Source organism: Ixodes scapularis, unplaced genomic scaffold, assembly GCF_016920785.2.
Source record: "Ixodes scapularis isolate PalLabHiFi unplaced genomic scaffold, ASM1692078v2 PGA_scaffold2__306_contigs__length_199485367, whole genome shotgun sequence".
NCBI classification, from domain to species: Eukaryota; Metazoa; Arthropoda; class Arachnida; order Ixodida; family Ixodidae; genus Ixodes; species Ixodes scapularis.
The window spans coordinates 121101607-121173695 of record NW_024609857.1 but is presented as its reverse complement, the minus strand read 5'-3'; the positions used below and the strand labels follow the sequence as shown (position 1 = coordinate 121173695).

General features: G+C 46.3%; 1 pseudogene; it reads left to right on the top strand.

Annotated features, from left to right (window-relative positions):
• The first annotated feature begins 42390 nt into the window (after positions 1-42390).
• Positions 42391-52975, top strand: LOC120844081 (annotated as a pseudogene).
• The last annotated feature ends 19114 nt before the right edge of the window (positions 52976-72089 follow it).

Genomic DNA, 72089 nt, shown 5'->3' with positions numbered 1-72089 from the left:
TGCAAACATATTCAAAAACCTGCACTTATCATATTGCTCACTTTTACATCAGTGATGTCTTGCTTTTTCAAAATAAGCCTTTGTCATATTGCACGCACCTTAGCTGTGTTGAAACCTGCCAACATATTATGCACCTCGGCAGAAGACTTCTGGAACACAAGTTGTAACTTAACAAACGCTCATACAAAAAAAAAAAAAAAAAAAAATTTTTTTTTCACAAGCACTTATGAATTTGTCTTTTCTGTTCCTCTTATTTAAAATATGCCTAACATATACTGAGGGAGCATCCAGTTGGTACAAGTTATTGTGAGAACAGGTTAAAACATGAACGAAGTAGCGACTGGACAAACCAGGGAAATGTTTAACTGAAGGTTTCATTTGTGATAAAAGCAACACAGCCTTCACTTCTGCTCAGGAAGGATGTGCATAGGCAAAGAACAAAGTTTTGTAATGCAGTGTCCAGACCATATTCTCTTATAAAATGACACAGGGTGGAAGTAAACAGAGGCCAGGTGTTTACGGCACAGCCTGTGTTTACGTCCACCCTGTGTCAGATGGCGTTCTAAAGATCCTTTTCACTAGGCTCCTTTATAAAATTGGCTAATCTGCTCACGATGTTGAGTGCGCACGTGCTCTACGGCGTGCACTGGTTCTTCGATTTTAAAAAGGAGCCTAGTGAAAAGGATCTTTAAAATGCCGTCCGACAGGGGTATTAATATGTTCAGGTCACGCGAAAGGGAACCTCGTTTGTTTGGTATGCTTATTTTATATATTGAGATAGTTGGTCCTTGTGTCTGAACAGTGTCGTTAAGAGCCACATTTGCCGTTAGAGGTAGATGTTGCTGTTAACCACATTTGGATGATATTGGTGTGCTACTCGGACACAAGGACCAACTATCTCAACAGATAAAAGCATGCCAAATAAAAAAGAAGGGTCCTATTTGCGCGAGTCAAACATCTTTAGTTCTCATAGGTAGCAGAGCGGCCATTTTAGACCCGAGCTAGTGTCCGTTTACTTTCACACTTTTTTATTGTATTAAAAAGTGTGGTCTTATGACACTGTAACAGAAAACCTTGTTCTGTGCCTGTGCGCATCATACCCTATTAGAAGTCTCATTCCTGCTGTTTTCTTCCAAAACTTTAAAGTAATAGTTAACGCTTCTATTGTCAAGTATGAATGTAACTAAAGGTTATAGAATGAAGGTGAAATGAAACCACAGTTTGGCAGCAGGTATTTTTCCATGACTGTGCCAAAAGTAAATGCTATATGAAATTGCAAACAAACATAAAAGACTCGAATGAAAGAAATTGTGAACCTATACAGTTGCCAACCTAATGCTCACACTCGTCAAAGTGACCTTGTTGCTGAAATTTATAAATTATTTTATGTATTTCAAACTTTGCTGAAGCCTGCAGGTGCTGAGGCACCAATGCTAATTCATGGCTGATGCTCAGTGCAAATGCCATGATGGCAGGATTACTGCTGTCCATATGCGGCCTTGTGCATGAATTTGCCATTGCGCTCGAAGTTTGTCCGAGTACCCTCAGGAGCTCGGATTCCTCTCGCGTCCGGATGTGCTGGGCGCTAGACCTGGCACGCCGCTTGGGAGCCGGTGGTCTTGGCCCTTCAGGAGACGCGGGCCTCTTCGTAGCAGCAGGCGCTGCTCCATTGGCTTGACTTGAACGACCTGCCTGAGGCAGAGGATCCTCGTGTGATGCTGCTGGGCCTTCCAGGGGTGGGGTCAGCTGCGCCACATTCGGTGTCTCGCCCCTCTCCTCCAAGTGCACCAGCAAGGAACATGTAGCCGAGGGCTCGAGGTCATCACAATCCTGTCGAGGAAATTGCTTGCATAGAACATAGAAGCAGACACTCCAAACAGCGCTGCATGCTGTAGGACAGTAACTTTTATGGAATTTTTGCAAACGGGTTTGATTTATCAACTGGACCGAAGCAATGGAAGCATGTCAGGACAGCAATCCAGCTTCGGTGTCCAGGAGCCTGTTAGCAATCTATCTCCGAAGCACATGTATTGTAAAACATGCCAATCAACTTTTCTTTTAACCCCATAACTGTTTTGGATGAGCCTCACTCGTAGACGTGGAGCCATTCCCAGCCCATTCAAGACGAGTGTAGCTCGTCTCCCTTCCCAAGTTCACCACTGGACCGTCGTGGATGGCCCAAGCTCGCTTATGGCTTAGTTTGCGACTCTGCCAACAAATGCGGCTAAAAATTTGATTTGAAAAGCAAAAAAAGCTTCCCCACAAAAAAAAAAAAAAAAAAAAAAAAAGGTTATGGGGTTAAACTTGACACGAAACATACCCAAATCGCTTTTGGCAACAGTAATAGGAGTAAAGCGGTTCAATTAGAATGTATGCAAAAATGCTTATCAATGGGAATTGTTAAATAAAATATATGATCTCATGCCACAGTACGTCTTCCGTTCCTGCTTCAGGCGTCCCAGGCTGGCCATCTGCAGCAGGGGTTCCTTTTCTATTGTAGACCCCCATCAGGATCTCTGCTTATCGAGGGAGGCACAAAAAATTTGAGAATGAAAGCAATGCACCTCCGAGCATAGTTCTTTTGAAAACGGAGAAATATAATGGAGCTTTCAACTCGTCAGATTCTGTACAGGTACCATCACTTATAGAAACTTGCCTTGTGCTGTGGAGCCTTCACCTGGACCTGGCTCGTTGGTCCGGCCAGTGTCCGTGGCCCTCGACGCAGGTGCACGAACCATGGACCTACCACCAGATTAATCATTACAATCGCAAACATGTTCACGATTCGAAGTGTGTGGGCCAATGTTTGTCCCTACTTTCTGCGGTGAATTTGCCCATCCAACAATCGGAGGAACTTGTATAGCACCCATGTCGGCTGCGTCACGTCTTCCCGGCCGGCACCACTTTTGCCTTTTGCCCCTTTGGACTCCTTGGCGTATCTGTCGCGAATCAGTCGCCACCGGCGCTTGCACTCCGCCTCTGTGACGCCTGAAATTAGGAACCTCATCAGGGCGGCACCAGCAAAATGAAAGCAATGGATTGCAAAAAGATACCATTAGAGGCAAAAAAGAATGCGCAATAATTACTCTCTCCCACTGATGTCATTCGGAAAACAAAACAAGAAAACAAGGTACTGATGTACTCAATAGATATTGGTGCATTAGTTTTCCGTGTATACTGCACACGACAGACACACAACCCAGTTTTCAACATGCATGCTGCTAAAATATTTGCATGCCAAATTTTTTATTCAAAAGCGGGACTTATCAGTGGCGCCTTGAGCATATGTTTGCGCGCACATCTAATGCACCTGTGGTAGGTAGTAGCAGCCTGGAGGTTTTACGGGCTCTAATACTTTCACGCGTGCTCATCACGTGGTTGTAGTAGAACAATGCATAATAAAAGCTGGGTGCCTGCATCAAGTAACGTTTCTGTTCGCGCTAATTACGTTGGCCTTTCGTTCAATAAAAGGAAAGCCAACGCCGGCAATGTACGCGGTTCACGCGGTCGCATTCACTATATAATACATTCTAAGTAAATAATTAAAACAAGGCGTAGGCGAACGCATGTGCAGAGTGCTGTTTGTTTGATTTTTGCTTCAGAAAAGAATACAGACGCCAGCACGTGAAGCGCGTTTACTTACGTTCCCCTTGATGCTTGTTTAGTTTAAAGATACGTATAGGCGATTGCAAGCAGGGCGTCTTGGCGCCGCTATTTCTTTGCTTGTGTGATAAAGCACGTGCAGTTGCAATTGCCTGGCAAACCTGAAGAGGGGATTTAGCCAAACGTATACCGTCGCGTGCATGCACGCATGAGGCAAAAGGCGGGACGCTATGGTTTCAGACGTCTATATCGAACAAATGCACCTTACCCATTTGTTGCGCGATATATGCCCACGCGTTGTCTCTTTTAGTACTGTCGCGGTAGTCTGACCGGCTCGTGTCGTAGAGCCAGGGGTGCGATTCGACGTGCATGATGAGCGCCTCCTGGTCGCTCACCGTGGGCTCCCCTGGCTTTTGTAGGGCTCCTCTTGATTCCATTCTGCAGGGAATGCTTGATCTCGACTCGACTACGAACACACGACCGTCACCGGCGCAGCAGACGTCCCCGACCGGAAAAACGGGACGAACCGGATGTAGTTGCCAGCGCCGCGCATGCGCTTCGGCGTTCTTTTTTTCGCGAATTGTGATTGGTCCACCGCAACCCACCGCACGCCCCTCCGCACTGGAAAGTTCAGCCTGGCCCAACTCTGCTGCGGTGCGTTGCGGAACGCCAAGCGTCGTCGGTTGCTAGGCGACCCGCTTCTGCAGTCGACCGCAAGCATGCCGTACCGCACTGGAACGCAGTCAAACGCAACTGTCTGAACTGGCCTTAACCCTCAACTTCGCTGTCCGGGCGCGGGTAACGGCAGGAGGGTAATCATGTAGTAGAGGTTTCACGGATGACGTAGTGCACTCTTAGAAAAAAATGTATGGATAGTCCTCCCTTAGGGGAGGAATGGTCTTGTAACCTATGTTCTTTTAGAAAGGGAGAAACTTTCGTCCCTGAAGCAGGGGAGCAAAGTTCGTCCGTCGCCTGCCTCTCAATATGGCGGCCCCGAATCGAGCAAGTCGAGCCCAATAAGGCTTGACGAGGACGCTACGTCTCTTGTACGGGGACGAGAGGAGCAACAAATAAAAGCGTAACACGAGCTTTCCGCGAACTGTGTTTATTTCCGAAGCCAGATTCCCCCCACAAGTACAGAAACTTGCGTTTCGAAAGCAGTTACTCAGTCTTCTCGTCGACAGCACTGCGATGTTAAACGGAGACAACCGATACCCAGTTACTTCGCGCACTTTGCGTCTTACCTTTGGTGTTCCTCGAGTCACAATTCCTTCGTCAACCGCACATCACAGAGAAGGGAAAACTCAACCCGCGAAACCAAAAGCCGCTCTCGAAAGAACAAACTCGAAGCAGCTGTTTATCGCGTAGCGTGAAAGAAGGTTAACTCGCTAGCCACCAGATGGCGGGGTCAAGCAGAGTAATTGCAAGTAGCTAGGCTAGGTGGCGCTAGGTACCGCCCAATTCGTGTTCTACCGAAATATTTATCTCTTCTCAGCAGGGGGGTAAAGGTGGGTGAGGAGGAGTGGCAAATCCCGTGCGCCGACACCCGGGGTCCCGAGTGAACGATCGCAAAAGAGAGCGAAAGAACACGAGAGAAAGAAAGCAACGTTGCCATGGTAAACGCGAAGAGTGAAAACTCTCAGCAATATAAACAGTGATAATTTAACGTTGTAAACTAAATTCTGAGCTATTCTAACCCTTATAAAAAGCAATAAAGTCATTACGCTGCATTAACTTCCCTTCTGTCGAAATCTCGGAAATCTGGTGGTTGCGCAGTTTCATATTCCTCAACCGCGCCCACCCGCGCCCCACCGGCGAAGCTGGGTATATGGCTTAGTTTAGCGTTAACGCGAGGCCGTACATCTGCGCGCTATGCAAAAAAAAAAAAAAAGCTTCGAAAGGAACGCGAATATCTTTCCACCGGTAAAAATCGTGGATTGTTGAAGTTCAACTTAACAACTTCAACAATCGTGGATTGTTGAAGTTCAAGAAACTGCTCTGATGATGTAACCCTGTTTGGGACCCCGAGTGTCTGCCTGCGTGATCCGCCGCTTGCGGCAGCCAGAATGTATGGGAAAATGGCGGACCTTTTCCTCTAGAGTTAGTATGTATTACCTCTATGCTTCTCAGGCCACTGCGCTTGGGGATCCTCTACCATACAGACATTACGCTTATTACAAACATCAGGTGAACATACATTGAGCACATACGCGGCACACACAAATATCAATACAACGGAACACCACACTAACCCGAACACTACACGCGGGCTCTGCGTTTCCGTCTTTTATACTGGTCGTTTTGAACGTGCGGAACTTTTCGGTGACTCCCTAAGCAATAAAAAATATTCCCAGCATGCTGATTTTTTCCCAGCGATGTCATACCTCTGAGAGTACTTTGAATGGCTCAGGGGATTAATCTCTTATTAAAAAGTAAACGCTCGATCATGCCGTAATTATTTGAAAGTCAATAAATAAAGCCGCTCCAATGCGGTTCGAAGCCATGAGTTTGTTTCCCCACAAGGCACGGCGTAGCCTGTATTTCTATTGGTTTTTCTATTTGTGCTGTTCGCGCAAAGCTGCAATTGTCGTCTTGAATTAATCTCTGTAGAGCGGATATTCACTCAGCTGGAAGTGATGCTTCACGGGCTGAGAAATCGCTTTTCGATCAATTTGTATGCAGTCAAAGCCGCGACTTGCGGCAGGTGTGTACGGAGCTACGCCGTGGCGAGCCCGAAAACTTCTAGCGCTCATCCCAGCGCGCCACTTGCAGGGCAGTTTCTCAAGGAACCGTAGTATATTTAAACAGCAAAATAAAGGGTAGCTTTTTTTTTCGATTTTACCTACTATTGTTTTTTAATGCCGAAATTCCATACTGTAAATATACGTACTTTCCGTCACGATTTCGCACTGTTCAGTCCTTGCCCCAGAGCTCAATCGCTCTCGGGGACAAGACAATTCCGACAGTCACGTTGGCCACTGTACGATAGCGATAGGAGCTTCTACTGTTCAGACCAGCGTTCCAACATGACTATCCGCACGTTGATCGATTGCACGTAATCCCTCAAGTGGTATTAAACTTTTTAATGTAAAGCGGAATGTCAACCTGCGCCACCAAGCCCCCTCCGATCACGGCCCGACCAACGGCATCAATGCCCGACAGTTTACTATCTCATCTTGTTGTTACACTACTGATACGCGAACACACGGTCACATCGGCGATAATTCCAGTCTTCTGTTCACAACCCACAGCACTGCCATCACGATGTTGCAGCTATGTTGCTGACACGCACAAATACAGAACCACGTTGAACGCCGGTTGCACTCGGCATCGGAAAACAGAACCGAACTCAGGACGGAAGGCACCCAGGCTGCCGGCAGCAAAACCTGCCTGTCTTGGACGCAGTTCCTGCGGTTTCCATAACGTCGAAAACGTCGACACAGTTCCGCGTGGTTTCGCTACTGTGTGACTGTAGTCCTGTGCCGCGCGAGTCCCGCAACCCGGAAACGGCCATCCCCCAGTGTACGTGGTGCTGCTGGCACTGCTCTGGAACTTCGCTGTTTCTATCGGCTTCGTTTGCTCGTTTGATAAAATTAGTGATAAAAAGGTTAACGCAACCGAAATGTTCTGCACGTTTAGACTAGAAGTCGGAATTACAGGCGGCCTTTGCTGCCGCTGAAGCTCAATCAACTCAACAGCTATTTATTAAACAACGTGCGCGACCTGCTCCAAAAACGAAACCGAAAGAAGATGATTCGGGAGGGCGAAAGCTTTCTCCCGTCTGCCTGGAGAAGAAGGAAAACGTTTCGTTCCTCCACCTTTCTCGTGTCCGCTTGGGGGCGCGTCAGTAGAAGGGAGGAAGACGCGCCGTTGCTACTTTTTTCCTCCATTTTTTCTTAGAGTGTGTTACATCGCTCCGTGATGTTCGCCTGTGGGTGGTAGGGTGTGGTTTGTTTTGTGCTTGATGCCCAGGGCTTCGCAAGCGTCCACGAATACCTTCCCGGCGAAGTAGCTTGCTCGATCTGTTAGGAGCGCTTCCGGGAACCCGCATCGGGTGAATACCTCCATGGGCTTCTCCATGATCGCTCGGGCTGTCAGCTTTCGTAGTGGGAAAAGTTCTACCCATTTGCTGAAGTGATCCGTGACAACCAACAAATATTGGTGTCCTTTGGGACTCCTCGGCAAAGGGCCGACCACGTCGCAAGCCGCCAAAGACCATGGTTCTTGGCTGTGGGTCGGCTGCATTAGGCCCGGAGGTTTGCCGCCTCTTGGTTTGAAGCTTTGGCAAGTGTGGCACGTGCGGGCGTAGCGGAACGTGCCACACTTGCCGTCGGCCACACTTGCCGTCGGCGTTCAACAGAAATTGATCCAGCGTGTCAGTATCAGTACCAGATACATCCCGACACTCGGCGTTTACTGCAATACCAGCAGCCGTACGCCCAGCGGACGCACCGCCCGACTCCACTGAGTCCGACTCACTCGAGAGTCCGTCGATCACCTTTCGACAAGACGGATCATTCTACTGAGCTTTCAGTAGCTCTTCTTTGCTGAACACGATCCCCACCGCGCTCACTGCGTCTACGTGGTTCACGCTCTCGCCCGAGGAGGTCAGTGGTGCTGCCTCCTTTTGGGACTGAATTTCGGCTTTGCCGGGCATTGCATGTGCCGTTGGCTCGGCCAGGCTCCTCGCGGAAAGATTGGCGCAGTCTACGGGGGCTCGCGACAGTGCGTCGGCCACAACGTTTGTGCTGCCTTTCCTGTACCGCACGACATAGTCGTATTTTTGCAGAAGCAAGGCCCATCCCGCCAACCGCCCTGCGGGTTCGCGAAGTCTGGACAGCCATATTAGGCTCTGGTGATCTGTTTCGATCGTGAATGTGGTCCCGTCGACATAAATGTCGAAGCACTTTAAGGCTGCGGTCCCACGGCAGCCATCTTGAACAAGGCGTTAGTTCAACCAATAGATGGCGACACGCACCCGTGGGGTGGCCGAAACATTGGTTCACAGTGGGATGGCTCGAGCACCATCACGTTCCCCTCGTGGCCTTGCTCGCGCCGCTGCCAGCTGTGCTCAGCTAGCTCAAGTAGCGTGGCCCAGCAAACGGATGTATGCGAGAATGTCAGGCTGGGTATAAATTGTTCTCTGCTATAGGGAGATGCGGCTCGGCGGTTGTAACGGGCTTTCGCAATAAATCTTACAAAGAAGGGATCAAATGTTGATTGACGTGTCAATATTCTATCAATGAAAATTTCCTCTGCAGGAATGCACGCTCAGTAGACTCTATCTTCCAAGACACCAGTGGAAGCGGACGTCAAGTAAACTCCTTCGCGATTTACGGTACTTACCTCACCATTTTAATGACGACTAAAATAACGTCACGAAATATTGTGTTTCACAGGGTCCGAAAGATGTTGTAAAGGTTGTTACATTATAGTTCCCACAAAAAAACGCCGTTGCAATATTTTCGGAAGTACCGACACACATAATGTTGTAAGTACAGCTTAGGAGGAATATGATGAAAACCATCAGAAGAAGTAGGAAGACGTTTATTTGCAATGAAGACGCTATGAATGAACGGCGTTTAGCGACGGCAAGTTATAAGCGTTCGGGAATTTATAAGTTCCTGTTCCATGTACAGTTGTAAAGCAGCATACTCATTGATCCTACCGTATTCTGTTGCGGGTGAGAAAAGTCTTTGGGTACACGATACTTAAAACAAGTCTGGCACTGTATGTTGTGGTTCGACACCCCCTAATGTCGTCGTTCTTATAGGGCCTCATCATTTAGTCATTACATTGCTCTTCATCAACAGTAAGTACAATAGGCTACCGCCATATTACAATCCAAGAATTGAAAAATTGAGTCGTTCAGTCCTTCAACAAGTTTATTATTTATATAATGTTATTACGTTACATTACCTCGAGACGATTGACGTCCATCGTCGATCTTCAAATACTTATACCTGTATATAAATTAGACGCACAAGGGGGGGGGGGGGGGGGGGGGGTCGGTGGCCAAGTGCATGGTCTAGCGCACACCAGCTTGGAGCACGTGGAGCGAAAGCTCGCGCTGCAGAACCCACCCCGCCCCTGCCCGTTTCGATCTGGAAGAGCATCGTATACCGGCGTGCGGTCGTGTGTCACTGCTGCGTGGTGCACGTTAAAGACCCCAGGTTTGCGGTTGTACCGCACTGGCTAAATTGTTCATCTACAGCTGAGAGTCAGACGCCCACTAAGGCGGACTAACTTCCGGCTGTATAAACATACACACAACAATTTGCAATTAGACGCATAATAACAAAGAGCACAGCGTGCCGCCTCTTTTCTTTGGATGCCTTCTTTTAAAGGGCAACTCCGCTTCATTTTTGATATTTAGAAAACTATGTAGCCCTCTTCAGTATCATATAGGAAGACCCCATGTCAAATATTACGATCTAATTCCGTCTATATATTTAATAAACTGGCCAGCGAACCTTCAAGCGAGCCAAGTCGCCGAAATCTGCCAACTCTAGCGTGCGGCGCGAGGCGCAATCATCAGCGCAGTCAATGCCACGGAGTTGGAGCGGCCAACGTTGAACCACTACGTCAGAGGCATGCATACTTCATTCTCACGTTTTGCTTGTATTTACTTTTCAGAGCGAAATTTAACAATGACGTCATGAGTTTCTCCTCCCGGTGTTGGCTGACCGGGCGTTCACGTGATCACCGCTGCCCTGCGCGCTTATCGGTCTGTTTCTCCGCTCCCCTTCTCCTCTTTCGTCTTCTCCCCTTCCCCCTCTCCCCCGGGCCATCACCGTCCACGCCATGCGAAGCGACCTGCCCGCGTCCAAAAAAAGAAAAAAAAAAAAGGACCTTACGCGTCGCGTGTCCTGTTTCTCGCTCCCTCCCGAACGTCACAAGACCACGTGGTTCGACGCGACGTGCCCATGACTGTGACGACCCGAGACCAATGTTGCCTGACGCAACCGAAGTTTCGGTTTCGGTATCTGCTGATGCTTAAATTAGGATTACACAAATATTATTCCACATTTCGCGAATCCGAAGACGTAGAGTTGTTGAGTATTGCTTTGTGAATGTGAATCACATGGAAGCCTAAATTTTTCGAAATTGAGCGGAGTTGCCCTTTAAACCAGCGCAAGCTCGCGCGTTCTTTCTTTTGAGACGGTTAGAACGGTCGCGCATAAAACCCGCGTTTCTCCTACCCGGCCGCTTCCTCCTCTCATTATGTGTAGTTGGTTATAACTAAATAAGCTATAACGATGGTGTATTATTCATAATTACTTTCAGTTTCAGTCAGGGAAAAGGAGTTTCGCGGGAACTAGAGCCAATAAATGAGCTGCGCTTAGAGTATCGGCACTCTCTTCCCCGACAGTGTTGTGAACGCCGCCATTTTGGTGCTTGTGCAGAGCAGGCGCAACTGCCGATCGTCAGGATTCAAAAGTACGGCATCCTCAGCATTAGATTCGGTGTTAGGAAGCTCATGTAATGTTGCTTTGCTTTGTCCCAAACTGTTTAAAGCGGAGGACGGGGAAGCGTTTCTTGTGATTTCAGATAAAGCTTCAAATAACTGGCAACAATGATTTTAAGCCACAATATGGCCATGTGTTGCTACTCTGAAGCGTAGCTTATTTAATGACTCTATTCATGCTCTTGTTCAAGAGGCTTGTAATACCTTCAGGGGCCGTGAGGTAAGCCCCGTGGATTCCACAAGCCACTACCTTTTGACACCTGCCTCTTCCTCATTGCTCCCGCTTGTGCCAGTAAATTAACTACGGTTCAGAGTAACGACACTTGGCCATATTGTGCCTTAAAATCATGGTTGCCAGTTATCTGAAGCTTTATCTAAGATCACAGGAAACGCTTTTCCGTTCCCCACAAATGTTTAAACAACCCGCGACAGAGCATTTCAATGGTGCATCAGCTTCCTAGCACCGCATCTAATGCTGAGGAAGTCGTACTTTTGGATCATGACGATCGGCAGTTGCGTTTGCTGTGAACAAGACCCAAAATGGCGGCGCCCAAAACAATTTTGGGGAACGGAGTGCCGATACTTTAAAGCTCATTTAGTGACTCTAGGCATGAAGTGAACTCGGGTGTATTCTTTTCCTCTTCGTCTTTATTGTTTATTGATTTCAACCACATCGAATAATGAGCACATTATATCACGCTACGCTTGGGTAATTATTTGTCATAGATTTATTAGCCTGACCCAGTATTAAACCATTCATTTATCGATAGTAAATTTTTCAATATATTTTTTAAATGTGAAGGTAAAAAGACACGGAGATTGATGATGATACAGACGCCAACGCCGCCCTCGGAAATTTCTTGAACATTAGAAATCAGCAGTTTGTCTGCCATCCGCCAGGTAGCGCCACAAAACACCCAAACTGTTTATAATTGTTTTTAAATTTAGCTAAGCTCTACACCTATTAAAAAACCAAAGCAAGATCATTGTGAAAATGTAATACATCACAATGTATATCTATTCCAACCAATAAATGTTATTAGATGCCAATAAATCTGTTTGATGTCCAAAAAAGATATGCGTCAAAACAGGTAAGTTTGGAACGCTCCTGGACCGTTATGACGTTGAAAATGAAAAAAAGCCATCGTCCACCTCTTGGGCAACCATTGTAGCTCTAAATGTTATAAAAGATTTTATCATAGTTTAATTATTTCCTCAGCGGCATTTGAACTACCATGACTCGAAGCACAAAAAAGTGCTACGTTTGATATAAAATATCTAAACAAAAAAATTTTACGCAACATTAAAGTTTTTTCTGCATATTACCAATTATAAGCACTACATCTGTAGGTAATTTCATTACCCTAGCGCTTGTCATTAAAAACATATTCGTGCTGTAAAATGTCAATTTTAGGGCAATATTTGGAGGGATGAAAAAAACAAAGTAGTGCAAATATAAAAAAAGTGTATCGTTACATTCTGCTCCGACATCATCTTAACAAAACTGCTATATTGGAACCGTGTTACCTTTAGTGGATCGTTCATAAAACATGAACTAGCGGAGCAAGTGAGGGTCCGCGCCATCATATTCGCAACGCTACAAATGCGCATGTACAGTAAAAACCAACACATACATAATATCAAATGAAAGAGGATTGCATTGCGTTTCGAATGACATCAATCCCACAAAACAGTATTTAAAAGGAGATGAGTAATGATCTGCCAAAAAGTACCTAAACTGCCGCATTCAGTGGGACCGTGGCCTTAAGGCAAATACAATAGCCAAGCACTCTTGTTCACAGGTGCTGTAGTTCACCTCTGCCGGCACGAGCGAGCGGCTAGCAAAAGCTACGGGACGAAGCACACCTTCGTGCTCTTGGAGCAAAACCGCTTCCAAGCCCAGTTTGCTCGCGTCCGTTTGGATCACGAAAGGCTTGTTCAAGTCGGGAAGCTTTAGTTCCGCGGTGTCCGCGACAGCTTTCGAAGTGCAGCGGAAAGCTGCCTCCTGCTCGGGACCCCAACTCCAGCTCACGGCTTTTCTGAGTAGCCGCGTTAGTGGCGCTTGGAGGGAGGCACAGTTCGGGATGAATTGGCGATAAAAATTCACCATTCCCAAATAGCGACGGAGTGAGCGTACGCGTGTCGGTGCGGGGAACTCCCGGATAGCTTCTAGCTTCTCGGCGTCTGGCGCAATGCGCCCGCAATCGAGTGTGAAGCCGAGCAAGTTGATGCGAGTTTCGGCTATTTGAGCCTTTTCCGGGTTCAGCGTGATTCCCGCGGCTTTTAGCCGGTCGAACACATCTTTCAGGTCTCTGAGATGATCTTCGAAGGTGTTCGAGTAGACGACGATGTCGTCGAGATAGGCCATTGCATGTTTCCATTTGGCTTCTCCCAGTATGCGGTCGATCAACCGCTGGAACGTCATGGGCGCTCCGCACAGACCGAAGGGCATTCTTGTGAATTCGAAAAGCCCCCGGTGACAAACAAAGGCCGTTTTCGCCTTGTCACCCTTCTCCATTTGAACTTGGAGGTAGCCTCGGCTGGCGTCTAGGGTTGTAAAGTACCGTGCGCTGCCGAGGTTGGACAGGATCGAGTCAATGTTCGGTAGCGGATATGCGTCTTTCCGCGTGACGTCATTTAGACGGCGATAGTCGATGCACAGCCGTGAAGTGCCGTCCTTCTTTGGGACCAACACGACGGGGAATCCCCAGGGACTGTTTGACCGCCGGACGACTCCGGTGTCGATCATTTCATCCAGTGCTACGTCAATGGCTTTTCGTTTAGCCAAACTAACGGGTCGTGCGTTTTGCCTCCTAGGGAGCGCATCACCCGTGTCGATCCGGTGTCGCACTACATTAGTGCACCCGAGTCGATCTTTGACCATCTTGTCATAATGTCGTTACAATGCCGACAGACGGGCTTTTTCTTGCCCTGACACGCTGCATGACTCAGTCAGCAGGGGGTGCGTCATCTCCGACGCTACGGCGCTCGCTTGCAACCGCGTCGGAGTAGGTTGACCTTGGGAGGCTGTTTCCTCGTTTCGGCTGCTGCTGCGTGCCCCAGCAACCAGCGGTTTTTCTGGGGTTGGGGGTTCGCAGAAAGGTTTCAGAGCAGCGAAAGTGCCCTCTCGGTAGCCACCGCTACTTACGTCGATCACGATCCCTGTTTTGGAGAGAAAATCTCTGCCCAGGATGATCGGAACGGAAAGACTGGGGAGATGAATGAAGCGTTACCGTCTTGCTCGATTCTCCCATCTCGCAACCAACCGGACGGTACCGCTTGAATGTGCGGTGCCGCACGCGAGTCGAAAGGTCGTGTTTTCCTCCCTCATTCGGACAGAGTTATGCCGGCGGTGGGTCAACACTTCGTCACCGAAAAGCGATGCGCTTGCGCCCGTGTCGAGCAGCGCATTGAATGTCCGACCAACGATCGTCAACGCTATGAATGGCGTTGGCGTGCCTGTCGGAAAGCCTATTCTGTAGGCGGACGGCAAAAGAGTATCTTGCTCCGTGCCGTTTCGAGCCACCGGGTTGGTTATCGGCGGCTTTGCTCGTTTCCCGACTGTTGGGAACCGGGGTTCTGCAGTTCTGGGCATTGTCGAACCAGGTGGTCGGCGCTGTTTCAGCGAAAGCAGCGTGGTTGCGCAACCCTTCTCGAGTCGCGTCGCACGTTCTGCTGCGCGCCGGGCCTTTCGTCCTGTGCATTTGGACGCATTGGCCGCGTTTGCTCCCGGGGCGTCGGTAACTCTTGTCTGTACCGATCTCGCCTTTGCCACTGCGGCGCGGTTTCTGCTGTTCGCCTCTCGTAAGAGTATGGGTCGAGCACACGATCTGAGATGTCGTACGTGTTTCGACCCGGTCCGTCGGCGTAGTGGGCGGCTTCCTGCCTCCTGTTTCGGGGCGCCGTCTCCCCATTCCATGCGCAGCGCGGCTCAAGTCCCGATGACGCAGGCGGCGGAGGTCGGTACGCTCGGGCGGCTAGAATGTCTCTCTGGATCCGCCGAGCTTCCGAGGCTAGTTCGTTCAGGTCGCGGAACCCTCGGAGATACGCCGCAAAAGCCGGGTTCGCCTGTCGAATGACGCGCTCTACCCGCTCTGCATGTGGCGCGGAGGGTTCGGCTAGCTCAAAGAGCTCTTGCATCGCCCTTACGAACTCCAACAGTGACTCGTCTGGGTGTTGGGTCCGTTGCTCGAGCTGTCTCCTCATCCTGCGCTCGTAGTCACTGGGGAGGAATTCCTGGCGAAAAGCCTTTCGGAACTGCTCGATAGACAGCAGCTGGTTTCCAGTTAGACGGAAACAACGCGCTGCTTGGTCCACCAACGAGATTGGCAGGATGCGTTCCAGTATCTCGTTGTCCGACATTCCCATGGCCTGTTGATAACTTTTCAGGTCCTCGAGGAAGTCCGTGGCGCTCACTCGGTCTCCGTATCTTCGGTATGTCGGGATAGGGATTCTGACCGGTGGCCGCGTGGGCGGCGGGCGCCTCGTCGCTGCTTGCAACGCTCCCGTCAAACTCTCGATAACTCGTGCTGCGTTATCTAGCAGTGGCTGGAACAAGTTTAACGCATTTTCTCTTTGATGAGATACGCTTTCGGCTGGCGAGCTGCACTCTGGCGGTGTGCCGCCGCGTGCCGCCGTGTGTCCTGTTCCGCATAAAGCCGCTGAGCTGGGCCATTGCTCGCAGACGGCGGCAGTGTCTTCCGTTTGTAGGGAAGCTGCAGGCCAGTCTGTGGTCAGAAGGTCATCGCAGTGCGAGGCTGTATTTGCCTCTTGCGTCGCCGCGCTTTGTGCGAGCGCGGGGTTGACCTCGACAAGCGCAGGTGCGCTTCGCTCAGCAGAGTGGGCTGGCGTGTCGCGGAGGGGGATACCTCGGGCGCATTCCTGGCATGTTGGGTCGCCTCCGCTTAGAAGCGAGCTCGGCTCAAAAGACACTGCATTGTGTCCTGTGCGTGGCTGACGTGGCCACTAAAGGGGTGTCCAAACAGGACACTACAAAACCCGCACATCCGACAAATCGTGAAAATTGAAGCGGACGCTTCTATTTTTACGATGTGTCGGATGTGCGGGTTTTGTAGTGTCCTGTTTGCAGGAGTCGTGAAAATTTTTACGCTCGCGACTGCTCTCCTCGCCTCCTCCACTTTTCTCTGACGTCGGTGCTCGTCAGATTTGACGTCACACGCCACCTGCGTCTGGCTGACCTCGCCAACGCCCTCGCGTACCACCGTCGCCTCGGCTCGAAGGCCAAGGAGGTCCGGCTTCGGGTGGATTTGGGACATTCCTGCGTCGAAGGGTGCGTTTCGCCCGCCTCGGATCTGCTTTCTTTGTCGAGATTCACTTTCGTCGTGATGGCGTCCGACGCGGTTCCGTATTCTGAGCGCATAGCTGCCCTGGCGAATCTTTGCATCTTAAAGTACATCCGAAATGCCGAGGAGATAGACCCTGATGCACTAACTACCTTTGCCGCTGCGAGTGCGGTCTACTTGAAGAGCCTAAAGAAAAAAAAGCGTAGAGCCGTCCGCTTGCTTCTACGGTCGAGGAAGCAGGTTGGCGAGTACTCTACCCTCGTGCGGCAAATGTTCCTAGACCCCAGTGGCCAGGACTTCTTCGACACCTTCCGGATGACCAAAGCCAGGTAAGTAAAACTTTTTTTTTTTTTATTTATTTCTAATTTTGCTTAAAACCCCGCTTCATTGCAAGTGCAATAGAAGCTATAAGAGTGAGCTCCGGGCTTTCAGCATGCCTGCCGAGCACGCGCCCTCGTTCTTGGAATCACTTTCATCGGGGCAACATGCTCGTGCTTGTGCTTCGGAAGAGAACCGTGTTTTTCGGCCGGGTGTAATTAAACTATGCATCGCAGAGAGATCAAACTCTGTGATAACGCGATTCTACCGGTTGGAATAGAACGCGTAAGTTTGAGAACATGACGTTACCTGCATCAAAAAATAATTGAGACGAAAAATTTTTTCTGTACTTCCATCGTCAAAACAAGAACTGACATATCGTCGACGCTTTTGGGATTTTATCAGTGAAAAACGCTTGTCAGTTAGAAAAGTTTTTTTTTTCCCCCATTTATTTTGACAAGTTTTTTTTTTTTTTTACTAAAATAGAGCTACAGGCGCTGACAATATCAGATTTTGTTTTGACGACATTAAATTAAGGTAGACATAGGCTCATAAAAAATCCCGTTTGTCCCATTTTTATTTTTATCCAGGTAACGTCATGTCTTCAAACTTTCACGTTCTATCCCCACTAGCATCACCTATCACGGAGTTTGATCTCTGTGCGACGCATAGTTTATTGTAATTTATTGACCCGATAAAAAAAAAAAAATAAACTTTCTTCTCTGGAGTTTTTGGTACTGCAGTGCGGTTATATTTAGGCCGTAGATAATAAAAGAACTACCTCTCGTGGTGCCTGTGGGCATGGTACTTTTGTTGATGTATTGACATCACGATTTTGCAATTTAGTGTATCAAAGTTGTTTGGTTAAAACACATCAGCCTCTTGACAGCAGGCAGGTATACGTACAGACGGGGGAATGAAACTAATACTTCTGAACAGCTGAATAAATGCGTATAAGTACTCTATTTCCACGGCCTCACTGTTTGCTAATTTATTGAGGTCCTGGTTTCGTCAACATTTCCCAGGTTACAAATTTTCACTACTCCGACTGACCTGAATGTGTATTCGTCAGACAGGGTTTCCCACAAACATATTGATAGAGCAAGACCCTCGTACGAATGCACTCTTCACGGATGGTAGCAGCTTTGGGATAACATTATCTACCGAAGCAGATGTCTGGCACAGAGTGGAAAGTGGCAACTGGACAATTCATTGACTAGTGTCTGTCAAATGATCATTTAAATATTTGCTTCATCTTCGATTGTAAGTAAAGATCTTTTGTCATTCTTCAAAATATGCCACATCTGTTCTGCCATGGTGTGCAGTGTTATTCCAAAGTTGTTCTATTTCCAGTGTTCATTTTTTTGAAATTCTACATAGTCTTAGTGAGAACATCCTGTATCTGTGCATGTATATGTGCATGAAGGTTTTGGACATTTTAAAGTGAGCTACATGTAAAATTGTAGCAAATTTTTATTTCTAGGTTTCAGCGTCTCCTTGATCTTGTCGGTCCGCTTCTGACCAAGGAGCCCACCAACGTTGGCAACACCATTTCTGCATCAGAAAGGCTGATTGTCTTTCTAAGGTGAGCCAGTTGCTTATTTATAATTGTCGCCAACATCTTGAGACGGCACTGTATAGCATCGAAGTAACTAGTATCACGGGCATCTACACCTCAAGGAGTGGAGTCCAGTTCCTTCGTTGCAGCCTAGAGTAGTGCCAATTTTTCAGGCCACTGCCCCCCCACAAACATCTAAATGGTGTTTAGCCATACCGCCAGGAGCAGACTTACCAATAGGCAGAGTAGGCAGCTGCCTAGGAGCAGCAGAAATTTGTGGTCGGCCAAATTGTAACTGCTCCCAAAATTGTTTTTTTTTTTTCAATATTAGGCTTTGACTTTGGCTATTTTTAGGATTCTAGCTTCAAATCTATCTACTTTGAAAAAAGTACAAACTTGGCTATTTCCCCCCCACTACTGCTCCCCATAGCCACTATTCATGGGGAGCGGGGGTGGGGGCCAGCAGAATGCTAAGTCCGCTTCTGACAAACCCCCCGTGAGCAGACCAATTATACTTAATATTGAGTGCAGTCCAGTCTCGTGATACTTTATTAATAGCCCAAAAATGCCAATTGGTACTAAAGCATGCTTTCTCTGCGCAAAGAAAAAAAATGTATAGTCAGTATTGCATGCAACCTCCCCTTCAAGTCAAGGCGCATTTTCATAAATGGCTAGCGAGAGTTCTGGTTCCACCTGGTCTGAGACGTGACTGTTTCTTCGTCTTGATTGTTGGCAAGGCTACAACACCAATTTATGCAGGTACATTGGGCAGAAAAACATAAACAGCTCTCTTAGACGACAAGCCATGGTGTCGCTGCACCTGCAAAGAAAAGGGAGAGTCACATATTAGAAACTGCATGCACTCCATTTTGTTATTGCGGGATGTCCTGAATTGAGGTTGGCAAACGAAACAGGAACCGCGGCCAATGGGTTACCAAGCTGCTTTGCGCTGCACTGTGACAGCTCTACTACCAAGCACCACAAAAATGACAATTATCCAAATTCAATTTGGTTGTATTTCCAAGATGGCAAACCTCAAAATGGAAAAATAATCTCCTTACTTAAATGCATCAAAACACACAGATGGGCATTTTTTTATACCGTGGGAAAATATTTAAAATATGTGTGATATGGCTTCATGTGTTTTTGAAAAATGAAATCTCACCACCATGAGAATCCAGAATGGTATACCTTATAGCTCAAAACTGTAACAGTGCCCAGCGTCCAGATTGCCTTTTTTGGTTAACCAGAATAGACCCTTTTCAAAACCCTATCAAGCAATGTTAGTGGTCGCCATTTCTTGAGCGCAAAGCCCATGATTGGATCCGAGTCCTCGCCAATCGCTGATGCAGCACTTCTTTTCGATGCAAGCCGAGTCAAGTAGCCCATGATTGAATCTGAGTCCTCGCCAATCGCTGATGCAGCACTTCTTTTCGATGCAAGCCGAGTCAAGTTCACGCTAAAAGCACGAAGTATGTGATCAAGGAATGGTGGACTCAAATAATTGCTGCAAAAGCTACAAGATGGCATGCACTTTTGAAGAGGGTGTATTGTAGCACCTTTCACCTCAACATACATTTTCGTTAAACCTTGTTCATCACGTGTTCGTGTACTCAGTATTTTTGCACTGCCTTTTCTTGCTTTAGGTACCTGGCCCACGGCTCGTCCCAAAAGTCGGTGGCAATGAGCTACTGCCACAGTACCTCATTTGCAAGCCAAAATGTGCGGGAAACAAGTGCGGCGCTGCGGAAAGTACTACAACCTCTGTACATGCCTGTCCCAACTCAAGAGATGTGGGAAAAAATTGCGCAAGGTTTTAGTGAGCACTGGAACTTCCCAAACTGTGTGGGTGCAATCGACGGGAAACACATTGCAGTGGAGGGGCGTGGATCAGCTACCTTTAACTACGAAAAAACACACAGTATCATCCTATTGGCGGTGGTTGACGCAAGCTACAAATTCGTGATGGTCGACATTGGTGAATATGGCAGCTGGAACGACAGTGGCGTGTTCAGAGAGTGCCCATTCGGCCAGAAAATGATGTCCGGGACTCTCCAGCTCCCTTGTCGAAAAGCACTCCCTCGTCATGCTGGCAGAATGCCCTTTGTTCTAGTTGGAGATGAGGCATTTCCCCTTATGGAAAATCTCATGCGGCCTTTTCCCGGAGAGGCTCTAGACCTGCCAAAACAGTGCTTCAACTACAGACTGTCCAGGGCTCGACGCATCTCTGAAAATGCGTTTGGCATCCTAGCAGCTCGATGGAGGCTCTTTCGACAAGCGATCCAAGGAGACCTAAGCTTGGTGGACAACCTTGTCTGGTCGGGTGTTTTGCTTCACAACTACATGAGGACATGTGATGACGAGGAAGGCGTACCTATGACCAGTTCATATGCACGTCCTGCAAACATTGACTGTAATCATGCACAAGATGCAAACAGGCAGAAGGCTGCTGGCCAAGAAAACCCTAGCCTCAGCTTCCAGAATCTAGAACCGATCACCAGTGGCCCCGAGTCCCTGCGAGGTCAAAAAGTACGGCAGGCTTTTGCAAATTATTTCTGCTCGACGATCGGAGAAGTGCCATGGCAATATGATCAGGTTTCCCGTGGATCTCGCCGCGCGACACTTTGAGAAGTTCCATGCTATACAGTCAAACCCGTTTATAACGAACAGCAGGAAACGCCACGATCAGTTTGACATAGCAAGTAGTTTGATATAGCAAAAACCATTTACAACAAACTTCCACAAGCTCCCGTTTCTTTCTCATCTCTTCACTACCGCCTTGTAACACAGCGCTGGATTTTTTTTTTTTTTTTTGCATGCGTGCAGATTTTGTCTTTTTAGCTTTCATTTTCTGAATCGCTTTTCTTTGCGGGCAACCACTTTCGATAAAAAGATTTTCTTTTCTGTGCTTGTGCACAGTGTTTTTTTTTTTTTTAGCTTTTCTTTTTAAAATTGCTTCTCTTTGCTCAATTTTGTTTGCGACTGGAGCTTTTAAAATTTTATTCCTCTCCTACTTTTTTTTTGGGGGGGGGGGGGGGGAACAGCTAGAAGACGATTTTTTGCACGTTTTTGTAAGCCTTCCTGGGGGAAAAAGTTTGATATAACCAATGTGTTGTTCGTTATAAAAAGTGCTTTTTACATGCATTTTTATTTAAATTTTTCGTGAGTTCGATATTGACAATAATTCACTGTACTTCGGTTCGTTCTAAACGGGTTTCGCTGTACTAACCCCTCGCAACTGTTCTAATACTAACAAGACTGCAGTGTTAGCAAGAGGTTCAGTGCTGCGGCCTGTTAGGGACCTTTTGTTATCACAGCAAATGTCATCATGTACTCTCATTTTTAGCCACTTTGCTCTCTTCTATGCTTGTTGTACTAACCCCTGGCAACTGTTCTAATACTAACAAGACTGCAGTGTTAGCAAGAGGTTCAGTGCTGCGGCCTGTTAGGGACCTTTTGTTATCACAGCAAATGTCATCATGTACTCTCATTTTTAGCCACTTTGCTCTCTTCTATGCTTGTTTTTACCTCAGCAATCATAGTGAACAAAGTTAGTCTCTTCGGGTAGCATTACTAGTTTCTCCCTTTATGCAAAGAGTTAAGATATTATGTAGGTACATCGTAGCTTAGACATTTGACGTCTTATCAAGCTGTTCACGTTTCAAGCGCCTCTTCCTCCGACAACCAAACCTTATAAGAACTACATTGCATGGTGTATAAACAATGCACAAAACTTCCTTTTTTTTTACGTCATTAAGGTCGGTAAGATACATTGTGTATCTTATTTCCAGGATTCCACCACCTCCCTTTACTTCAGTGCTTACATGCAGTGTTATTAGGATTTTCTGTCCATCTAACACCAGTTATACAAGGCGTGTACGATTTACCTGCACCGGTAGAGAAAAGTGTAGGGCGGTGCACTTCTGGTTGTATCTGAATACACATACCGGAAGTACACTGACCTGCACTTTTGTGCACCGGTGCAGGTAAATTGGAACCAGCCTACTGTCTATCCAACGCACCAGTGCAAGGACATTTTAGCACCGATTCTTGCCAAGAATCTTTTCTGCACAACATTTTCTTTCCAGGTGTTGCTATATATCACAATTATTTCCTCTAACGCACGAGCAAGGTGCGTAATCTTAAAATACTGCATTGTCTTTTTAAAAGTGCATGACCAAAAGTGCTGAAGAGCAATGTTGCTGCTCGGGATTAATTTGCATGCACCTAGGTCTCCTACCGAGCGAGGCTCTATTGGTCCGTACGTTTGGTTCATTGCAAGCCATCGGTGGTGTGTTGTGTCTTGGCGTGCCTCTCCCTCAGTTGCAGGTGCAGGCGCTGGCAAGGCATTCAAGTCTGGTGCACCAACTGCTATATCCTTGCTGGTGTAGTTACCTTCAGTGTTCCCCACATTTTCCACATCTCCTTACCCATTCCCAGACTGGCTTGTGGGGGCCAGATCCAGATTAGGTGCGGGCTCTCGGCAGAGCCTGACTGCTAGGGAGCGCGTCTCCCACGTGGTGAATAGGAGGCAGCCATCACAATGGAGTTCTCACATAAATCAATCTAATTACCCTGAAGGCACAGGTCAGCAATCAAATGGTCGCATACTGTTGGAAGGTATCAAGTTGCACGGATTGTGCCAGTTTTCCAGGGGCTCCATTTTGATGGCTAAGTGCTTGCACTCGCGAACCAACAGGCATGCAGGTACCGCAAGGAGTTGCCTGGCCGAGCAGCAGTCTTGTTTCAAGGTTGCAGCAGAAGACTTCGTTTCGACAAGATTGCTAGGAATAAATCTGCTCTGATGAACCCACCCACTGTTTCTCTCACCTTACTTGAGCCCTCGGGTCCTGTTGCAGGAAGGAGACCACCACATCAAGCACATTGCCAGGGCAGGTCTTTCTGCAGAGTAGAGAAAATGCAGAATGCCTGCAGGTCTTTGGTACATCCCAGTCAGCGCTATAGACCTTTTCATCCTCCTCCGCATGGGCGCTGCCATCTTGGAATCACGTGACGTGGCAGCCATTAGGTTGCTTCAACTTGCTGTTCTGCTCTCCTCTCCGCGCCGTGGCGGATGCGTTGTGTTCGTGTTTTTCGTCGCGTTTCACCGTGCTTTCTTGCCTTACTTCGGAAACTAGTCCGATACGTCTACTCGACAACTAAGATATCATGAGGGTTCAACGTTCCATATGACAACTGAGGTTTGTTTCTTAAAAGTGGCGGAACACTTTCAGTAAGAAGCGCGTATATTCATATCACGCATTTTGGATCGGAAGGAGCGCAAGGAGACTATCTGTATTTCCTGAAGGCATCGTTCTTTGTATTCATAATACATTGAAAACAGTTTCTTTTGATTATGGGAGGAAACTCGTGGAGGAGATAGACAACGAATGTTTAATTTGTATTTTATCTGAGGCTAGAAGTAATGGAACGCCAACATCGGGCGATTTGTTTGTTCATAATATCACACCCACATGTGTATGAGGTTCTTAATCTTTTTTTTTTTGCGACGTAAATGTTTGGTTGATTGGTTTACTTATAAAGTTTAAGAAATTGTATACCGTGCTCGCTCCCATTTCAACAGTCATTTAAGTGATTTATTGATTATATTTAGATAACCAGTGCCAACCACATAATTTATTTGAACACAACGGTCGGGACTTCCCGCTTAAGAAACTGCCACAGACACCTAACAATAGGGGGTTTTAGAATAGCGCGCACAAAAAAATAATGTTGTTTCTATTGGCAAATCTAAAACGCGTTTTGGGTTCGGCGCATGCGCAATAATGACGTCGCTTTCTTTTTTTTTTGCGCACGCTGTTTTAATTTTTGCCAGTATCTGAAATTCGCAATATTTAACGCGAAAAGAAAAAAGACGTCTGCATCACAATTATTTGAGTCCAAGATTGTTGATGGCAAATAGAGGTTCACTTCTGGTGGCTGCCGACGCCGAAATTTACAAAGCGAATCTGTTCAAACAAATAAATGTTTGTTCACACAGGTCCGTGAAGTGGTGCCTAGCGCTCGAATTCAGCCGAACTTTCCGGGGTATTTCTCCTCCTGCGCCCTTTAATTTTATTTCGCCAATTTTACGGCAGACAAATGCCAGATTTAATTTGACGGGCCTGTCCCTTATATCATATCTTTAGTAAGCAAATATTCATATAAAAATAATTTATTTTCTAGGGCCAATATCGCGAAAGGCTGCTAATGAGTTCTTTAGCAGGGTTGCTAATTGAACAAATTTCCTACTCGGCCTGTCAAAACACGCTCAAGTACCGAGTTAAAAAAGGGCCCGAGACGATTCTACTTGTTTATATCAATTATCTGCGTCATTACACAATACGTTTTTAGTCTGAGAAGTTCGCTAAAGGTTCGGTGCCCACGAAAACCAAAGAGTGAGTAGTAAATTCGCGAGTTCATCTGTTCTGGTCGATTCAGCACAATGCTAATCAAGCTGTCGATATGCTTCCTTACATTCACGTGTTATCCTGTTCAATAGTTTGCTTTCCTGGAAACTGGTGTCATCAGGTACAGCCGTAGACGATGGTAATCTTCCCTGTACATCAGTCAGGCGTTTCGCAACCGTCCATAATCAGATCATCAAAGGAGTGGGTAAAAAACAAACAAACGCAATTTAGGCTAAAATACACCTCGCAGTCTTCAAGGTGGTTCAGTACCAGTGTTTCATTAATTTTGTTCCACAAAAAAATAAAAATATATATTACAAAATTAAGGGAAAACAACGTAAAACAGCAACATAGCCGCGTTCATGTTGAAACCGAAACCAATAAAATTGAAGCAACCTAATGGCGCCGAGCGCATCAGCGCCCTCTATCCGCCGGTAGGGCAACTACTAAAATGAAAAGGTCTATACGACATGTGTCGCCGTGTGTCCAATTGCCAGGCTGCCTTCGACAAATTGTACAAACGACAGGAGTTGCGCCTCGGGCGAACCAAGCTCGCCTACGTAACCACAACAACCGTGCCACGGAGCGGCAAAGGGGCAACGTTTGCTCTTGATAAGTGATGACTGAGACACGGGAGATGTGTGGGCCCATTGTTTGACGACACCGGTTCGCACATTGGTGTGGCCTTGAGAAAGGCCGTTTGGAGAGGGGTGTGCCAAGCCTCCCACAAGGGTAGTGTCAAGTAGTATGGCTAGAACAGGCACTGGGCGTGACAACTCGGTGCCCGATATACTAAAATGTTTCCATCGTAGTATATCGGCCACCCAGTTGCTACGCCCTGTGCCCCCTCTACCCATGCCACTTGGCACTACCCTTGTGGTGGTTCTTGCACCACAGGACAGGAAGGAGGTGGTGCTGGATGGCTTCCGGGCTGAAAAGAGGGGTGAGGAGTGGTGAAATATTACTGCCAATACCGAAAGAAAACACAAAATGCATGCTTTTGAAGGGACCATGAAGGCAATTTCATTTGTTTTTAAAAGAGGGTGTATTCAATGCATTACGTGTCCTGGCATGCCACTAAATTTTTTTTGAGAACTTTGTGCCTTATTCTTGCCCCTGCAAATAAATTTGTGAAGCCGAAACAAACATTCAGATAGATTTCTTTCCGTTTTCGCCTCTGGAAAGAGAAGCGACGTCGAGAAGCACTGTCGGTATCGGTAGGATTTAGTGGCCGCTCGGCGGGGTTCTTGTGGTTGGTTATAGTGTACGACGGTATATAAAGGAAATCTGGAACAAATGGACGACAACGCCACACTTTCAAACGAGTTTGAGCTCCCCCGTTCAGCGACTTCATGCCGACTGAACAGGAGAAGCTGCTCAGGACGCACAACCCTGGATTGGCGCTTTACGAGGACACCCCAGACCCGCCCAGTGACTCTCCGCCCTACTAGCCGACGCAACGCCGTTATGGGAACACAATGCGCAGCCTACTACAGCACATAAACGCGGCATGATTGAAGAGACGCCAGTTTGCAAAGCGGAAGGGTGACAATGTAGAAGACTTGTGGAAGTAAATGACGGCTGTATGCTGTGCTGGTTTTGAGACGGTGGTGCGTATGTCCCTTTTTGTTCCCTCGTTGCAAAGCGAACATGAGACGGCATACGAAACCAAAACGAAACGTCCCCCGCTTGTAACTTGCCTTTTCCTTTTTTTTGCCCCTGGTTGCTTAATGCTCGTTACGCGCCCAAGGTAGCAGTGCGGGACGCGTTCAACTAGTGGCAAACGGAGAAATCGCTTCAGATTATGCTTTTATACACGCGACGAAACCTGTCAATTCCAAACTACAACTTTAAAAAAATTATCCGACGTTCAAGTTACTTTTTTTCATCACACCTCACCACCGAATTTGAAACGAAGAGCGCAACATTCGTTTGAACCAATCGCCTCACGATGAGCTTTCTGCCGCCGTCTTTGCGGGGGGGGGGGGGGGGGGTTTAGGGCATTGTTTTTGGTGCAACTGTTACCAGAACTGTTTAATTGATTGGTACGGCACCCAAACTTCTGTTCGGGCTGGATCTTGGTAAAACAGTGTCCGAGATGTGCCCGATACCCATTTCAATCGTCAAATAAAATTTCGAAATTGCCCTCATGGTTCTTTTAAAGATTCGACTGCAAGCACAAGGTTCACCAGATGCGTTCTGCAATGTGGCTGCCCTTGAACACCACAAATAATGCGTATGAGGCAGACTGTACTCCTTCCTACCCTCATGAAAAAAAGGTGCACTGCTTAGGACATGCACTGAAAAGCGTAAGCAAAGCTTTCCTACCGTGGCTAGTCCTAATCCTTGAAAAAGAGGCACCCGTCTCGCGGGTGGCCTTTGCAACCACACGTGCGGCACAGCAGCACCTCGGTCACCTCGAGCCGAGGTCGGTCTCCCCCCCACTGTGCACCCAGCCTGCGGACGACCTGGGCCTTGATCAGCCGAGTGAGGGCCCGGACACCTACGAGATGGGAGACGTGGTACCCATCTCCCGCGAAGTGGTCCCTCCTCGGCTGCTTCTTGTCCAGGAAGAAGACCTGCAGGAGCCAGTCAAGTCGAAGCCATCCACATAAGCAAAGTGGAAAAGGCAAATTATATGTTTACATTATTGGTACATTTTGCAGTGTACCACAGCATAAACGAACAACAGGGGGTAAAAAACGACAGAATTACTGAAATTAAGGCTCGACACCGCTACACTTACGTGACCCCGTGTGGCCTGCAAAAAATACAAATGGAGTGAGCTACACACTCGGATCTTACGTCGGGGTTGATGATGACGACAGCACTCATCCGCCGCACCCCTTTCGTCAGCCGGCGATTGAGCTGCACGCGCCTGGCCTCGTCCGCAGCGTCTACCCCGCACCGAGGCAGAACTTTAAACAAGAACACTGTGGAGGTCGTCGTCCTCAGAAGCTCCTCCACCAGAAGCTAGAAGTACACAAAGAAGCTCGTCACACGTGGCCACTACACTGCGTGCACTCAGAACTAAAGGGAGAGAAAGCAACTTACCACGATCTCGCGGCAAATGTCGCCGGGGTTCCGTCCATTACTGAGGTCGTTACCTCCCACGTAGACAACCACGAAGTCCATGAACCGAAGGTGCAACTGTCGTAACTTTGCCAGCAAAGATACAGCAGTGGCACCTCCGACGCTGAATGTGCATGTCTGCACATTCGCCGCAAATCGCAGCCGGTCCGGGGTCAGGAACTTCAGCTGGCTGTCTCCGACCAAAACACCCAACATCGCCGGACGTTTCGATAGTCGAAAATGAGGCAACGAACACCACGAACACAGAGCAAGGACGAAGGAGCAAGACAGGCAGACGACAGTGCAGACGACCGTCGACTTCTTCTAGCAGTTCTGTGGATTGGATCGGATTCCCGCGGCTCTTATGTTCGCGGCTCTTATGTTGGTTATGTTCCCAACGTAGCTGGTATAGACAAACAAAAGTGATTGCCTAGGAGTTTAACAAAACAATATATATATTTTTTTACGTTATTTATGTTTATATGTACAAATAAAAGTCCCACTGTTGCGCAATGGACTTTAATATGTCCTTTCGAGCTACGTTGCGAACATAACCAACATAAGAGCCGCGAACATAAGAGCCGCGGGAATCCGATCCAATCCACAGAACTGCTAGAAGAAGTCGACGGTCGTCTGCACTGTTGTCTGTCTGTCTTGCTCCTTCGTCCTTGCTCTGTGTTCGTGGTGTTCGTTGCCTCATTTTCGACTATCGAAACGTCCGGCGATGTTGGGTGTTTTGGTCGGAGACAGCCAGCTGAAGTTCCTGACCCCGGACCGGCTGCGATTTGCGGCGAATGTGCAGACATGCACATTCAGCGTCGGAGGTGCCACTGCTGTATCTTTGCTGGCAAAGTTACGACAGTTGCACCTTCGGTTCATGGACTTCGTGGTTGTCTACGTGGGAGGTAACGACCTCAGTAATGGACGGAACCCCGGCGACATTTGCCGCGAGATCGTGGTGAGTTGCTTTCTCTCCCTTTAGTTCTGAGTGCACGCAGTGTAGTGGCCACGTGTGACGAGCTTCTTTGTGTACTTCTAGCTTCTGGTGGAGGAGCTTCTGAGGACGACGACCTCCACAGTGTTCTTGTTTAAAGTTCTGCCTCGGTGCGGGGTAGACGCTGCGGACGAGGCCAGGCGCGTGCAGCTCAATCGCCGGCTGACGAAAGGGGTGCGGCGGATGAGTGCTGTCGTCATCATCAACCCCGACGTAAGATCCGAGTGTGTAGCTCACTCCATTTGTATTTTTTGCAGGCCACACGGGGTCACGTAAGTGTAGCGGTGTCGAGCCTTAATTTCAGTAATTCTGTCGTTTTTTACCCCCTGTTGTTCGTTTATGCTGTGGTACACTGCAAAATGTACCAATAATGTAAACATATAATTTGCCTTTTCCACTTTGCTTATGTGGATGGCTTCGACTTGACTGGCTCCTGCAGGTCTTCTTCCTGGACAAGAAGCAGCCGAGGAGGGACCACTTCGCGGGAGATGGGTACCACGTCTCCCATCTCGTAGGTGTCCGGGCCCTCACTCGGCTGATCAAGGCCCAGGTCGTCCGCAGGCTGGGTGCACAGTGGGGGGGAGACCGACCTCGGCTCGAGGTGACCGAGGTGCTGCTGTGCCGCACGTGTGGTTGCAAAGGCCACCCGCGAGACGGGTGCCTCTTTTTCAAGGATTAGGACTAGCCACGGTAGGAAAGCTTTGCTTACGCTTTTCAGTGCATGTCCTAAGCAGTGCACCTTTTTTTCATGAGGGTAGGAAGGAGTACAGTCTGCCTCATACGCATTATTTGTGGTGTTCAAGGGCAGCCACATTGCAGAACGCATCTGGTTAACCTTGTGCTTGCAGTCGAATCTTTAAAAGAACCATGAGGGCAATTTCGAAATTTTATTTGACGATTGAAATGGGTATCGGGCACATCTCGGACACTGTTTTACCAAGATCCAGCCCGAACAGAAGTTTGGGTGCCGTACCAATCAATTAAACAGTTCTGGTAACAGTTGCACCAAAAACAATGCCCTAAACCCCCCCCCCCCCCCCCCCGCAAAGACGGCGGCAGAAAGCTCATCGTGAGGCGATTGGTTCAAACGAATGTTGCGCTCTTCGTTTCAAATTCGGTGGTGAGGTGTGATGAAAAAAAGTAACTTGAACGTCGGATAATTTTTTTAAAGTTGTAGTTTGGAATTGACAGGTTTCGTCGCGTGTATAAAAGCATAATCTGAAGCGATTTCTCCGTTTGCCACTAGTTGAACGCGTCCCGCACTGCTACCTTGGGCGCGTAACGAGCATTAAGCAACCAGGGGCAAAAAAAAGGAAAAGGCAAGTTACAAGCGGGGGACGTTTCGTTTTGGTTTCGTATGCCGTCTCATGTTCGCTTTGCAACGAGGGAACAAAAAGGGACATACGCACCACCGTCTCAAAACCAGCACAGCATACAGCCGTCATTTACTTCCACAAGTCTTCTACATTGTCACCCTTCCGCTTTGCAAACTGGCGTCTCTTCAATCATGCCGCGTTTATGTGCTGTAGTAGGCTGCGCATTGTGTTCCCATAACGGCGTTGCGTCGGCTAGTAGGGCGGAGAGTCACTGGGCGGGTCTGGGGTGTCCTCGTAAAGCGCCAATCCAGGGTTGTGCGTCCTGAGCAGCTTCTCCTGTTCAGTCGGCATGAAGTCGCTGAACGGGGGAGCTCAAACTCGTTTGAAAGTGTGGCGTTGTCGTCCATTTGTTCCAGATTTCCTTTATATACCGTCGTACACTATAACCAACCACAAGAACCCCGCCGAGCGGCCACTAAATCCTACCGATACCGACAGTGCTTCTCGACGTCGCTTCTCTTTCCAGAGGCGAAAACGGAAAGAAATCTATCTGAATGTTTGTTTCGGCTTCACAAATTTATTTGCAGGGGCAAAAATAAGGCACAAAGTTCTCAAAAAAAATTTAGTGGCATGCCAGGACACGTAATGCATTGAATACACCCTCTTTTAAAAACAAATGAAATTGCCTTCATGGTCCCTTCAAAAGCATGCATTTTGTGTTTTCTTTCGGTATTGGCAGTAATATTTCACCACTCCTCACCCCTCTTTTCAGCCCGGAAGCCATCCAGCACCACCTCCTTCCTGTCCTGTGGTGCAAGAACCACCACAAGGGTAGTGCCAAGTGGCATGGGTAGAGGGGGCACAGGGCGTAGCAACTGGGTGGCCGATATACTACGATGGAAACATTTTAGTATATCGGGCACCGAGTTGTCACGCCCAGTGCCTGTTCTAGCCATACTACTTGACACTACCCTTGTGGGAGGCTTGGCACACCCCTCTCCAAACGGCCTTTCTCAAGGCCACACCAATGTGCGAACCGGTGTCGTCAAACAATGGGCCCACACATCTCCCGTGTCTCAGTCATCACTTATCAAGAGCAAACGTTGCCCCTTTGCCGCTCCGTGGCACGGTTGTTGTGGTTACGTAGGCGAGCTTGGTTCGCCCGAGGCGCAACTCCTGTCGTTTGTACAATTTGTCGAAGGCAGCCTGGCAATTGGACACACGGCGACACATGTCGTATAGACCTTTTCATTTTAGTAGTTGCCCTACCGGCGGATAGAGGGCGCTGATGCGCTCGGCGCCATTAGGTTGCTTCAATTTTATTGGTTTCGGTTTCAACATGAACGCGGCTATGTTGCTGTTTTACGTTGTTTTCCCTTAATTTTGTAATATATATTTTTATTTTTTTGTGGAACAAAATTAATGAAACACTGGTACTGAACCACCTTGAAGACTGCGAGGTGTATTTTAGCCTAAATTGCGTTTGTTTGTTTTTTACCCACTCCTTTGATGATCTGATTATGGACGGTTGCGAAACGCCTCACTGATGTACAGGGAAGATTACCATCGTCTACGGCTGTACCTGATGACACCAGTTTCCAGGAAAGCAAACTATTGAACAGGATAACACGTGAATGTAAGGAAGCATATCGACAGCTTGATTAGCATTGTGCTGAATCGACCAGAACAGATGAACTCGCGAATTTACTACTCACTCTTTGGTTTTCGTGGGCACCGAACCTTTAGCGAACTTCTCAGACTAAAAACGTATTGTGTAATGACGCAGATAATTGATATAAACAAGTAGAATCGTCTCGGGCCCTTTTTTAACTCGGTACTTGAGCGTGTTTTGACAGGCCGAGTAGGAAATTTGTTCAATTAGCAACCCTGCTAAAGAACTCATCAGCAGCCTTTCGCGATATTGGCCCTAGAAAATAAATTATTTTTATATGAATATTTGCTTACTAAAGATATGATATAAGGGACAGGCCCGTCAAATTAAATCTGGCATTTGTCTGCCGTAAAATTGGCGAAATAAAATTAAAGGGCGCAGGAGGAGAAATACCCCGGAAAGTTCGGCTGAATTCGAGCGCTAGGCACCACTTCACGGACCTGTGTGAACAAACATTTATTTGTTTGAACAGATTCGCTTTGTAAATTTCGGCGTCGGCAGCCACCAGAAGTGAACCTCTATTTGCCATCAACAATCTTGGACTCAAATAATTGTGATGCAGACGTCTTTTTTCTTTTCGCGTTAAATATTGCGAATTTCAGATACTGGCAAAAATTAAAACAGCGTGCGCAAAAAAAAAAGAAAGCGACGTCATTATTGCGCATGCGCCGAACCCAAAACGCGTTTTAGATTTGCCAATAGAAACAACATTATTTTTTTGTGCGCGCTATTCTAAAACCCCCTATTGTTAGGTGTCTGTGGCAGTTTCTTAAGCGGGAAGTCCCGACCGTTGTGTTCAAATAAATTATGTGGTTGGCACTGGTTATCTAAATATAATCAATAAATCACTTAAATGACTGTTGAAATGGGAGCGAGCACGGTATACAATTTCTTAAACTTTATAAGTAAACCAATCAACCAAACATTTACGTCGCAAAAAAAAAAAAGATTAAGAACCTCATACACATGTGGGTGTGATATTATGAACAAACAAATCGCCCGATGTTGGCGTTCCATTACTTCTAGCCTCAGATAAAATACAAATTAAACATTCGTTGTCTATCTCCTCCACGAGTTTCCTCCCATAATCAAAAGAAACTGTTTTCAATGTATTATGAATACAAAGAACGATGCCTTCAGGAAATACAGATAGTCTCCTTGCGCTCCTTCCGATCCAAAATGCGTGATATGAATATACGCGCTTCTTACTGAAAGTGTTCCGCCACTTTTAAGAAACAAACCTCAGTTGTCATATGGAACGTTGAACCCTCATGATATCTTAGTTGTCGAGTAGACGTATCGGACTAGTTTCCGAAGTAAGGCAAGAAAGCACGGTGAAACGCGACGAAAAACACGAATACAACGCATCCGCCACGGCGCGGAGAGGAGAGCAGAACAGCAAGTTGAAGCAACCTAATGGCTGCCACGTCACGTGATTCCAAGATGGCAGCGCCCATGCGGAGGAGGATGAAAAGGTCTATAGGGCTGACTGGGATGTACCAAAGACCTGCAGGCATTCTGCATTTTCTCTACTCTGCAGAAAGACCTGCCCTGGCAATGTGCTTGATGTGGTGGTCTCCTTCCTGCAACAGGACCCGAGGGCTCAAGTAAGGTGAGAGAAACAGTGGGTGGGTTCATCAGAGCAGATTTATTCCTAGCAATCTTGTCGAAACGAAGTCTTCTGCTGCAACCTTGAAACAAGACTGCTGCTCGGCCAGGCAACTCCTTGCGGTACCTGCATGCCTGTTGGTTCGCGAGTGCAAGCACTTAGCCATCAAAATGGAGCCCCTGGAAAACTGGCACAATCCGTGCAACTTGATACCTTCCAACAGTATGCGACCATTTGATTGCTGACCTGTGCCTTCAGGGTAATTAGATTGATTTATGTGAGAACTCCATTGTGATGGCTGCCTCCTATTCACCACGTGGGAGACGCGCTCCCTAGCAGTCAGGCTCTGCCGAGAGCCCGCACCTAATCTGGATCTGGCCCCCACAAGCCAGTCTGGGAATGGGTAAGGAGATGTGGAAAATGTGGGGAACACTGAAGGTAACTACACCAGCAAGGATATAGCAGTTGGTGCACCAGACTTGAATGCCTTGCCAGCGCCTGCACCTGCAACTGAGGGAGAGGCACGCCAAGACACAACACACCGCCGATGGCTTGCAATGAACCAAACGTACGGACCAATAGAGCCTCGCTCGGTAGGAGACCTAGGTGCATGCAAATTAATCCCGAGCAGCAACATTGCTCTTCAGCACTTTTGGTCATGCACTTTTAAAAAGACAATGCAGTATTTTAAGATTACGCACCTTGCTCGTGCGTTAGAGGAAATAATTGTGATATATAGCAACAGTGGAAAAGCTGGAGTAACAATTTTTGTCATACGTTTAGTTACATGTACCATATTTTCTGCAAAAAACAACCTCTATTGTACTCACCATTGCAAGCATACCCCACAACCCAGCCATGCAGTGTGACAGTGAAGCAGACATTTGGCAAAAGCAGCTATGCTCGAGAGAGACTGCTAACGCACCACAGCACCCAGTCTCATCCCATAGCACAGCACTTTAGCCATGAAAGCCATGCACTAAAAGAGTAAGGAAAGCTCTTTTTTACTGAAGCATACCTGAAGAAAGGGATATGTTGTACGAAAGTTAGTACTGATTGCGACTTTAAGGGGGCATGCAATACAAAATTTTAGCTTCTATTTTAATGAAGGACTTTAAATAGCTGAGTAGTCTGTGCCAGACACTGCAATGGAAATATGTTAGTCATGAGGCTGAATGCCACCTCAGCTGAGCACAAAAGCTTCCGTTTAATCGAGTTTCCTACAAAGCCCATTATGTTTTTTTTTTTTTACGTTTACAGAGGATCGTCTTCTGGGAATGGTTCGAGCTCAAGCAATTGTTCGAGCCTTTCTTCTTCTCTCTGAAGTGCCTCTGATGCTTCCCTCTCTTCTCTCCCTCTTTCCTCTCTTTCACTTTCTTGCCTCTCCCCCATTTCTTTGCTTGTTTTCTTGTCTTCAACTGACTGTTCGATGGCCAGATCATGCGCAAAGTCTGTCACTGACCGGAAAAACTGCATTCGCCTCTCTACATTATACTGCTTTACGTATAAGCGGAGGTGTAAGAGAGCCTGTCCAATCTCGTCCTTGTGCTCTGGAGGGCAACCAGAGGTGCGCAGGTTAGTGGCAGCCGCATGCAGAGCCTGTTCTACGGGGGTGCTTGAACTCTCCGTAGAGCAACGCTTACGCTTTCTTCTTTGGGTTCCAGGTGTCCGCGATGCTGCTGCAGAGAGCTGCCCCGGAGGCTCTGGGGTTGTAGGCAATAGCCGACCAAGCTCTCCCTGTAGAGCTGCTACACAGGCAGGTGATGGATCGAACTCTGGCAGTTCGTCCTACGAATACGCCCACCACTTCTATGATGGCTATTCAACATCAATGAATTTTGGAGAAGAGCTCACTGTAATGGCCTCGGTGTATAAAATATTACATACATTTGTTTGCAAGTGCAGAGAAAGCTCTGTGCATTTTTTGACAAGCCCAAAGAAAAGCTCACCTTCAATAGAAATCGCATATAACAATGCTGCGTCGGCCACAAAGATCTCAAAACTTTTGTTCAAAGAATGGTGCAGCCCATGCTATGCTCAAATATGGTCTCTATGTTTGATTTTAATGTGGTCGGATGGAAGATGACAAAAATGTTCCATTGGCCAATCTAAAAGCATTAGAATACTAGACCACAAAAACTTCCAAGAGCCGCATGGAAGAGGAAAAGCAGAAAAAGGGGGAGGGGGACCTTTCACAGGAATAAACGAAATTCGAACTATTTTCAATCTATCAGAGTCAAAAGCAGTCCTACTGTATGTAAGGTAGCAGTAGCACAAGACTACCAAACCGCTACCTGTCTCGATTTAAAACGCGTTCCATTTCTCTTTTTGGGGAAGTGCTCGTATGACCTGGAGGGAGGGGGGGGGGGGAGGGAGCTGCGAGCCGCACTTTAACACACAAAGAGCCACATGCGGCTCGCAAGCCACAGCTTGACCACCCCTGGAATAGACCCTCTTCAACACTACTGCTTTTCTCCTTTTGGAAGATCCAGAAGTGCATGGTGGAAATATGAGAAACACTTTTGTTTGTGCCCCGGTTATTCCAGACCAAGGTGTGTCGAGGAGTCGCAAGTTTCAAGACAGCTTGTAATACAAGAGGGGACAATAGGACATTCCGAATGCGAGATGATATGGTGCTAACTATGAATAAATACAATTGACCTGGTTTAGAAATTCGTTAATTAGCTTTTTCAAATGTCTGTCAGAAGACTGGTGAGCTATCTCCGCATTCCACGATTTGGACTGAGAGTCATCTCCTGGAAGCTTTTCCCAGCCGCCCAACATAGACAGGCAGTGGCAGAGTTCATTCACAAAAGACAGGGAGGGGGTATATTGCAGGGCAGACTTCTTGCTGCTTGAGCCAAAAACACCAATTCCTACAAACAGTACCATTAACAATAAAAGAGAAAAAAAACAAAAGTGGGATGCACTTATCTACCTCAGTCATGTCTCTGGAGGCTTCCTGGTCAGGGCTGCATTCCTGTGGCTCTCGTGACATTGAGGGTTGTCCAATCAATTCTTGGAAAATCTCTAAATTGTTGATGAAAAGAGAGAAGGCATGTTAGCTATACCAAATGATCAACACAATTTTTAGGAACAATCTGGACGTGCAATTAATTTATATCCCCCATGAAACCTCGGCCAATACGTCATTACCTTGTGGCTGGCTGCTGCACTGACTTGTCTCGTGCAGTGCTGGTGCACATTCGTTCCTGAGTGTAAGTAATTGTAAGGAAGGATAGAAATGAGTACATTGAGTTCTGTGACTCAGTAGGATTACGAATAGCGTACCGGCGTGAAACGATGGTCTTGCCATCCAAGAAACGGCAGACATCAAAGTACTGCCACCTGGACGTGAAGACGTCCTTTGCCCCGCAGCCGCTTCGCCTGGTCTTTTTGACTTTGGTATGTTCCCTCAGGTAGTAGTCCTTCAGGTTCGTCCACTTCTTCTTGCAGACACGTGCTGAAGCAAAAATGGGTACTGTGAATGCTACAAGTTATAAATTGTGAACCAAAAGATTGCATGGGTCAATGTATAAATGTATAGGGAGGTGTTCATTATTGGCCGAAGCTGTGTGCTCGACTGCTGAGTGCATGCTGATGGCGAGCTTCCACAGTGCTTTCACAATGTGCATTCTTCACCATCAAGAGTGCCGGTCTAAGCAGCCTATATACATGGCTTGTACATGACCTCAGTCCAGCCCTCTTTCTAGTGGCCAGAAGTGCCTCAATAATGCAGCGGAAGCTACCCTCTCGCGCACGCTTTCCCCATTACATCCGACCTAGAGCCACTAAATGAACTATACTTGGAGTATCGGCACTCCGTTCCCCGATCTGCTAGTGGGCGGCGCCATCTTGGTGCTTGGTGTGCAGAGCAGACGCGACTCAGTCGTCAAAATTCGAAAATGCAACTTCCTCAGCTTTAGATATGGTGTTAGGAAGCTCAGGTAATATTGTTTTGCTCTGTCATTAACTGTTTCAGCATTTCTGGAGGGCGGAAAAGCGCTTCCTGCAATTTCAGATACACCTTCAGATAACTGGCAACCATGATTTTAAACACCAAGATAGCTGAGGTGCTGCCACTCTGAAGTGTAGCTTATTTAGTGGCTCTAATCTGACCAAGTGAGATCAGTGCAAGGTGTGTATAATTGTGAGCTCGCTTCAAGCATTGCCCTCAAGTATGTCATCGTGAATACCGTCTATAGCTTTACTGAACCATGGACAATGGCGTTTGATAGACAATGTAGGAGAAGTATAGTTTAATTCTGTCTGATGCAGGTTTTGCTATTAAGCTGTTAACTAGAAGAAAATGGGCAATGCATGTAATATATAGTAAGTGACACTTGAAGAGTTAACTGGAATCTCCTGTCCTTTCCATTTCAGCAGAGCAACAGGTGGAGATGAGGGTGGGTCTCCTCCAGCATTTGCTCTGCTAAAGTGCAAAGAGATAAGCTTTTAAATCCTGTCAAGGACTGTCATACACTCTGCCTGGAAAGCATCAAGGTCCCCTTATTTCTAAAAGAAAAAAAAAAAGTTTTTTTTTTCTTCGTTTGTAGGTGGAGAGGAAAGACGCATCCTTGTAGGTACTTAAAGTGGTGAGGTCATCCAAAGCAACCTTGGGAGAAACTCGACCAAGGTCTCTGTTCTCAATGCTGTCAACAGGATGTAACGTTCGCGCTGGTTACGGTAGTATTTTGCGGGCACCAGGTAAGTAATCGCGCGTTAAAATGTTCGCGACATTTTTATAATGAAATGGATTCATTTACATTCATGAAGAAAATAAAATTATTTTTGTAGAACATTTTGATACTAGTTCCTTAGTCAAGCAATTATAACTTCCATATCTCGATTTTACAATAAAAAGACGCTAAAGAGGCTCTTGGAAAGGAAAAAAAAAGAATTGGAGGTCAGTCCCAGAGTATTCTTTTCCCGGGAATTTAAATATCACGTTCGTTTTCACCGAAAATGTAATTAAACGCGAACAGACACAAAAATTTTCTTACGGCCGCCAAGCGCGTGTCCCTCGTCTTGCCAGATATATCCTCCCGCACTGACACCAATCGTGACGTCTTTTTCTGACCTTATCGAAAATAGGGAGAATGCGCGTGCACAGCTTTGATAAGCGCTGAAGATGCGCGAGAGCGGAGATTCCGAAAACTAATTTTATGACGTAACGTTCCGGGGAAAGGGGCTTCAACGGCACTTTGAAAAGGGTATTCTGTAAAGGATATTATGTACCCTTGGTGCGCCAAATTAGAAAAAGAATTATCTCGATATTCGTAATCCTGAAGGTCAAGCAAGGAGCCACAAGACCAAGCTCCGGGGTTTCAGCGTGCCCGCCGAGCAACGCGCTCAGTCTCGTAGCTCTGGCTTCCCTCGCACTTAATCATAAGATACCCGTCTGTCAAGTTCCCCAAGGAAATGACAACATGGCAGGTATTTCACAGGCTAGTACAAAAACCAAACACGCGTACATTTCCGGCAGTTGTAGATGGAGTGTGAGGTGTTTCTTACTTACCGCCATACGCCGGGTCCAGACCTATCTCCTTGGCAATCGAGGTCCAGGCGTTGTTGCGCATCGTGTTCGTCTTGTAGTTGCCGCTGTGTTTGTTGTACAGCCACGGGTACCTTTCGACTCGCTGGATGAGGTCGATAATCTTCGCTGGCGTGTTGAAACAGTCGTTGACGAGCTCCGTCAGTTGCTGGCTTGTAAGCTTCCTTGGACTTTTCTTGTTCCGTTTGTGATGCTTTTGAGGACTCCGCTTCTTCGGGGAGCTGGTGGCTTGATCCCTCGAATCATCAGAGTCCGTTATTTGCGACATCCCACCATAGGTAGCAATTGCGTCCATCCTTCAGAAGAAATCGGGAGCAACTGCGCGTCCTTCGTTCTGCTTTCTCTGGTCCGCGTTCGCCTCGCGCGAAAAGCCCTCGCCTCCTCACCTTCGTGTCGTTCCCTTTCCCGTTTCGGGACTTGAAAAACGGTGGAGGCCTTGAGCGATTGACCGACAGCCAACAGAGCGTGTGAGTGGCTCTCCGGACCCACGTGATAAGCAGAGCAAGGCCGCCGTGGAGGAAGCGAGGGGGAGATTTGACGGAGGGAAGTTTCCCCCCGGGAAGAATTGACGGAGGGAAATTTCCCTCCGACGGCCGGAAGCGGATCGCGGCAGAGCGCGGCACGATTTGTCGGTGTGCGGGTTTTGTAGTGTCCTGTTTGGACACCCCTTAAGCCGTTGGGTGGCGTCGGGTTTCGGGCGTTCGCCGTTCGCCTCTTCCTCCGTCCACGAAGTCCAAGGCCGGAAATTGGCCTGGTTCACTGTCATTGCGAACGAGCTGCTTTGTTCGCAGACGCCGGACGCGCCGCACGTTGGGGCGCCAGATGTGGGATTCTAGTTTACCCCAAAGTCCTCAGTGAGGCAAATACCCACTCCGTAACTCGTCGGATGCAATAAAGTGGGTTTCGACTTACTTTGCTGATCGCTGTGAGGCAACACCCACTCCGTAGTCCGCTGCTATGGCGGCTACGGCCGGGTCCGTCCGTTGCCTGCCGTTAGGCTCCGGTGGACGGGAGACCACGCCCCACGCTTTGCGCCCGTAGGCGGAACAAAAGAGAAATGATCGGTTGGCGCTGCCTTAATTGACAGGATCACCAGGAGAAGGGTCCGCGCTGCCGTAACAGGCAGGATCACGGAAAAGGGGAGCAGTAAAATAACGATGAAAGCTCCGTCGAGCGTAGCCCCCCTAACCAAGAGCCCCGGCCACAGGTGGGTGCGGGAAATGGACGCCCGGGGAGGCCGGTAGAAGGTCACTCGAAAACGGGACGCGTCCATAATCACTCCCAAGGGTGTGCCGATGGCGCGTTCACCCAAACTGGGCAAGGGAGAGCCGGCCGCTTCGGGGAATTCGGCCTCGTGGTTCCTTGTATCCGGGAGGCCGACGCCATTGGTGACGACGACTCCCACTGCAGGCTTGAAGCTAGGCCTAGATAGGGATAGAGGGAACCCCATGATTCCCACAACTTCCAACATATGTTTATATCTTTAAATTCCAGTGTGAGGTCGAGGAACATGATGGACCTCTTTAGAGTTATTTCATGTGCTGTGTTTAGAGACGGACAGTACTGCCCTCGGATATGTCTCGAGTGCATAGTGGTGATATCGATAGCCTTTTCATTTTATGAGCAAAAGGCATGAAATGAGTGCGATAATGACAGAGAAGGCTTGCGGGTTGCCAAACCGACAAAGGTCACCTAGCTTTCCCCTGCAAAGAGCCGAGAAATACTTTAGACCATCTGTAGACCTGTAAAGACCTGTAAAAACCTATAAGCGTTGATTAAGCCAGGGATAATGCCATTTTGGGTATTGTTTGATTTCCCATTGGTTTTAAGCATCCCGTTATCGCCTTCTGTATTATGACTGTACATCACTCAGGTGTGCCTCTTGATCTTAGTATTGAGATTTGTGTAAATTAGGATCTCCCAAGGCATTCCAGGTTTCTCTCTCTCCCTTACTTTTTGTGGCGGTGCTTATTTAAAGGGGCACTGACACCCCAAAGGTCGTATTTATTTTTATTGTCTAAAACGATGCAAGTTGCAGTCATAGACACGCAAAAAAAACCGCATCGCGAAAAAAAAATTTTCCCGCGCGCGCGCGCGCCTTTTTATTTTTGGCGTTTGATTTTCCCGCCTCTCGCCTCCTCGCTTCTTTTGATCGGTGACGTCAAAAATCAGGAAATTTAGAAGCTTTGTAGGCGACATCTCTATAACATTTAATTACGGCAATCCTCAATCATGTCTTTTAACGCAATTGCGAACGCACTACGGCCCTTCTTTTTGAAATACCAAAAATCGGGAGTTCGTTGTGGTGCCGTCTCCTGGATTTGTATCCTCCAACGGAAAACAGGCGACACCGCTCAAAACCGGTCCGCCGAAACGCCGCCGCTCGCTCCTTTCCTCCTCGCTTTGGGTCGCCATGGCAACAGCAGGGAGTGGTGAAAGAAAGGGGACTCTCAGGTCTCCGCAATTTTTGACGTCAAGGCACCGGCGCCGATCGCGCGGGAACTTCGAATTCGGCATTTGGAAATTGTTTTTTCACTTCACAAATACTGAATTCCCAAATTTCAAATTTTGAGGGTAATGTCCCGGTATCGTTTTCAATCGTTTCGGATAATAAAAAAAATATGATTTTGTTGTGTCAGTGCCCCTTTAAAGACTTTTTGGAAAATAAAAACTTCAGCTGTGTTTGTGACATTTCGGTGTAAGTGTCCTTTTTTACGTAGAGTGTCGGGGTTTATGCCAGGTTGCACAGCTAGTTTATTTTTGAAAGGGCTTTATTTTAGAATGCATAACCGTAACTGAAAGGTAAAATATGAAAACATGTGTTGCAATATGTCATTCTCGAAAGTAAAAATGAACACTGACTAACATAGCCCAACGAAAGCACTTGGACATTCTTAAATCACATGTTATGTCAAACATTGTTCTCTTATTTAAACACGTTTTGCAGTACACTACCTCTAGTTGTATTTCGTAACATATATATTAATATACACAAAGGCCGGCCATATTTGGGACAATAATATGCAGCTATACTCCGTTCCACTTTTGGTCCGACCGCAGCGGACAATACGAGGCGATAGGGCCAATCAAGCAGCAACAAAAATGCACTTTTCGCACCTGATTGGGTCCCCTGGTGACGCACTCCGTGACGTTGCACCTTTGCCGCTATTTTATTGGTTCTGTTGTTTCGTAGCGTACGCTGCGCTCGGAGTTAATGTGAAATGGAGTTTAGACAATAATATACTGTAAACAACCTTTTATTCGTGGGCTTAATATTTCGCGATTTAGGTCAATCTAAAGTTTCGGAATAATTCGCAGGTTCTAATTTTCGCGACGCGGTGGGATCTCAATATAGATTCCAAAGTGTTGATATTATACCGGAATTGTTCGCGGGACCCCTCTTTCGCGAATTGTACGCGATTTGCGGAAATTAGGTCCTCGCGAAAATTAAGTTGTTTACAGCATATACAAAAAAGACGTGGCGAAGTTTGTTACTGAGGTATTCCAGACAAAATGAAAGTAGTTGCTGTTGCAAGTTATGACTACACTGTAGGTCACAAAAAAGGTGAGCACGCAGGCGAGCTCGTGAAAAGTGGACATACCTTGACTTAAGACAAGGAAGCAAAAAGAAAGGCACGTCTCCGAACACACAGCTTTTTTTGGATAAGCTGTACGTTGACCGCGTCCCTTTTACGTATCTTGTTTCCTCCCTGTCTCAGGGTAAGTCATATCAACCGAATGTTTCTTGGGTTCAACAGAGCAGGCGTCTTTGTCCCGGTCGTCTGCTTGCTTCTGCGCCTTCATTACGTGCCGGGACCCCAGAAACGCTGGTAACAGGAGCTCTTTATGTGCAGCCATCAACCGCGCGATTCTGGCTTGCTCCGACATGTTGCTTTAAAGAAGGCGCGAAGCGCGCATCCCGCATTCCTTGCAATATTGAAACAACGTTCTCTCCAATTAACTCTTAAATGTATTGCAAAAGGACACAAAAAGTGGTTTGTTTTAACAACGCCAAATATAGTTTCTATTCTTTTTCAATACTTTCACCTGTTTTAGAACAGTCGCGACGGCCAGCGACACACAGGATTGGTTGCCGTTCCTTAACTAAATGCAGAAAATGCTCCCCGCGTCATACTAAATACTACGCCGTGTTCCGCGCGTAGGGACGCCTCGGGGACCGCGTAGCTCCTTCCGCTCGTTGGCGGTTGGCTCCGGACGTCACTCAAACGTAGCGGCGTCAAAGTGGGCAGAGCCGCCACGTGAGTATTGCTAGGATACTTTCCTCCTTTCCATTACGTCATTTCAGTGTACCTTTTCTCAAATGTTGAACTTCGCTATCCTGGAGACCGAGCAGTATCCTCTACCTCGTGTAGATGAGCTATTTTCAGTATCTCGGGAAGTCAGAAGCTTTCGAAAATCGATTTCAATCGTGCGTACCAGCAGGTCGAAATTGATGAACAGTCCAGGCGCCCTCTAACGCTTAACACCCACAAGTGGTTGTATGTTGTCAATGGAATTCCATTCGGAGTGGCCTCTGCGCCACTCTGAAAGGGAGCTCGTTCGTTGCTCGGCGCCATTCGTTGCTCTGCGCCAGCGATATTCCAAAGGATTACGGATCACGTGCTTCGAGACCTCGACGGCGTCACGTGCTATATTGACCATATCTTGGTTACGTGAAAAACACAAGCGGAACATCTAAAGAACTTGGAAGTTGTGTTGAACCGAATAATGGAACGCGGAATCCCTGTCAAGCCTTCCAAGTGCGAGTTCTTCCGCGACCAGTTGCGGTACCTCGGTCACAACAACAACAACGGTGTTCAACCTGCTGACGAGAAGGTTTATGCGATAAGGAACGCGCCAATTTCGACCGATAAGCGTCAGCTGCTTTCGTTGCTCGGATTCGAGAACGATTACGGAAAGTTCATACCGCACTTGTCGACCCTCCTTCATCCCTTGAACGCGCTGTTACGATGTGTTGTACCCTGGAGTTGGAGTAGGCAATGCGAAGCGGTCTTTCAGAGTGTCAAGAAGCTGCTGTCGTCAGCACCAATACTGAAGCACTACGATCCGAACGCTCTCTCCAACTATCATGCGTCGCGTCTGTGAACGGTGTGGGCGCCGTTTTGTCACATATCGGGAAGACGGAACGTGACGTCCAGTTGCGTACGCTTCACGTACCTTGTCAAAAGCTCGACCTTTTTTTCGCTGTGTTTTCCGAACCAGGACCAAGTCATCCGGGGATAGATATGCTGTGCATTCAGGAGCTCTGTATCAAAATGCCGCACGCTGTTGGGAATGCAATATAGACACTCTTGCTCGTCCTCGTGCGTCATCCAGGTGGCGCTGAACGTTATTGTCGGCAAAATCTCCTCCCCTATTCCCCCACGTTACGGATTATGAGCATTCCTGAGGAATCACCGCCGTTCTACCACGAATAAGTTGAAATGGTGTGTAAGTGGTGCTTGACTGCTTCACGGTATTTATTGCGAACGCGGCATAGGGAATAAAAGTGTCCCAATTAGTGTTCTTGACATTTACGTACGAATAAAGAATGCCAGCAATTGTTCTGTTAGCTCCCTCAACCAACCCGTCCGGTATAAGGAGCTCCTTTTGCATGAGTTATGCCTTGAGATCCTAGCTCCTGTGAAACCACGGCAGAGGTAAAAGCTACACCTCGATCAGTGATGATCATCCGTGGCACTCCCAGTTGCTGGAAAAGCTGGGTTCTAAGAAACCGCGCCACTTCTTTGGTTGAGGTACTGGCCAGGGCACATAACTCTACCCATCTGGTAAGATGACCTACCACCACGAGAATGAAGCGATTACCGTCCGATTAACGTGGAAAAGGCCCGAGGTGGTTGATTCCCCACACCTCGAACGGAACCTCTGGTGGCGGTATGGGGTGAAGTTCACATGGCTTTGTTGTTTTTGGTGACTTGCGTTGCTGACATTCTGAGCAAGAGGCTGCGTTGCTTGCCCCATTCTTTCGAGGCCCGGACCTCCAGTATTTTTCTAATTTCTTCTGGAGAGTTTTGTTACGGCCTAGATGCCCCACCGTAGAGTCGTCGCGGTAAAGACGCAGTACCCATCCGCGTAGTGAAGACAGGATAACAGGGCACCCAATGTTTAGAGCTGGAACTGCGATGGAAAACTAACCTGGCACGAATCTGGTACGTTCTTCGTAGGAAATTAGTCGTGGGCGCTATGTCAGTCCTTTAAAGTCGAGACATGATGTCCTGGATTTCACAATCTTGTTCCTGGCCTGCGCTCAAATTGAATGTAGGCGCAAAAAGTAAGCATCGTGGTCAGGAGAATCCGGCATGCCTTTTATCAAGTGACAAAGTGGACAGTCCGTATCTTGATGTTCTTTGCCAATCCGATGAACAATTTGAAGTTATGTAATTGAAGTAAAATCGATCAACGAGCCAGTTTGGCTTTCAGATCTTTCTTGCTTTGGAGCCAGGTCAAGGTTGAGTTATCAGTCGGAACTGTGAAGTGTCGTCCGTAGAGATATGGCCGGAAGTGTTGCACCGACCGGACACTCAAGTTCTGACGAATGATACTGCATCCGTCAGACGGCGAATTGCGTATGAAACAACACGCTGCGTGTCGTCGTACTTGTATTGCAACAAAACAGCATCGAGTCCCTCTCCACTGGCATTAGTGTGAAGATAGGTCGCCTTAGCAGGGTCAAAGTGGGCGAGAATCGGGGCACTCAAAAAAGCGCTCTTCAGGTCTTTCCTCTGTTGTTCATCTCCAAGGCACGTTCTTGCGTAGCAGACGGGTCATTTGAGCCGCACGGCCCGCTATGTGAGAAATGAATCGGCGAAAGTATGATGCAAATTTATGGAAATTGTTATCTCTTTTAAGGATGTTGGAACAGGATACTCTGTGAGGGCTTGAAGCTTGACTGGATCTGGCGTAATTTCTCTTTTTGATACAGCGTGTTCAAGGTAGGTTACTTCATTAAACCGAAATTAACTTTTCTGGTTTCAGGCGCAGATTGCAGAGGAGAACGAATCTATTACTAATGTGAGTCTTTCGAGCTGTTCGTCGAATGTGCTTTCATACATAATTACGTCATCTAGGTATACGAGTGCCGGGGTCCACTTCAGGTGGCCTAGCACCCTGTCCGTTAGCCTCTGAAAGGTTGTAGGTGCATTACAGAGCCCAAGAGGCCTTCTCGTAGACTGGTGGAGTTCATCCGTTGCAACAAACGCAGATTTTTTTGCATGCTTGGGGTCCAGCGTTACCTGCCAGTATCCTGACAGGAAATCCGAGGTGGTGAAATACTCTGATCCCTGTAGTCAATCCAGGATCATCCAAGCGAGGTAAGGGCACCATCCTGTTTTGTAAGGCTGTTGATTTTTTTATAGTCAACACAAAACCGGATGGCACCATTTTTTTTCGGACAAACACTGCAGGAGAGGACCATGGGCTTGATGAAGGAATGACCACCCTTTTATGAAGCACGTTATTAACTTGCGTGTGAATAACAGTCTGTTCAGATGGAGCAAATCTACTCTGTGACCTGTGAATAGGTCGACTGTCTCCAGTGTTAATAAAATGCTCGACTAAAGACGTGCAGCCGAGTTCATTTGGTGCGTGGCAGCTACGATGACGTTGAAGGAGCTGTCGAAGCGCTGTCATCGGTTCAACATCAAGGCGAGGATTTACATAGCATTTCTCCCACGGAAGACTGGATATGTCTGCCTGTGAGTTGAATTCAAGTGCGACGTTATTTACCTGCACTTCAGGGCAGAAGGGCTGGGCGGTTCCGACTTGTTGCCCAGGTTTTAGCGTGGCGTCGTTCAATCCAATATTTACAGCCAAGAGATGACGAAGTTTCCTCGCAGAGAAGATGCCAAAGTTTGGGGAGAGGCAAACTCGTGTCCAGGTTTAGCATGAAGGAGAGGTTCGTAAATAACGCCGCCGCTGAACCTCTGGTCGGGCGAATTCACTGGAATCCACGCAGCAGAGCTCGGGGGTATGGTGACCGTTTTGCGCACATAAACGTTGCTTGTCACAGGTGTGATACTTGCTGTGTCAGTGCACAGTAAAGCTCGAAACACGTTTTGGACGTGGTTTAGCGGATCTCTCAGATGTGCAGTTGTGCCATTCCATACGCTCAAGATAACTCGAGCTGCACCAAGATGTAGCGTGTGCCTTGATAAGAACTTACTGTGATCAATTATCGATGTTGCGGTTATGGTGTCTCTTGAATCCGGAAACTCATTATTAAGAATGTTATTTTTACGGAACCACTCGTAGCCAAGCACTACAGGGCAAACGGAGTTCTCGAGCACCAGGAACACCACTGGTGATGTACTCTTAACTGTTCTCACTTGAAAAGTAAGAACACCAAGAGTGAATTGAAGTGCCGTTGACAGTGAAAAATCCAAGTGACGTCGGACGAAGACGTGCGTCCGGTAAAACCAGGGATGATGCCAGAACGTTCACTGCTGCTCCAGTGTTAAGAAGATCATCTTGGTAGCCAATGCATTCGATCCAAACAGTTACTGAAGAAAGCGCCGTGCTCGCTCCGCCGTTAACCTTGGAGGCTTGACCAGTGGCCTCAGACCTGGCTGTTGTTGTAGAGGATTGTATTTCTTTCTAACATGCCGCCCTTTTGGAGCCGAAGATAAGGAAATGGTGGTAATAATTGGCTCTTGCAGATGCCCAGTCCTCTGCACAAACTATGTGGTCCCTAAAGCGGTTGCCGCTTTTAGAGCTTGATACAGAGCATATTTGACGTTTGGAGGTCATGAAAGACGTACAAATACTTGAACGCCTGCATCAGTTATTGCGTCTATAAACACGGAGGTACCAATCTTGTCCTCTGCGTCTGTCGGGGCTCCAGGATGGGCATTTACAATCAAGTGCTGGATGTCGGCAGGGTTTCTTGAGAGCGCTGACGGCGTAAACTCAACTCCGAGCTGTGCACTTGTTAGAGATGTCTATCACCAAAACGTCCTTCCAGTGCTTCACATAGGGCCGGGAATGATTGATGGGTACCATCAAATTAGTAAAGTACGTCTAGAGCTAGTCCTTACAACTGAGGGACGAGCGCGTGAACTTTGTTGTCGTCGGTCCAGCCGTTGGCTTTTGCAATAATTTCAGCCTCGTACAGATAAAGGTGAACTGGTACGCTGCCGTCGAAGGGTTTTAACTTCAGTGACGGACTTGCTCGGGAACCTCAATTCACATTCCTCAAGGGGCTAACTGTATAAATGATCTCACCTCTATCCAAAGCCGTTGGACAGTTGTTGACTTCATTCACAGACATCCCCAAAGCGGCTCGTTTTAGCCCTTTACGTCACTCTGAAAAACATTCAAGCCAGTTTGAAGGTGTGCTAGCGGCGTTGGAACGCTCATGGAAAAGCCGTTCCCAGCTGCTCGCTGCGAAGTGTTGCCGGAGTGGGACGTAAGGTGCGGTGGATTCGCCATCGAAGTTTAGAAGTGATCCCACCACTGCCACTAAAAATTTTACAGGCTTACTGGAGTCAGCTTCAGCTTCGGCTAACGGAATGCCACTTAACGTTTCACCAGGGGGCTATGTTGCGCTTTTTGCACTCCCAGCTGGAGACTAGGGAGAAGGAAGTGACGCCAACAACGCAGCAAATGCAGATTGGCTGTTGATTTTGTTTTCCTCTGTCAACATCCAATCTGCGTTTGCTCTAGTCGTTGACGTCACTTCCTTCTTCCCAGTCTCCTGGGAGTGCAAAAATCGCAACATAGCACCCTAGGGCACCATCTTACTTCTTGTCTTTCTCTTTGTCTGCCTCTTACAATACGTTCATGAAGCCTAAAGTTAGGCTGCCACAACGGGCAACCTGTCTCCCGATTGTAGATAAGCACTTTAGCCTGTGCAGTAGAACCACTAGCCTGGGGACTTTAACGTGCACCACGCGGTAGTGATACACGACCGCTCGCCGGTACAATGCTCACCCAGATTGAAACGGGCAGGGTTGGGGTTGAACACTGGACCCCTTGGTTCTGCAGCGCGAGCTTTCGAACTATGTGCTCCGAGCTGGTGTACGCTAAAACTACTGAATTCTGTGAAAGTGGCGTCAAGCTCCCCGTACAATCCCCATTTTGGTTCATGAAGGAGCGATTCCTCTTTGACCTCTTTTTTTTTTTTTTTTTTTTTGGTGAGCCAATCTAAATTCTGTAGTGATGGGTAGCTTCATAAGAACGTTAGTTTTATACCGAAAGTTTACTATCCACACAGCGGCGAAGCAAGAGTAAATCTTCGTACCGCCACCACGCTCGGTGTCGTTGCTTAGAGGCAATAAAGAATACATTTATTGTTCTCAAATACGCAAGATAAATATCAATGTAACAGATGCGTGGACATGGATGTGATTGATAAGCTGATTGCATGCACACTGTCAATTGCACTTATATTGGGGAGTAACTCCTTCAATGCGATGATTATGCATGGCTATCTTGGTGTGACTGGTTTAGAACGAATTAAAGACACTGGATCCTGGGAAAGTAGCACCATTCCCTTCCCTGCCAGCTATCCCGACACTAGGATACAGACGACAAAAACATCAAAAGGTGATTGGCTGATGAAGAAAAGTGCATTTACATATTTAAAAATTCCGCGGCGCTAGACCGCACCCCGTAAATTTACATCTTACTTGGCGAAAAACTGTCGTGGGGCGCATGAAAAACTTCTTGCCACTCACAAGAAAAACAAACAAAAAAAAAACGAAATTGTCGACGCCTGAGGAACTCGTATTCGCCTAGGGTCCAAAGTTGATTTTTCAGGTGGTCGGCCATCTTTTCCTTGTAACGTCCGCAGCATTAGAAACATGGGACTAAAACGCTGGTGTTAAACAGCGGTCACACTCTCACAAAACTTTTCGGGCTAGGATTACTATGGGCTTGGCGAAACGATTGCACACACGCTTTTGAGAGTGGAAGCGTGTCCGAAACATCTGTGACACAAGTGCCCGAAAATCGCGCGCGACTTCACACCCGTCGAACATACGCTGATTTGTCTCTGGGAAGGCACAGTGGGGACAACAGTCAGTCGTGCTGACTCCCCAACGCTCGCGTCCCCACATTGTTTTATCACCAAAAGACGAGAAAAGTCCCCTGCAAAGAGGGCAGTAATGTCCTTTTCCCGATGTTCTCCTTTTTCTTTCCCAGTGACGTGCTCTTCCTACACTAGCTAAAGTTTTCAACTACAGCTGAAACACGCAGTCGCCTATTGAGGCTGTCTAAAGTCGGGCTGAATAAACAGAGACACGTTATCATGTTCTGTTTTTCGGCTTGCGGAAACGTCTGTGGTGACCTCGACCAATTCGTCGTACGAGGCACTTTTAGCCGAGTATTAATGATATTCAATAAACAGCTGTCTTGTTTTTTGTATGGGAGGCTTTTAACGATAACTAAGCAAACTGCGGATCCTGGTTTTTCTTTCTTCATTTGTATTTTTGTTTCTTGAGTGACCCATAAATGGCTTGACGTCTCCTTAGTGGTTCACTTATCTATGCCAGATAGATTGCTGAAAGCCTATCTTACATGAAATACAAGATTGTTATTTCTGGAATCGTGCCTCGCCCGAGGGGCCCCCGAGTACACTGAACGTCGGACGGCTGAACGGCTACACAGAAGGCTCCAAAAGCCCGGCCAAAGTGACACCCACCACCGCCGTATATCTACCAGCCTTTGATACCTGCCTTGTCGACTACAACAACTGCGGAGTCGCTTCTACTTGGCAGCATTAAATTTTTTTTTTCAATTATATATAAAAATACGGGTCTATTGTTCACGTTAATGTCTAAAGCCTAGCCTAAATACGTAGTACTTTTTATTCTGCGCTTTAGCCAGGCATTTGACCATGCTGAAGGTGAATTCTTTGTAATAAGTCTGAATGGGACATGTTAGTTGATGAGTTGGCACAAAATGATAATAATGATATTTGTGTATGTTTATACCGTCGAAACTTAGTCAGCCTCAATGGGCGTCACCTCTCTGATTCGCGCGGAAGGGGACCGCATTTTATCGTGTTCAGCCTGCTATACATTTTGTTTCATTGATTTATGTTATTAAAACAAATACATTGACATGGAGAGCATCAGATTGCAGAACAGTACAATAAATAAAACGTATTTCTATTATTTGTTTTGCGGGAAAGGACTTTTTGTGAGGAATGTGCTTTTGCGAGAAACTATACACTATAAAAATAGCTAACACACATATAATAGAAAATTTATATTTTTCTACAGAAAATATTTGTAAAAAGTGAAAATGGACTTTTTTACCCGAGTAAACTGATCATACCTGTTTAGGTTACAGAGCAGAAAATTTCTTGAAACGAAAATAATTTTCATTATTATAACAAAACAATAAAAGAGATTGTCTGTTTTATAACAGAATTTCGCGTGAAATAAAACTGACATAATATATCTCTCTCCAATTGAGAAAAAATGATGGTGTTGGTCATAAAACAGTATTTGTTGCGTACATTACAGTGCATTACTTGCCTCCGCGTCTTTCGTATTGTTTAGGGGATGTACCACTCGTTGAAATCGGAATGGCCGATAACCTTCGTAGTGAATTCTCCAGGGTTTGAGTTCAAAGCAAGGTAATCATGCCGCAACAAAATTTTGATTGCACTTGAAGGGATTCGTACGCTGACCAAGCTTAGAATATACGGAGCTGCAGAATGGGGCAAACTTATATAATGCTCCACAGGTCGGCTGTTGTCGGCATTGTTTTCAACCCGTCCCAAGACAACACGAGAAAGATGACTTAACTGTATTGCTAATAATTTGTGTGTAATTCTCATGAAAATATTCTTCGGCTTGTTGCTCGTCTGTTTCCCAAGTTTCGATAAAAGAAATTGTGAAGTCCTGAACCGTATCGAATGAGTCCCTTACAAAAATGAACACTGAGTTTCAATAGCTGTCACGGCGAATTCCGTCGGGACGGCGGCAGCCCCAATCTACGAGTCATGGCCAGCGACGACCTTCATTTCGTCAACTCATCGTCCCCTCGAGCCACCGGATTTTCCAGAAAAGTTTCTGTGTCATCTTGAAGACCGACAGATGGCCAGGCATCGAGGGACGTTTCCGGATCCGCTGCACGGTTGCCATAAAAGGGAGCTACTTCGCCTTCAGCCGCTGGGGCACGACACTCTTTTCGGCCCATACTCACGCTGCTCCATGTACCAGGTTAGTTATTTAAATCATTCAAAATGTTGCCGAACGAGCAATGTAATGCTTCTCAGAGTGTCGTGCCCAATCGACAAACGTGTGCTTTGTAGATACATGCATTTTGCTGGCTCTTGGGTGATTGCTACATTGATGTCTTTGTGCTGTGAACTATCGTTTTCGTTTTTTGAGACCTTGTTGATTTTGTCGGGTGACGTGGAGCTAAACCCCGGTCCCATGACTAAGGCACAGATTGAACAGCTTGGGAAAATTGAGACCATTTTGTTGGAATTTGCAATCTGGTCAAATGACTGTTTTGGGAAAGTTTCCTGGTATTGAGGCAAAACAAGCTGATCTTGAGAGGAAGTTTGATACCATAAGCTTGAAAACTAATGATATTAAAAAACGTGTTTTGCAGATTGAAGGAAGTGGCAGGAAATTAGAAGCAAAATTAGATGATCTTGAAAACAGAAGCAGGAGGACAAATTTGGTATTTTTCGGAGTTCCCGACAACTCTCGCAGTGAAACGTAGGAAGAATCGGAAAGGCTGATCACAAAAATCTGCAAAGACGTGTTATCGCTCGATGTTTTAATTGAAAGAGCCCACCGATTGGGGAAACACAAAAGATGGGAAAAACAGACCAATTGTAGTCAACTTCCCGGGTTGGAAGGTCAAAGAGTCTGTGTTGCGAAGTGCTTTTAAATTCAAGAATACTTCATTCAGTGTCTCCGAGGATTTTAGTCTTGCAGTCCAAGAAAAGAGGCGTCAACTTTGGAATTATGCGAAGGAGAAAAGGCAGAACAGAGAGAACAAGGTTCATTTAAACCACGATAAACTGGTTATCAATGGACAGACGTTTATCTGGGACAGCGAAGCGAGACAACCTGTTTTATATTGGGCGCCTGGCCAACCAAGGGAACACGAATGACGGGTCGGAAAGCCTAAAGATGGCCCAAGCAATCATGAGGCTACAGCTACAAAACAGGCGCCTTCAGTACTATTGGTAAATTGCCGTAGCATCAAAAATAAAGTAAACGAGTTTGCACTTTTGTTGGAGACCCTTAAACCTGAAGTTGTTATGGGGACGGAGTCTTGGTTAGATGATACTGTTAGTGACGCTGAGGTATTTCCGGCGGGTTTTACAGTTTATCGCAAAGACAGACATCGGCACGGTGGGGGAGTTTTTCTACTAATTTCTAATAGATGGACTAGTCATGAAGTGGTTTTCGAAAATGCTACCGCGTCTGTCTGGTGTCGGGTCTTTTTCCCAAGGGGAACTGCTCTCGTGTTCGGGACCTTCTACCGCCCCCCTGATAACAGTGAAACTTCAATTTGTTTGCTCTGTGACATGTTATCAATGATTCCTGACAGTGTTTTTCTAGGTGGTGATTTTAATCTGCCAGATTTTAACTGGTCTACTGGAACAACAGAATGTATTGTTAAATCACGCGTTAACACTGTGTTTACAGAGGTATTGGGCACTTTCGGCTTCAATCAATATGTGCAGCAGCCGACGAGGTTGAACGCCATTCTAGACTTGGTCTTATGTAATGACCCTAATATTGTAGCTCAGGTCGGGGTGTATCCTGGAATAAGTGACCATAGTGTGGTTGCTGCAACGCTAAATGTATCTGGAGCACCCGAGAGGGCACAACTTCCACGCAAGGTATTCATGTATGAGAGAGGAAACTTTGACGCCATCGGCACTGAATTGGACAGGTATTTTTCAACCTTTTTATGCTTAGCAGAATCGCACTGTCTAGAAGATCTGTGGAGCATCTTTCGTAATAAAATAACAAACTTAATCGACACTTTTGTACCATCGAGGATTATTCGACAAAAACGAAAACAAAAACCATGGTTTAATATTGAAATTCGTAAACTCGTAAGAAGAGCGCGGTGTGCATATAGAGGGGTTTCCAGAGATGGCTGTCCAATAAACCTGCAAAGGCTAAAGGAAATTAATTACACATTAAAGTTATCTATAAGAAAAGCAAAGAAGTTATTTTTTCTCCCGGCTAAACGATGATCTTAAGCGAAATCCCAAAGTGTTCTGGAATTACGTTAAAACAAGTAGAAAAGATGATATTTCTATCCCATACTTAAATGTTAACAATACAATAATCAAAAGTGATGCTGAGAAGGCAGAATGTTTTAATTCTTACTTCAAATCAGTATTTTCTCAAGAAACAACCAGCGATGAATCACCAGTATCTGTTATTTCTGGTAACACAATGGCAGATATTGAAATTGATGTTAACGGTATTACTTGCCTCTTGCGTGAAATGAATACCTCGAAGGCAACCGGACCTGATGGATTACCATCGATTGTTCTTTGAAAGTGTCGAGATATTATAGCCCAGTATTTATGTCTCATGTTTAAAATTTCCCTTGAAACTGGGGCAGTTCCACACGATTGGAAGGTAGCAAATGTTATTCCTGTTTTCAAGTCAGGGGATAAAAAACTTGTAGAAAATTATAGGCCTATATCTTTGACGTCAATTAGTTGCAAATTGTTGGAACATATTATATATAGTGAAGTTTTTGATTGCCTGGAATCCTGTAAATTTCTTGCCCCCTCCCAGCATGGCTTTCGCAGAGGGTGTTCATGTAACACACAACTGGCAGAATTTCAACATTACATTTCAAAATCACTTGACAGCAATACTAATGTAAATGCAATTTTCCTTGATTTTCGTAAAGCCTTTGATACTGTACCACACCAGCTACTACTGAAGAAATTAGCATCTTTAAATATAACTAACAATATTCAAAAGTGGATAAAAAATTACTTAAGTGGCCGAGAGCAGTGCGTGGTTTTAAATGGTAGCAAGTCATTACCTATAACTGTGAGTTCAGGAGTACCCCAAGGCAGTGTCTTGGGACCATTATTGTTCTTAATTTATATTAATGATATTGTAACTGACATTCGATCGCCGATTAAGTTGTTTGCGGACGATTGCGTTGTTTATAGACAAATATATTCAACAATGGACATAGAAATATTGCAAAGCGACCTAGATAAAATAGAACACTGGTGTGATAAGTGGAAAATGAGTTTAAATATTGGAAAATGTAATTATCTCAGCTTCACAAAAAATGTATCAAGGTCTCCCGCCAGCTATACAATTAAAAATGCAATAATCCGCAGAGCAAGCGACTGTAAATACTTAGGAGTTAATTTCACCCAATCACTTAAATGGCACAATCATATTGACTATACAAAAGCAAAGGCAAGCAAAATGTTATATTTTATCCGGAGGAATTTTAAGGGCGCTTCAACAGAGGTGAAAGAAACTCTTTATATTTTGCATGTTAGGTCGATACTCGACTATGCATGCATCATTTCGGACCCATACCAAGATTATCTTATTGAAAAATTAGAAAAGGTACAGAATCAAGCGGCACGATTTGTCAGCAATAACTATAACCCTTATGCAAGTATCTCTGAAATAAAAGCCATGCTGGGATGGGAATCATTAAACACTAGAAGGTATAAGTTAAGGTTGAAGTTTTTTTATCGGATTTATTATAATGAAACTGGCATTGATAGAAATGAGTATTTCTATAAACCAAGTTACATGTCAGCGCGGTTCGATAACTCTGAAAAGGTTTTTGAGTACTGTTATAAAACAAACAATTTTGGTAGTTCTTTTTTTTGTTCAAACAATCAAAGACTGGAACCTGCTGCAACAGGAGCTGGTCAGTATCTCAGACAATGATGTATTTTTTTCTTGTTTGTGAAAATCACTGTTATTTGTTATTTCGTGACCCCCCCCCCCCCCCCCCCCTACGATAATGCCCACGAGGCGATGTAGGTATTCTGTAAATAAAAAATAGACCCTTTCCGAAATTCAGTCTGGCCACTTTGATCACTATCATCATCTGTGGAACGGCACCTGTGTCCTACCAATGGCGGCCTTCTAGTGACTGATAAAGGAAGACATTGAAGATGCTCCTAAGCAGTTGATGCGAGGCCTGTACATTCGGGGGGTTAGTACAACACGACGTAGGAATGGAACACAAGAGCTACGTAAGCGTTCATTTCTAACTTAGATTCAGTCAATTTGTGGGCTGCGCACAATCGGCTTTAACCCCTTTGGTGGATAGAAATTTATCGAGGCATCTGTGTGGGTAGGACCTTTGTTCCGCAAATTCTTGGTCACCATCGAACTGAAAGTGGTCGAGAAAGAACTCACATTGAACAATTCCTCGCGTGCCCTTGACTTGCGAAAGTGACGGTGTCCGATGAAATACAAGTTCATTACCGCCATTGGTATGGCAAAAGCCAAACTCCTATACGAACCACCAGATGGCACTGAATTTCGGAAAGGGTCTATTGACCTTCTAATTTGTTTTTATAGAGTCGAATGAAACTCAAAAGAAACTCAACGTTAAATGAGTTTTATCATTACAAAACTAATATTCATTGTTTTGAATTTACTCATTACACATTCAAATGAGTGTTATCATTACCCACTCAATATCTATTCTTTTGAATTTACTCATTACAAATTCAAGTGAGGTTTATCGTTACCCAAACAATATCAATTATTTTGAGTTTATTCATTACACATTGAAATGAGTGTTATCACTAAGAACACAATATCCATTATTTTGAGTTTTCTCATTACATATTGCAACGAGTTTGATCGTTACCGACTCAATATCCATTCTTTTGAGTTTACTCATTACAAATTCCAACGAGTTTTATCGTTACCCAGTCAATATTCATTCTTTCTGAGTTTATAAATGTACTGATTACTCATGCAAATGAGTATTATCATTAAGAATGCACTATCCATTCTTTTGAGTTAATCCGTAGACACTCAAGGGAGTTCTACCATAAGGCACCCAATAGGCATCAGCTTATCAACACAGGGGCGGATCCAGAACTCCGTTTTGGGGGGGGGGGGGCGGAAAATTTTTAAGGGTACTATTCTCCCATTCTTTTTTCTGCAAGGGGGTCCACCCATGTCAAATTACCCTCCGAGAAGAAGGGAGGGAGGGGGGTCGACTTTGTTTGGGGGGGGGGGGGGGTGGCCGCCCCCGTCCCCCCCCCCCCCCCCCCTTGAATCAGCCATTGGGTCCACAGCGGAGGAATTCGATAAAGGCAAATGTGAAGATAATCATGAATGCAGATTGCCTGCTGGTCAGAAGACATCCTCCTTAAATAAAGTCATGTTCAAAATTGCAATCCCTTCTATGAAATCAAAACATATGAAATTATTCTCATTCCCAACTAGCACACTGTCTTGGACGATCAAATTGATACAGCGATAGACATAATGACTCGATATACAGCATCTGCTCCCAAACTTCCCTACGCGCGCAATCCCCTAAGATATAAAATATATCCTGCGACGATCCCGCCCCCTCCTCCATTCGCATTTGGCTAGACCACAAGTCTTACCATCTCAGTGCATAAGCAGTAACATATTGAAATTGACTCTGAAATTTAGTTTCTTAGGCACTACAGGTAATTTTAACCAATCTAAAACCATTGAAAAAAAAAAGTAACAAGCCAGCAGTTGTTTTGCGACACTCCGCTAGATCAGTCACGACACCCCTGGTGTTGGCGCCTCACAGTTTGGGAAGCACTGCTGTTTAATAGTACAAATGCAGAGTGATGCTTCGAATATTTTTTAAAACATTTATAAGTAGCAACTGTTGACCTAATACCGCGCAGAAATTTAAACCAACTCTTACACAATATCACAGAAACATAATCCCAAGTTTCCACAGAATAAAAACCAGTAAGAACAAGAGGAAACACACACTAGGCTGATTAATTAACTCTGAGCTGTCACTTTGTTTTAATTCAATATACATGAAAATGAAAGAAGAATAGGAATGCCAATAGTCATACTTTTCGGTCCTATAGGAGGTTGGACTGCTCCCATAGGAACTTTATCGGACCATTAGGAATTTTTATCAGTCAAACGAAATGTTTTGTTGGCAAAAAAGGAATGTCTAGGCCAATTGTGCATGCATATTTGAGCAATAGGAACCAATTAGACGTATGTCTCTCAGAACGATGTAAACGCATATTGGACGCAACAATTGAGAATCGGATCAATAGGAACATGTTCCTGTGCTTTTAGAAAGTTGTTTTTCGACGAAGCTGATATATTTGTCAGACATCCAACTGAGGCAAAAATAGTCCCTGTCAGAAATACACCGGCCAATTTGATGCATGTGTTATGTAACCTGGCCTGTATGATGCAAATATCAGTTCCACGTCCTAAGAATGTTTTTCTAGAATTCCAGCACGTATAAAAGTTCATTAGTCAAGCTAATTATGCCACAGTGTTACGCTTGTTTTTCAATATTTTTCGGATGGCAAAAATGGTTTCAGCCCAGGTTACCTAACACACCATCGTTGTGCATCAATGGGGTTATGAATCTTCAAAGAGTTTCGTAGCTTAAAATTAATGCTAGAATCAAACACTCAGATACAGTCACAATTTAAAGGAAAATACCCTATTGCAATGCTTCTTCTTCTGAAGGAATTTTAGGACCATAGTAAAAATAAATCTTAGGATCATGGTACGGTAAAACAATTTACTAATAAAATACTGTAAGCTGAGTTTAAACTAAAAGTAATCTCCACAAAAAAAAAAGAAAAAGAAAACTACTCCTTACTGCATTGCACCGAAACAAATAATGCGTCGATGCTTTATTTATTTCCTGTGCTTATAATAATAACTGTATTCACCATCCTTTACTCCTAAGTTTCTAAAGACATATTTATTGTGCCCCTCTATCGCGATTGAGTCAGTTTCGGTTTCGGTATTTTAACTTTTACTGGTTTCGGTTTAATGTTGTAAGGATCGCGTCTTCGACGCCCCGTTGGCCCCGTCGGTAGCGACACCAGTTCTTTCCGGTATGGTTGCGTCGTCGCGACCGTTGGTGTTTGTCAAGCGTTGGTTACATGTGTGTTGCGGGATGGAAATGCCTTTAGACATGGAGATGTGCTAATTTAATCAAGTTTATCTATCTGTGAAGTTTCCTCTTGTGATGATTATGTTCAAGAAGAGCGCGGAAGACCGACGACGCGACAGAACGAGCAGCTCGGCGCTGTTGGTAAGCATGCTTCTTTGTTTGCATTGTAAGTAGACGCGTTGAACGAGAAGTGAACACTAGGGAGTTTTAGAATAACGTCGTCGCTGCTGTGCATGCGCAGACCCAAAACAAGCGTTCGGACTCGAGCTTTGGGACCCGTTATTTCTCGAAATAGCGTGGGTACCGCAAAAAGCGGCGCCCACGACCTCTCCATTGATCGCGTCTTCGACGCCGTCGCCCGCTCGGGAACTGCGTGAGTCGCACTCGGCGCGGTCGGTATGCTCGAAGCGTATTGAAAACGCCACGGACCGCTGGATTCACAGCTCAAAACTATCAAAGCGCGTGTACTTAACGATCGGGGCAGACATGTAAACATGCCTGGGTAGCGGATCGTCTGCGCTTCGTAAGTACAGAGCAGCTTGGCAGTGATAAGAACAAAACATGCGGCATTGAGTATAAAACATCTATAAAAATGTTACTCCAGACGAAAAGCTTGTTTAATTTCCAAGATATAACGTTCTACCTTCCACATAAAAGCTGTCGCGACATCTTGGTAGCATTTTAAGCGCGAGATGCTTGCGTTTTGGGGGGTCCCCGGCAGAGAAACGTTATTCTAAAACTCTTCTCCGCAATCCCCGCGATTTTGCCGTCCGAAACGCGCGGTAAAGTAGCGCCCGGTCTTCTAAAACTCCCTATTTTCTCGGCACACGTTTGCTTGTTAAGCTGTTAAGCTAGATTTTTTTTCTTTTTTTAACTAGTTGGGTTTGCTTTATCTGTCCTTATGTTTGGATCTGTGCTTAGCATAATGCTAGACTTCCTGCGAATTTCTTTGCCTGCTTGGTCTTATTGTTTTCATGGTACTGTATAAACTTTTCATTATAGTCCGTTGCAACTATAGAATAGCAGAATTGCCTTTGCTCGCCATGATTGGTGGTGTCCTCTCGGCTCTCCTCCTCTCTAGTGTTTGCTTATTAAAAAGAGTGAAGGGCTTTGTGGTAGGGGCTTCTACTATTCCAGAGTTGCAACAGAGTATATATAGGCTGTATAGCCGGACCTCGGTTAATTTAATAATTTCGAAGAGTCCTTGCGGGCACCTATGCATTTTTATGAGCACGACTCTGCATCATATATTGAACCGAGAAAATGAACCCACGAACGGCGAAGCATGGGCCTTCTGCTACAAAACTAACCGGACCAAACTTTGTTTTCAAGATCAGAACGGAAAAATTCGACTCCTGTCTTATAAACTGCGAGTAACAGAAATCCCGTGCTAGTCTCGCCACGTTGGGAAGCTATTGCTATGACCCCCATCTTGATTTATTTAATGCTTGTTGTGGCTGTTTTCACATCTGGTATTTTCACTGTTCTTTGGCCAAAAGTGAGTGGCAGGTCGCCATAGGTTTTCAGAAAAAAAGCGGTCGCATATGCAGAAATTTCTAGCAAGTTCGTAGCGCAGTGGCGCTTCGTCGCAACCGAGGAAAAACCCTACGGTATTGTTGGTGCAAAACATTAAGCCTCACGACTAGCAGCAACTTCATCGTGGATATACTGCACCGTACGGCGTTTATTTGAGCTCTACTCCACACAAAAAATTACAGGGACACTTAGGTATCCCTTCGTGGATTGAGTGCGAAAGCATTGCCATTCCTAACGACACTTTTTTTTTCCTCCATTGTTTGAAATGGCAATGCTTTAGCATTCAATCCACGTAGGGATACCTAAGTGCCCCTGTAATACTTTCTTTACGTTACATCATATGGGGGCGTCACACATCATGGTATGCCATGTCGTCACGTGAAGTGTGATGTCATCGAACCGAGGACATATTTTTATGACCATCTTTCAGGCACACCAGCGCCGACGCCGTCTTCTGCCGTAATGGGACAAGCTTCTTTTTGAGGGGAGAGTAATGCCGCATTCCGAAGCGGCTGAGATAGCACAGCAGCTAGCATGCCCGGCTCTCACACAGCAGCACCGGGCTCGAATCTCAGCCGTGGAAGCACATTTTATACCTTCTTTTACTGCTGTGTTGGCATTTGGTACCACTCGGTTAACGCCGCCGGACGCCGGATTTTCCGCTCCATGGACAGATAATGCTTTCGCATTAAAGAGGCACATCCGGTCAGGAATGCGCCTTATCGTTGCTGCCCACCACTTCGAAAATCATAACGGAAGTACGGGGGGCACTAGTGATCATCAAATCAAGTTCACGCCATTCATAGATGAAGGATCCATTTGGGTGCACTAAAGATTTGTGTGGGATTTTCTTTCGTTGATTCATTGGCGCGTCTCGACATTGATCAGAGTCCTGCACCTCGTTAGCTCTAACCGGCAGGGTGGACAGCTCGGCAGACTCGTCGGCTGAATCCTCCGTGTGTGGTGTAGCGTTGTCCTTATGCTGCTTCAAGTAGGGATGCATGCGGACAGTGCTGCGCAAAACACATGCCCAGAGGTTGGCATTTTAGGTGGCCCTCACTCACCCTCACCCTCACAGCCACACTCACCTAAGCCCCTCACTCACCCTCACCCTCACAGCTACCCTCACCTTCAGCCCCTCACTCACCCTCATCCTCACAGTCACACTCACCTTCAGCCCTTCACTCACCCTCACTGAACCTCGCGGCCCTCACGCACTTAGCGCCCTCACGGCCCTCACGGCCCTCACTCACTCATGGCCCTCACGCCACTCACCGCCCTCACGCCACTCACGGCCCTCACGGCCCTCACGGCCCTCACCGCCCTCACGCCACTCACCGCCCTCACGGCCCTCACCGCCCTCACGGCCCTCACGCACTCATAGCCCTCACGCTACTCACCGCCCTCACCGCCCTCACGGCACTCACCGCCTTCACGCCACTCACTGCCCTCACGCCACTCACCGCCCTCACGCCCACTCACCGCCCTCACGCCACTCACCGCCCTCACGCCACTCACCGCCCTCACGCGTCTCACCGCCCTTGCGGCCCTCACACCCATCACGCCCCTCACGCACTGATGGCCCTCACGCCACTCAGGCCAGCTTCAGATAGGGCAAATTCGCCCAGAAACCTTACGTCACAACACCAGCAACACGGGCCGCCCGCGATCACACGCAGCAACCAATTGCTGCAATTTGCCATCGTCATAATAAAATTTTATTTTTCTTGCACTATTTAGACACAATCACGCGTTATAAACGTGTTTTTATGCATTTAAATCTTGTTAGGAATACTAATGCACCTTTCTGAAACAGTTTATTGAAAAAAAAAACGATCGATTTCAAACCAGAACCAAGTCTTTCGGTGTCATCATCACCGGCACGAGGTATCACCTGAAAATTTTGCGTCCCTGATTGGATGCAGCCGCTTCAAACGCATTCAAATTGCTCCGAGTTGCTTGCTTATTCCGAGCCGCACCCGATCTCAGCAATTCGTGTCGATCTAGGGAAAACTAGAGAATAACCCGCCATTAACACCAAAATTGCTGAGAAAGATGCTCGATCTGAAGGGGGCCTCACGCACTCACCGCACTCACGCACTCATGGCCCTCACACCCCTCACGGCCCTCACGGCCCTCACGCCTCTCATGCCACTCACTGCCCTCACCGCACTCATGGCCCTCACTCCATTCACGCACTCACCGCCCTCACACCACTCACGCACTCATGGCCCTCACGCCACTCACCGCCCTGACGCCCCTCACGCACGCATGGCCCTCATACCCCTTACCACCCTCACCGCCCTCATGGCCCTCACGGCCCTCACCACCCTCACAGCCCTCACAGCCCTCACGGCCCTCATGGCCCTCACGGCCCTCACGGCCCTCACCGCCCTCACCGCCCTCACGGCCCTCACGGCCCTCACCCCCCTCACGGCCCTCACCCCCCTCACGGCCCTCACCGCCCTCACGGCCCTCACCGCCCTCACAGTCTTCACGGCCCTCACTCACCCTCACACTCATGAATTTTCCTGGTTCAGAAACTCACTCACCCTCACCTCACCTGTGAAGATGAGGGTGAGTGAGGGTGAGTGAGGGCCCTCATGAGTGAGGTTTGCCGAGGTATGCACATGCCTCTTGCCCACGCTTCTAACTTCATTGCTGGTCGCGGCGAAATAGCCAAGTAACGTGCGGCCATGCTAGCCCTAAGAAGTTTGTAAGACACTTTAGATGGTGTCGTTATATTCCGTTTTAAGTCACACAAAAGTTGTGACAATTATGTTTCGTTCATACGGATTTCTTCTCGGGTTTTGTCATACGCAATTTTTTATCGTAAAATTGTTTTTTGAATTCGCCCTCTGATGACTAGATCCTCCCAATAATTCAAATTTCGTGTAGTGCATCGATTGTGAAAGCTGCAGTTGACGCACACTCATCCGGAGCATGGCTTTATGATCCGCATAGAACCCTATTACCGTTTCCTTCCTGTCCGTTGTGATTAAAAATACTTCTTCAAGATAGTAAAAAAACACAAAAAAATACACAGGGACAAGAAGTGGACATAAAACACTGGCGCCAGTGTATACCACCAATTATTGTCCATATGTTTTTTGCGGCGCTTGGCTACGATCATGAACCAATTGGCCCGAATTGTCATATTAATTCCTCGAGATGCTTATAAGTCATAGCTTCTTTATGTTCAAATTTGGTAGACTTCATAAGCGACAACATCTGCCCGCTTATCTTTGGTAGACCATGTCAAAAGCGAAAATAGAAGACCGCAACGCGGCGGTAAAAACAGTGAGAGATTGGTTCTCGCTGACTTGTGGGCAAAATATACTTTTGCACCATGGTGCCCCTGGTAATGTTACTAGTGCCACTCATTAAACTATTAAGGTAGTGTGTAAATTAAGTGCCTGGGTGAGCAAAAATGTAGGAATTTTAAATGTGACTTTCCGCATTTAAGGCTGGTTCACACATACAGTGCAGCGCTAACTTAGCCCTGTTAAGGCAACGAGTCACTGCTACTTCCATGGCTTGTATCGTGTGTTCCAAGTTGTCGCTTTTCATACAAAGGACTGATGCCCCGGTTTGTAATACTGATTCAGCACTGAGGTAGTGCTGCTCTTCTTCTTGCACTGTTCAGCGAGGACGAGGAAATGATCTACAAAATCGTGGAAGTAGGTGTGGTTTTTTTTTCGGCTTAGAACATTTAAGGCTGGAGGCAATGCATTCCTCCTGAAGTAAAACTGTGTCGTGAATTTAAACACTTGGAGAGTTGCCTTCAAGAAAAAAATTCCCTCAATGCTCACCCGACTGATTTGAAGGGTTGTAAAATTGTTAAAATGCTGTCATCTCTAGCTTGAGTCTGCATACACACAATTCCAAATCAATGTCAGGCTTGTATTTTCTAATGATTCATGAGCAACAAAAACTGGATAGAAATACCAGGAAGTGTGCAGATGAGCTGGTGAACTATGAACTTCTTGAATACCCAATATCGAGGAACAGAAAAAAGTAGGTGGCACGGAGATCTGGGCTCTTGTCTCCTTTTTTGTTCCTTGATCTCAGGTTTTCAAGATGCACATATGTGTCTATCCTTGCATGTGAAGGGACATTTTATATAGGTAGTAGACACTATTGCCCAAGTGTTATAAAATTTGTAACGGTCATGTAACAAAATGAAACAAATATGACTCAATCAGCCTCAAGTTGGAATCTAGAAATGCTTACATACATGTAAACCAATAGTGCTGCATGCTCCTTAGCTAGACGTTCGTCACAACCAATACCGTTAAATTTTACCGGAAATTTCAATCAGGCTGAAATAGCTGGAAGCAACCAATTTGTCATGTATATTGAAAATTGTATTTTGTAGGGTTCCGATTCTTTTCTTCTTTTTTAAGGTAGCTGTGAAATCTTCACAAGTGTGCTCTGAGCAGGTCAGTTATACAGCCAGGGGGTCATAGTATATGGTCGTAATATTTGCGAGAGGATGGATGATTGACTGAAAGTTGGTAAAAAAATGTTTTAGTTATTGAATAAACATACGGTATTAGTATAATTTGCTGAGTTTTAAAGAAAACCACTCAATCCGGCAACTTATGAAGTCCAATAAGCCTTGGGATTGGGCTAGTAGGTTTTTCTTTGTTTTTGTTCTGCGCTGCTAAGGTTTACAAACTGGGACAATGAAGGTCGACGCGCACATGTAAACCAGTTGTTCGCGTTCCGTGTGTGTGCGTGTCGTCCTTCATCGTCCCAGTTCGTAAACCTAGCACCGAACAAAAATAAAAAGGAAATAAGACTTATAAGTCCTGGAGCGTGTGGGAAGCATTGTGATACTCTAAAATATACCACTCGTGCAAGGGGTGCAATGCTAGCGAAGCAAAAACGCAGATCATAATGTCCTCTCTGTTTGCCTTTCATTAAAGGATTGGATCTTATGATGGTATTGTTTAATGTACTTTTAATTAAAATATATGTGGGTCTCTTCTGGCGATTCACAGGAAACTGCAGGGGGACACAGATCTTGGAGACATGCCTGCTACGCCGAGCATTTGCATAAAAGGTTAGATCGAGATTGTTCTTCGTTGTCGTCATGTGAGATTCATTCTGCTGCTTGCTTTTTTATGCAGGACCGAGCCTTTTTATGTCCGCGGAATTCACCGTGCGCATGGATGGAATTGCCTTGACCACTACGTGCAACAGAGCTGTTGCATCGAATCTTATGTTCCTGCTGTACTTCGTGCTCAATGTCTAGTATCCGCCGAAAGTAGCCCTGAAAATGGAGTTTGTTCAGAGGTGAGAATGCCAGACTACTTTTGTCGCAAGGCTTGGTTTGCCCAAAGGCTCACAGCGTTGGGTGCTGCTGCAATTTACTCGAATGTGATGAATTTGTCAAAATCTGTGTTAAAAGCTCATTCGTTTTGCTTTGCTGCATATAATTATAATTTTACTTTACAGGGCCATCGCTGGCATCAATCCAGATGAAAGCTCGAAGGCTTGGGAAACATCAAGGAAACAGCATAGTCTCTCACCAAAGGTGGCGGCTTTGGCAAATGCCTTAGAGAACTATGCGTTTTACAGTGTGACACGTTCAGTTCATTGCCAAATGCTTTAAAAATGTAAGCATTTGAAAAGCTTGTTAACCTTTTCAGTGCGCGAGGTAGCGTTTTGTGTTTTATTACAATAAAAATAACAGTTGACGTACTTGCCTCTAGTGTAATTTTTGCTTCACACCCTATTGCCGACTCCACCCATTCTCCAGCAGAGGTTGTCAGGGTCACGGTACGTTTTAGTTAAACCCGTGTTTTATGTATTCAGTCAAATAGACCAAACCAAGCGTTACGTGAAAGAAGCAGAACATAGCTGAAGGAACCATTGAGGCCTGTTTTTCTAGGGGCTGGCCAGCTGCATAACTTGGGCGACAGTATTATTGCAGAACCAGTATCTTTACAGGTTTGTGCGGTTAATTTACAGGCAAGAGAAACATCGCAGAACCCGTATTTTTACAGGTTTGCATGGTTAATATACAGGCAACAGAAATATCGCAGAACCTATATTTTTACTGGTTTGCATGGCTAATATACAGACAACAGAAATATCAAGACCTGTATTTTTACAGGCGTGTGCACAACAGAAAACTGTGAATTTAAAGGGCTTTCAGTTGTTGTTGTTTTTTTCTCGCAGGAACAAATTTTGTGAAATCACAAGAAAATTTTAAACAGACTTTCTTGGTGAAAGTACATAAAAACCGAAAAGAGGAAAACAAAGAGTAGGTCAAAAAGTTGACATGTTTTTTCTGTAGTTTTCAGAAAATATTTTTTACAGTGTGGGTATAAAAGAAGCGCAGGGAACTAGATCAGGTTTCGCAGGTCTGCTTCATTCCTCATGCAAGATCACCCTCAACGTGTCAGCTTGAAGAACCAAAGTCCCGTTCGAGCGCGCTTCCGCCGCCACAGCTTCGCACGCAAAAGGGCGCCGCAGCCTGCTGAACGCTTATTTGTGTCGAACGCCTACTCCTCCGCTAGTGGCGCGACGCGCATTCTTCAAGGCGCCCCTTTAGTTCTCGCACGGAGCGTATATAGTTTGTATACTTGCCAATAAACCCACCCCAGTAACGGCCGCCAGGCCAAACGTATCAAGAAATAGACGAAGCAAAAGCCTCTCTGATAACATGTTGCCGTTCTTTAATGCTGCGAACGACGGACCAATCATGTTGAGCCTTTAATCACGTATGTATTGTACCCACCGTGAATACAATGAGAATACAAGACAAACTCGAGACGCAAAACTTTTGCACAAGCGGTACATATTTTAGGATTACTCCACACGTTTCTGCGGTTATAGAACGGATACCAAACAAGTTTGCTCAGGCTTCGGGGCATGCTGGTCGAACATCAGCGTCACGTATCCTGCAGTGAGTCGCAATCTTTACAGAAATGTCTCCCGTGCCCAGTAGAGCCCGGCAAGGGCGATGTTGACGTCTGTCGGATACTGGATGCTCTTGCGCAGGCATTGCTGTGATGCAAAAACCGAGTTCCAAAGAAAAAAACACAAGAAATCAATGAATTAGTGACGGTGACGGCATTCCTTTCCATACCAAGTTTGTAAGCATGCCTGCAATTTCGCACACGTGGGCTAACATCGGTTTGTTTGTACTACCAAATGAGGATTTCTATACCTCTAGTACAAATGCACCAATGGTGCTGGTTCGCGAACATCACTAAAAAAATGTGGTCATTTACTGTTAACGATGCTTCACTTTGAATATTGGGACAATTTTGTACACTGATTTATTTTAAATTGATGAAGGTAAACGTGCTTAAAATTGATAAGTAATAGTTATCAAGAAAATAACGTCTCAATTTATGAGAATTATGATCAACTGTTAAATATCGTACCTATGAAAACATATTATGATATTAAAAAAAAGTTGAGACTTTTTTTTATTTATATATTTTTGGTGTGTTTACTAATATCTCCATGACAACAAGATTTTTTCGAACGATGTCCACATATGCTGATTTGATGCTATCAATAATAGAAGAGCGGGCTTTTTTTTGCCTTCATTGAAGTTAAGGAAACGAACATTTACGCGTATTTTTCGATGGTCACCCTTTGACCTTACCATTAAATAAATACTTATAAGAATTGTTTGTTGTTAGTTCGCACAATGGTAAATAACGAGAAAAATCCAAAGTGCACGTCTTTTTTTAAAGTGACAGCCTTAGGCGCCCGTTTCCGCGTTTCGTGGCGTGGCCTTAGGCGTAACCGCTCCGCTAAATTTAGCGGGATATTGAATTGGTGTTGAGGTCACGCGACATCAAGTTTCCCGCTAAATCTAGCTGAGAACATTATTTTTTTCATTATTGACGTGACACAAATTCATGTGGTGTCAATTTCCCCGCTAAATTTAGCGGGGAAACTTAATCTGTGTTAAGGTCACATGACGTCCATTTTCCCGCTAAATTTAGCGGGAAACCTAATCCGCTAAATCTAGCCGAGAAATATTCCCGCTAAATTTAGCTGGTTAAGCAGGAGGAGGAGGGGAGGGTACAGAGGGCATAACCTTCCCTTTTCCCCCTCAAGAGCTGCGCTCTAAATTCGCATTACAGAGATTTGTAAGGGTCTTTCATTTTTTCACAAAAAAAAATGTAGATTATAAGAAATACATTCCCCGATAACGTTTACAGTGACCGCGGTAAAACCTTTTATGCTCCTTTGACCCGCACCAGGTAAAGCCAGTACATTGCACACGCAGTTTATGAGTTGGAATCAAAGGCTCTCTCCATCCTAAAACGGCGGTCGTTAGTTTCTCACAGACTCTGGCGCCGGCCGACTCTCCCACGATCTTTTTTTTTTTTTGTGTGTGTGTGTTTTCGTACTGCTCGCCGTGCCCCTTCGCCAATTCGCCTTTCCGGTGCGCCGGCTCGCGTTGCGGCAACCGGAAACGGCAAGACGACACCCGGTACTCGGGGGAGCCTTCGGCGCCGAAGAAGGCGGCGCCGTGGAGAGCGACGGTGTAGACGGTTTTCGTGGGGAGCGGATTGTTTCAGGGCAGAGCTTTTTGGGTCTTCAAGGGGCTAAGACGTTCGTGGTTGCGGGGTGAAGTCGGAGGGAATGGCCGCCCGGCAACGCGACATCTGAGTCTTCTCTTCATCGTCACCTGCCAGCTCACCACCGCCGAGAGCCCGACGATCCCCTCCGTCACCAAAATTGAGTGAGACCCGTCCGTACACTTCGGACTTTACCCTTCCGGAGTTTTATTTTCACCTGATCTCCGTCCGTGGCTTGGTTGCTTTGTTTAATTGTCGTCTGTGTTCCGGCCCTGTGTATTGCTGTAGCGCGCCGACCGTTTACTTTATTGTTTCTTTTGGTTTTAATGTTGATTGAAGTTCCGTGGGGAACTTTGGGGTTTCCTTTTTTTTTGTGCATTGTTTGCCTATGTGCCAAACCTTGAAATTTCTATTTCTGTTTTTTTTTTCGAGCAAATATATTGTTTATTGTTCAAACTCCATGTGTCCGCCTGAGCTCATTCCGTTCCTCCCCAACTTGAGCACACGCGCCAACCGCGCGGGCTGACCGGCCTCAACAAAAATAAATATTGTTCTCAGTCGTTGTAGACGGCCGGCGGGCGAACCGTCAAGGGGGAATCGCGCCTCTAACCCCCAGGCGGGGGTGACTGTGACATAGTTCCATACAAAAACCTCGTGGTGGGAACCAGGACCTTATCGTAGAAGTGTCCACGAAATTTCAGCTGGCGATTTGAGAAATAAAGCGCATAACACGCTTCTGCCAATTCCCGTATCGCCACGCACTCGAGAAACGAGCCGTGACGTAACGGGATCAGGATGCTCTCTCCTTAGGCGCTCTTACCTTCGCCCTCCTCGCCATCTACACGTTGCTTCCTCTTCCGCCGTCCTGCCTGTTGTCATCGCGTCGGTCGCGTCAACGCATCTTGAGCGGGTTCATATTAGCAGCAACAGCGCGTTACAAACAAACGACAAAAAGAGAGGACACATATAGAAGGACAAAGCACTAATTTACAAACCACTTTTTTTTCTACTTCTTTGTAAAGCGCAGGGCCGTGGCGCAAAGAAACCGAAAAAACAGGTGGCGGTCCTTGGAACTACGCCGCGCGAGAGCCGAAGGGAGCCTCGTTCCTTGAAACTATGACGCGTGCCAGCCAATGGGAGCCTATCAATCAGATTTCTGCTACAGATGACAGGCTTCGCTGGACAGGGGAAGGTGCCGTTTTGCGCGGCTTTAAAAGCTGATGGCATAGGTTCGCTCCATGGAACAGTTAATGCTTTCGCAGTAAAAACAGATGAGTAAAGCCCCTGGGTTACAGAGTACAGCCAGAGCTTTACCATTGTGGGTTGTTGGCTACTCTTTATGACAGAGAGATGACCCGAAGACCGTACAGTGGTAAAATATTAAGTTTTCTGGCCAAATGGGTCACTTGTCCTTTCTCCCTATGCGTACCAAAGACTCAGATGACAAACCTAAAACATATTCATAGATCGTGCGTTCCTCTTCCGCATAAAAGTAAAAGCAAGACACTTTCCTCGCCACTTAGAAGTAGGTAAGACAAAAAAAAACGACGCTGTGAAAAAAACTGCGTTAGTACTTACCTTGACTTCCTCCGTCATTCTTGTCCATTGCTCAAAATTCCCATACATGATACCCTGTTAGACAAGATTTTTCTAGTCACGCGGTATACATTTTGATGCCCAGAGATGATAAAAAAATATACTACAATATTAATGGACTGCGTGTACTAAACAAAAAATAGAGCTAGACATTAAAACCTTTTTATTTCTACAGTATTGAGCAATGTCTATACTTGCCGGCCACTGCAACTTGGAGGGAAACTAAAGCGAACATTTACATGTTTTAACAACATACACTTGAATCATTTCCATAAATGTTGTCTCCCTAGTATCACAAATATAAATAAATATATATATATATAATATATATTTTCCAATCGGTGCACTAAGTAGATGACAGCGCTTTCAAAATAGCGCCGAAGCCCCTCCTTCCTGATGTGGCCTGTGCGAGGAAATAGTAACGTGTTTTGCGGAAATATCGTCATTTTAACTTTTTCCGCAAGCATTACCTTAGTGGCTAGAACGTGATTGTGGTTCGGGTTATTAGGAATTTTTCGCCAACCGTACCTGTGCTAAGCGTACCCCACTACTGAGGCCTTTGAATCCTGTTTTGAAGCGCCCGTTTCTCGGTCACGTTATCACTCCGCACTCGCGCTCAACAGCATGCTTCAAAGGCTCCGGTATAGAGCTGTACTGGGAACACGATAAATTTTTCGCTAAAAGCCCCTTTTGCTAGAGCTGTTGTTTCGCGTCTTTTTGAGTGCATGGGAGATTTTCATCTTGTGTTTTTAAAGCTTCTTTCACGGTACAATATGGGTGGAACCTACTGAACATTTAAGGAAGGATAGAAAGAAAAGACAACCACTCGCTGGATTGCCAACTCTTTTAATAGATCGTCTTCCTCTTCTACTAAATCTGATGCGAATCATTTTTTTTCTTTTCTTTTTGTGCTTTTTCTTATTCCTATTTTTACTTAGCAGAGAGGCCGCCCTTCAAAAAGAGCTTTTCTTGCGGCTGTAGGGTTATTGAAGCGGAGCTCACGCAGTTTTCTTCTTCGTTGTATATAGCCAAGGCCTCCAACATCTCCCTTCCAAGCTGGTTCTTATGGTGCCCTATGATGCTGGCTTGCTCAAGCTTTGGTTTGCACTTGCAAGTTCGACAATGGGCAGCGAGGTGTCCTGGTCCCGTAAGATTTTTAACGTTTTCCGCATGTTCACGTGCACGGTCGTTTATGCATCTCCCTGTCTGTCCAATATAGCACCGTCCACATGTTACCGGTATGCTGTAATGTAAACGACGCCTTTTTGGCACGGAAGGTATTTTTTCTTGTGTCGGGTGTCACACCTGTCTTTCATGTCCGTTTGTGTCTGATTAATCTTGCGACATAGGGAATATGCCTTATTGGGGGCCGAGCACACAACTGGAACGTTTTGCCGGTTTGCTATT